This window comes from Castor canadensis, chromosome 11, assembly GCF_047511655.1.
Source record: "Castor canadensis chromosome 11, mCasCan1.hap1v2, whole genome shotgun sequence".
Classification (NCBI taxonomy): Eukaryota; Metazoa; Chordata; class Mammalia; order Rodentia; family Castoridae; genus Castor; species Castor canadensis.
In genome coordinates, this window is record NC_133396.1 from 121,684,578 (window position 1) to 121,756,666 (window position 72,089).

The following is a 72,089-nucleotide window of genomic DNA, read 5'->3' on the forward strand; positions in this document are numbered from 1 at the left end:
CTGAATTTCTCTTACACACACACATACACACACACACACACATACACACACACAAACACACAAGCACACACACGCGCCCTCACTGACGCACAGCTCACACCTCTTCCCCTTTCCCCAGCACTTCTAGACTCAAATCAGGATTCAGAAGGCTCCCAGGGGAGAGGAAGGCGTCTGGATGATACATAGAAGGATTGGCCTGTGGGGATAGGGTGGTGGAAAGAGAAGCAGAAAGAGGGACAAACTTTAGGGCTGGAAGGAGCCTCCCTAAGGAGGTAACCCAAATGCTCACCCCACAACCATCCAGACCTTCCTGGCCCTAAATTTGCAACCTATTCTCACCTCTCCATCTTTAAAGTGCTCTTCTTGCCTCAGGAGGAGGTTGGCTATGAGAATCCACAGAACTGAAACAGCCTGGCAGAGATGGGGGGAGGGGAAAGCACAGCTGACTCTGGCTAGGGGTGTCACTGGCGACCTGGGGGACAGGCAATCATAATGGTTTAACTGCTGGAAAGGGAATAGCCCAGTGCTCAGCTCCAGGATGCCTGCCATCATCCAAAGGGAACCCAGCCTTAGATGTTACTCCTTTGCCCCTAGAATTTCGCCTTTAGGGAAGATGGAGGCAGCTGAAGTGCTTTGCTGGCTGGCCTTGCAGCCTGCACACTGTCTAGCAATTGCTCATGCCTGCAGAAACCTTCTTGCACATCGAGATTTCTGCAAACGTGCCAGGAAAACATGGGAGGGAGGCAGGGCATCTGGCTGATGAGCTTGCTTCCAGCCAAGAGGGAGGTTTTGGTTGAAAATGGATTGTCTTATGTTCTGTTGATGTTTCTCTGGCATTCATTTGCTGACTGTGTAAAAGAGCCTTGTGGCCCAAAAGTAGGTATTCATAGAATGAACTGGCCAGTAAAAAGTACTACAACATACAGGATGGAGCTTTCCTTTTTAGTACGGCATCCGACACAGTCCACAACAACTGGAAAAGAACCAACTTGCGGAGCACACAGGTTCTGGAATCAAATTGTCTGGGTTTAGATCACAACCCGCTGGCTGATCATGGGTTGTGGTCTTTCTCATCTGCAATGTAGGAATACTATAGGTCAGGGCAATTGACATTAGGGGTTTTGTAAAGTAAGTAGAACTTACCGGATGCATAGTAACTGCCCAGTAACTTACCCATGGTTGTCATTTTATTACAGACACTTAGGGCCATTGTCTCTTCTAGGTATATAGACTATACCTAGTATAAAAAGAGTAGTTGTAGCTGGGCACCGGTGGCTCATGCCTATAATCTTAACTACTCAGGATACAGAGATCAGGAGGATCGTGGTTTGAAGCTAGCCCCAGGCAAATGGTTCCTGAGACCCTATCTTGAAAAAAACCCATCACAGAAAAAGGTTGGTGGAGCAACTCAAGCAGTAAAAGCACCTGCCTACCAAGTGTGAGAACCTGAGTTCAAACCCTAGTGTTGCACCAAAAAAAAAAAAAAAAAAAGTAGTTGTTCCAATCAGATTGTCTCTAGGAAGTCTGCACTGGAACCAGTGAGAGAGTAAGACATTAAACCAAGTCAGAAGTTGAAAAGACATCCCGAGGTCAAAGCCGGGTTCTGAGGTTCATTATGAACGGACAACAACTATGACTAAGAGTCCGTGTCCAGAGTACACACTGAGATGGCAGAAAACAACATGGGAGAGTAAGTGGGAGGTTTCTGATGAGAACCAGGAAGGAGCCATCATGGACCTGATTCCTTTCCTGATGGCCTTCCAAAGGAACTTGAGTCTTGATCCTGGTGATCAAGAAGGCCGGACTGTAAGGTAGGAAGGGACCATGGAGGGCTGTAGCAGTCTAAGGAGGCTTCACTAGGTATGGGGAGCAACTGTGCAGAAGGCCAGGAAGACATGAGCCAGGAGGAGGGGCTTGAGAAAGGACTAGAAGAGAATAGTCACACCATGGAAAAGTCTAACAAGTATCTGTGCAAACAAGAGTGCCCTGCTTTGGTGGGAGGCAAGGACTAGATCTCTGAAACATGGAACTATTCAGGGAAGTACACGGTTGCTTGAGTCAGTATGCTTTCAGTTACAGGGAAAGAAAACCCAATCCAACCTGTGTAACTAACAGGAATAGACTGACTCACATTTGGGAAAAGTCAGTAGGTGTGACAGGCTTTGGTTAAGGGCAATCCAGAGTTCAAAGCCACACCAAGGACTTTGCATTCATCTCTTTTCCCTCTTCTTCTGGAGGCTTTATCTTGACTCCACCTCCCTGGCTCTAAACTAATTGACCAGATGACCAGTTTGCCAAAAATGTTAAGTAATATATTCTTTTTTTAAAAAGTCAATGCATGTGCTTGTATTTTAAATTGGCTTTTTGCTAATTGGCTTTCTGAAAGTTGTTTTAAGGCAAATTGCTCTGCTAACAGCAATTCTTGGTTAGCAGCAGCCTGTTGGACTATAAACCTCTCAAGTCACGTCCAAGAGGAGAAAGGGCCTCTATGGCCCAGCCTGATTAGCAGGGGGCCCAAGTTCACCCTGGTAGGTCAGCCAGACTCACATGCCATCGCTGGGGCCAATGACTGCGGCCTGGAGAATGTGCTGGCGGGCTTGGGCCAAGCTCCATGAGCCAGTCAGTCTCTTGAGCCAGGGTGATGAGGATGCATTGGTGGACTCAAGCCATTGCAGACCTACTCCTGAGGCTGGGGGAAGGTGAAATCACACCCAGAGCACATGGCTGGGAACTTCTGTGCGGTAAGGTCACAGCTGTAATTAGTAGTGCTAATTACAGCTGGGGACAGTCTTCAATAGACAAAGAGTTTGGACTTTGTTCTTCAGGCAGCCAGGTGACACTGGAGGTTCTCAGATTTGAAAAGTAAGATTTTTCCAGGTGGTGTTTTAAGAAGATTAATCTGACCACAGAATGGATGGAAGTAGGAGGCAGGCTGGCAAACCAGATGGGATTATCAGATAACCAAGGAGGGAGGCAATGGATACTGAAACTGGGGAGTTAGAGCAAGGAAGGAAAGAGAAATGACTATGAAATATTTTGAAAGAAGTAATGGGAGTTGGCGTCTTGTTAGATATCAGAGAAATGTGTGGATGGTGACAGAGGGAGGAGTGAAAAATGATCCCAAGTTTTCTGACTTCTGCCCATAGCCTAACCTCCTTTTTCTAGAGCTGTCCCCTTTCTCACTGGGAAGGGCACTTGTCCTGTTTTCACAGGGTCTCTGTGTTTTTGGCAGCCTAGTATTTCTCCCATGTCTGGCAATGGACCCTTCCCTTCTTCTTGGAAATGCCCAACTCCTCCCCTGCCCCTTGTCCCTTCATGATGATTGTGGAGGCCACTGTGTTAAAACATAACCCCTATCCAGGGACATCTTATCCAAGATGACCAATCAGAACTCTTTCTCAGCTTGAGGCTAACACTTAGAAAGAGACAACTACCTCTCTAGGAGGCAGCTGATAACTTGCCAAGACCTTGTTGTTTCCACGTGGACTGATGGGCAGAGGCAGACAGTCTGTGACATGGAGAATGAATGAAGCAGACACAGATATGGTTTCTGAGAAAGAGCCTGGGAACTCCTGGGTGCCTGAAGGCTGTCAGATTTCTAGATACACTTCCTGTTTCTGGGTTCTGCAAGATACCCCCTGGATTTTTTTTTTTAAAGCCGTTTGCTTGAGCTACTCTGCCAGTTCCCTGGCTACATAGATATACTTTAAGCAACAATTTGTGAAGTTGGAAAATCAGGAGAATCCACTGATTCTAAAGAGAAGCTACATCAAAGTCAGATGTGGTGGTGCATATCTATAATCCCAGCACTAGGGAGACTGAGGCAGGAAGACCACAAATTCCAGGCCAGGCCAATCTGGACTAAATAGGGAGTTCCAGGATAGCCTGGGATAAATAGAAGACTCTGTCACAAGTAAAAGTTGTGTGTGGAGAGAGAGAGAGAGAGAGAGAGAGAGAGAGAGAGAGAGAGAGAGAGAGAGAGAGAGAGAGAGAAGCTACGTTATTTTGGAGTTTGTCTACATTACCAGTGAGTTTGCTGGCAGTATTCAGGCTGGACCATCACTTGGAGATGTCTTAGGGAGTTGTGAGCAGAGACCCTTAGGTTAAGAAAGAAACCATGGCCTATAATCCTATCTACCCAGGAGGCAGACATCAGGAGGATCGTGGTTTAAAGCCAGTTTGGGCAGATAGTTCTCAAGACCCTATCTTGAAAAAACCCATCACAGAAAAGGGCTGGTAGAGTGGCTCAAGCTGTAGGCCCTGAGTTCAAACCCCAGTATTGCTAAATAAAAAAGGAAGCCATGGGAGCCCTGTCCTTTCTGGGGGTCCTGCCTCCCTAGCTTGTGTCCCTATTGGTGTCTCATTCCAGGTTGTAATTATGTTTTGATCATATTCACTTGTAACTCTAGGGGGGAAGCATCTATTTTTGTCCTGATCATCAATGAAACCTCAGGGCTTGGTGCACAGCAAATACCGAAGAAATGTTTGGTGGGGCTGGGGGTGGAGCTCAGTGGTAGACAGCATGCCTAGTTTGTGCAAGGCCCTGGGTTTCATCCAGAGCAGAGGAAAGAAGGAGGAGAGAGAGAGAGAAAAATTTGATGAATGAATGTGATTCTTCAATTTTTTTATGGGGGGGGTGCAGGGATTAACTCAGGGCCTACACCTTGAGCAGCTCCACCAGCCCTTTTTTGTAATGGGTTTTTTTGAGATAGGGTCTTTTGAATTATTTCTCTGGACTGGCTTAAACCATGATCTTCTTGATCTCTGCCTCCCGAGTAGCTAGGATCACAGGCATGAGACACTGGTGCTTGGCCTTTTATCTCCTTCTTAAGCACCTAAGACATGTTTGAAAATTACCTGACTGTAAAGATTTCTAACAGAATAATGACTTTAAATAATAAGCAATGCTTGGAAATCTCTGAGAGTCTCAACAATGGGGCCTAGAGGTATTTTTAAATCATGTTCAAGTAACTTAGGCTTGATATCAGTTATCCTTACATAGATAAAGACAAGAGGAGGGCAAATTGGTGAACTGGTTCAACATGGTCTTTGCTCCAATCCCTACCTCACTGTTAAATGCATTAGCAAACACAGATTGAATGCTTCCTCAGAGCCATCATTGTGTTGGGCTGTAAGACTTGATTCTGATTTCAGTCCTTATTCTGCTGGGGTTTCCAGCACCTCCTTGTCCTGTTTTGGCTTTCCTCAATTCAACAAATATTTATTGAGCTCACAGTAGGGTGGAAGAAATGGTAAATGAGTGAATCTAAGATACTGCTTCAAGTTAAGATTCAGAACGATGGCTGTGAGATACTATAAGATTTGAATCATGAGAGTTTACATTAGGGTCGTTTTATCTACAGAGGCAAGAAACATCTAAATAATGGATTTCTACTCCAAAGACTGAAGCAAATACGTTTTTCTGATTAGCTCTAAGAGAATTCAATTAACTTCATTACCAGGACATTCCGGTCTGCTTTAGTCTCTAGTAGAAACTCTAGTCAGAGTTTCTACACAGGAAGGGCTTATGGGCTGGCAATCTGTTAGGAAGGATGGCTGGAGTTTTGTCCTGATGTCGTTTACACAGCAAGCATGCTATTTCAGCTCAGATTGTATGGTTATTTGGGATTTGGGATGATCAGAGGTGGCTACTGGAAATTAGGGGGAAATTAGGAGGACATTCAATCTTTGTCCCCTCTTGGAGATACCATTGGTTCTAGTTTACTGAAGTGTAATTGCACTTTATTTATCAGAGTTTTAGATAGACATCTCAGGCTTCAAAATCCACTAAGATTTCAAAAAAAAATTTCAAAGGGAGGAAGTAGCAGTGATCATCTCTGATAACTTGTTTACTAACTTATTTTCCCATTTCCCCATCCTGTTATCTGAGAGACATGCATGAGAACCTGACTCTCAGGGCTAAGACCCCTGAAGGCTATGAAGCAGAGTGGTCAGATCTCTTCTCTTTTCTTCTCTCCTCTCCTCTACATTCTTCTTCTCTTTTTATTTTATTTTTTATTATTGTGCTGGGGGTACGTTATGGCATTTACAAAAGGTCTTATAATATATCAAATATATCATGCACCGTGAGCTGTAGTCCTGATAAAACCTGGATCTATCCCTGGTTTCACTTCATAGTCCTCATTCTTTTTTTGTTGTTGTACTGGGGTTTGAACTAAGGTCCTTACCTTGCTAGGCAGGCATTCTATCAGTTGAGCCATGCCCCCAGCCCTTTTCTTTGGTGGTAGTACTGGGGTTTGAACTCAGGGCCTTGTACTTGCTACCAGGTGCTCTACCATGTGAGCCACTCTGCCAGGCCCCCACACCATTCACAAGCCTTTTTGGCTTTGGTTATTTTTCAAATTTAGGATTGTGCTTTTTGCTCAACCAGGTTGGACCATTATCCTCCTATTTGAGTTTCTCAGGTAGCTGAGGTGACAGGCGCACGCCACCATGCCCAGCTTATTGATTGAGATGGGGTCTTGCTAACGTTTTGCCCGGGCTGGCCTTGAATCACAATCCTCCTGATCTCTTGCCTCCCAAATAGCTGGGATTACAGATGTAAGCCACCATTCGTGGAAAGAGCCTTCATTCTTAATCTTCAAACTGTAGTTTCTAGTTCATTCATGCCAAGGACTGACTTATTGCCCGTCAAATCCTACTGTGAATAGATGACCTGTTCATAGTAGGTGCCTGATAAATGTCAAATGAAGTCCATATAACTGAATAAATGTCACATTTGAAACCCATGTTGGGGGAGGGGCGGGGGGAGGGGGCCCAAGTAATGTATACACATGGGAGTAAATGTAAAAACGGTAAAATAAAAAATAATAAACTGAGTAATAAACAGGAAAACCATGGTGTGGATGGATTAAAGGGTTAAAGCCAGGGGACTGTTCCATGAGGGTGAAACAGTGGAAGGGCAGTGTAGTTTTCCTTGGTATCCCTCTGCCTCTAGTAAGTTCTGGCTGGTGCCACACTGAGAAAGACACACTGTAACAGTGACTTCTTTGCAGGCACTTCCATAAGAAACACTTCATTTCACTTAGCTTATCCAATTAACATAAGGAGACAAACAAATTAAAAGGAAGTCCCTGGGGTAGCTGAGCCTAAGTGGATAAACAAGATAATTGGAATCTCCTACCCAGCCAGATGAGAGCTCAGGGCTCGGGGCAGGCTTTGAACAAGTCGTTCTTCTAGTTTTGCAAGAGTTTGTTAGTTTCAGTTCAGAAGAGCTAGGAGGAAATGGGTTTAAAGTGCGACAAGAAAGTTGTTGGTTAGACACCCAGATGGTGAGAATCGATGTGTGTTTGAAGTTGCTGATGAAGGAAGTTGGCGAGTGTAGTTTACTAATCTGCCAAAAATGGAAACTTGACTCCAAACAAGGACCCTGGGGAGTCAGTTCTCCAGGACTCTTCTTCCAACCTGGAAATTCCAGAATCAGCCTGAGATTCATTTTCTCCATGATGTGCACTGAACTATTCAGCAGTGAATTGCCCTTTGGAGCCATTAGGGCTGCCCGGTGCCCGTGGTCACCTATGCTTTTCTGGTGACCTGATTCTGGGGCCATCTGCCTACTGGTTTCATGTAGGTGTGTTCACCTGATGAAGAGGAAGTTGCTCCACCTGGGCCCTCTCTCTTTTTTTTTTTTTAACATTTTATCAAGGATTAAGTTTAGTACAACAGGATAAAGTAGGGAGAAATGGGGGAGGGAGCATTTCCTGCTCCCACACAGGAAATTTGTGTAAAAACTTCTCCACCTGGGTCTCAATGCCTTTTGCACAAGACAAATGGTAATATATAAATCAAAGCTGAAGACACCTGCTCTTATCTGTACCAGTGGGACAAAGAGCAAAGTCACAAATCGTTTATCAGATGTTGGGGCTACTTGTGGTTTTGGTTTAGGTGTTTATTGTCTTAGTGAGTGGTATCATGACTAAAAAGTAGTAGCTTTGTACAAGAAATCAATCAATAAAAATCCAACTACAGTCAATATCTACTGGGATAAAAAGTAGAAGGAGGAAAAAGGAAGAACAAGAGGAGTAATAAAGTAATGAGGTAGTGTTTCCTTTCTGTATGTTAATACACACTGTGAATGTTCAGATACATATTAAAAGTGGTTATTAAAAGTGTACCGCACAATTCCACTCCTAGGTATTTATCCAAGTGAAATGACTGTGTTCACACAAAACCCAAAAGACTACAGAAACATTATCCATAATAACCTAAGTGGGAAATAGCTGGTATATCCCTTAATTGGGAATTGAATAAACTGTGGTACATCCGTGCCATGGAATACTACTCAGCAATAAAAAAGAAGAGTCTTGGTACATGCAACAGCTCGAATAGAGCATAAGGGTATTATGCTGCATGGAAGAAGCCCAGAAAATTCCATTTATATAACACTCTGGAAAAAGGCAAAACAACAGAGATGGAAAACAGATGAGTGGTTGGCAGGGATTAAAGGAGAGGAGAGGATTTGGCCGCAGGAGGGAATGGGGGTGGGGAGGACTGATAGGAATGATCTTTATCTGGATTGTAGATTATAGATTATACAACTCTGCATTTGGCAAAACCCTGCATTACCCATGTTCAATGACTGACTTTTACTGTATGTAACTACAAACAAAATAAAAGAAACCACTATTACACTAGTACAGGTATAAACACGTCAATGGAACAGCATGGAGAGTAGAAATAGAACAGTTCATTTTGCTAAAGAGAGCTCTTCAATTCCATGGGGAAAAGATGCGTTATTTAATAAGCAGTGATGGGGAAACTGACTCATCATAAATTCCAGTAATCAACAATTTTAAATGGGAACAAACTGCCAGGTGTGGTGGTTTACACCTGTAATCTCAGCAATTCAGGAGGCAGGGATGGAGGATTGCAGTTTAAGGCCAGCCTGGGCAAAAAACTATCAACAAACAAGTCAATCATAGTGAGGCACACCTGTCATCCCAGATTTGGTTCAAAGCCAACCTTCCTGCAAAGTCAGCAAGATTCTATCTGAAAAACAAACTAAGAGCAAAAGGACTGGGCAAGTGGTAGGGAACTTGTCTGGCAAGCATGAGGTCCTGAGTTCAATCCCCAGTTTTGAAAAAAACCCCACAAAGGAACAAAAAATGAGAATATCAAGGGAAAAAATATGTATTTTTAAAGGATGAGTTTTTAAAAGGATGATATTAAAGTCAGCAACCATAAAGAAAAAAAATGATTTTTTTTTAAACAAACAAGAATAATTTAACAAGTTGGTAGACAAACTGAGAAAAATATCACCAACACTTATACTCATGGAAGATGTCGGTAGTGAACTCTGGGAATAGCCCAGAGCTCTTCCTGGGTATTGGGTGCCAACCTCCCGGCTGTCAGGAGTGTTGGTGACTGACAGCTCACAGCTGAGCTCCTCACTGTAACTGTCTACAGCTAAAGAGAGCTGCTTTACCTAGCTCACGGTAGGATAGGCCTCATCCAGCAATTGTTGATGAAGGGGCAGGGGTGTGAAAGCCTGGCTCTTTGCTGAGGACAGAACCGTGAAGAACCAACCCAGCTGCAGAGCTCTCTGTGGTCAGCTAAGTGAGACTTTCTTGTGGCTCAACTCTTCCTCCTGTCCAATCCTGTTTTTTCTCCTCCATTAGGTATTGGTACTAAGGACCCCTTCAATAAACACACCTGTCAGGGGTGGGGGAGGGGGTGAGGGAGAAAGTGGCCCAAACAATGTATACACATGTGAGTAAATGTAAAAAACAGTAAAATAAAAATAAGTAAACCCACATGTATGGGAATCTGTTTAGAGTCTGTTTGGGCCACCTCCTCCTCCACCTAAGACAATATTCTTAATATGTAAAAAAAAATCTCATAAATCAAAAAGAAAATAGAAAAGTGGGCAAAAGATAAATGGTCCATTTTGATACGTACCATAATTAAATTTACTTGTAAAGATCTCTGCAAATTAACTTCTAGGAATTTATCACAGACAAATAATCTCACAGGCATGTAAAAATATATATTCAAAACTTTCCACTGGAACTTTGCTTATAAGAGTTCCAGTGGAGGGCTGGCAGAGTGGCTCAAGTGGCAAGAGTGCCTGCCTAGCAAGTGTGAGGTCTTGAGTTCAAATCCCAGAGCTGCAAAAAAATTGGAAAAAAATCTTAGTGTCCATCAGTTGATTAAATAATTATACTATAGAGTGATTAAATCATGATTTAGATGTTTACAAATATAAAACAATGCTTAACATTCAGATATATTATTTAAAATACATTCTACAAAATAGATTGCACAACAAATAGCACAGGTATAAAACAGGAAAGCAGGGATGGAGAGTGGCTCAGGCAGAAGAGTGCCTGCCTAGCCAGTATGAGGTCCTGAGTTCAAACCCCAGTGCTGCCACACACACACACACACACACACACACACACACACACACACAGAGTCTGGAAAGTTAGAAAACAAGATTTTAGTAATTAATGCTGGAGGAGTTAGGAGAGTTGGTTATTTAGTATTACTTATACAACCAGAGGAAAAATAATACTTATTTTTGAGAGAATGGTTTTAGATGACTTCACTGTACAATTCGAATGTGGTGATTGAAATTAAGGCACACTTTCCTTTTCCTACTGTTTCCTCCATTAGAGCAAAATTATTACCTTCAAAATAAACCTTCATAGGAGTGTCTGAACAAAATCTAAATTTATAGCTGCCTTATATTAATCCATGAAATTCATTTACTACCCATATTGGCCAGCTGCTGTTTCCATGGTGGTTTCACCTGAGCGGTGTCTTGTGTCCTTCCCCAGGTAAATGCCCCTCTCTCCACTAAGGCCATGAGATACTTGTCAGCCTGACTCAACCTTTGAAGGGAGCACATAACTCAGCCACAGCCCATGAGAGCAGGAAGTGCAGATCTGTCTCTCAAGGTGATCCAGGCAGAGTTGACCTCTGGATTTTGTTGTGACTACTGGGAAAGCAGTGGTCCCTTCCGACTGCAGTTGCTAAGCTGGTGGAAGAGAGCCTGGGGAGATGCTGCTGAGGAAGTCAACGCAGAGCAAAGCAGGGCAAAGATAGAGACCTTCCTGAAGACAGTGTGGCGCTTTGGGGGCTGGCTGTGCCCAAAGTCAGGTGGATTCCTAGACTTTTTTTTTTTGTGGGATTGGGGTTAGAACTCGGGGCCTCATGCTTGCTAGGCAGAGGCTCTACCACTTGAGCCACTCTGCCAGCCCCCCCTGAACTTTTCAATTACATGAGCCAATAGCCTTTGCTTTTGCTTAAGCCTGTTGCAGTGAGGCCTCCTTTGCCTCTCAAAGCATGCAGTATTGTACACATCCCAGTATAACTCCACGATAACTGAAGTCTTGCTTTCATTCATTCATTCATTCATTCCACACCTAAGAGTTTATGCCAGCAACAATGCTCAGTCCCAGGAATGGAGGGAGAAAGTCATAATGTTTTTGCATAATAGGAGGGGTGTACCTGGTAGGAAGTCAGTCCTAGAAAATGGCCCCTAGGGGTGCCAGTCTCTTCCAAGGAGCAAGCTGAGTAGCAGGGAAGGAGAAGGCAGGCCATCACTTCCTTTCTCTTTGGATTACTCCCTCCTACTGGGCAGTGAGACTTCTCTCTTCTTTCAGGCTATCTCTGGCACTCTCTCCATTGTCTGTCAAGTCAAAAAGGCTTCAGCAACCACCACTTGGGAGGTCTGGAGCAGAGTCTGGAAGAGCTGTGCTCCTGGGGGTGACACAAATGTCCTGCTTCCCTGGTTCCATTTCTTGTGCCACCTTCTTGTTGCCTGGACTTTCTTCTCCACTGACCATAATGAGATCCAGGAGTTGGGGGTGGACTTAGGGACAAAGAGTAAGTAACCTTAGCCTTGTGCCTAAGGTTTTCTGCATGAGCTCCTGCCAACGGCGATGGGCTCCACATTACAGGTTGGGGCGATGTCTGAGAATCACTGTGGCTGCCAGTCATTGTCCCTTCCTACCCCCAACTGAGGTTTGAATTTAGGGCCTTATGCTTGCTAGGCAAGTGCTCTATCACTTTAGTTATGCCCCCCACTCCCCAAGTCCTTTTTGCTTTAATTATTTTTCAAGGAAGATCTTGTGTTTTTGCCTAGTGTGGACCTTGGACCATAATCCTCCTACCTCTGCCTCCTGTGTAGCTGGGATTAGAAGTGTGCACCACCATGCCTGACCCCTAACTATTGTTCTTTGAGCATGGTTTTCCCTTGAGGTCCCCATGGAGAGAGGACAGAATTTGGGCCTTTCTATGCTCCCTGGCCAAATGCTGCCTTAACTTCACAACCATCATCAACTCCTAGAAGAGTACGAGACCTTCTAGATAAATTGCCCAGATTGAGAAAAGAGTTGTGGGTGTAACCTTTCTTAACATGCCTCGCTCAGCCAAATGGTCTCTCAGAAGTTCCTCTTGAGAATTTTTAAGGTTGCAGATCATCTTACCAGAATGGGAAAAATAAGCATCTTCAGCAGATTCCACCAGAATAAAGCTAACTCATGAGATCATGTCTGGTGATTATAGAATTATCTTAATTATTTATTAACGTATTCAAGACTTGAGAACGCTGGCATTAGCATCTTCCAGTATAAACTTTCAAAACCAAGTCCAAACACTTCCTGGTGAAACCACACGGATAAGCAATGAGGCCTAGACTACACCTGAGAAAGAGTTGGGGTAGGTGATGGGTTTTAGACTTTATGAAGCAGTCTACTGGAGAATCAAGATGGAAGAGGAGAGAATTGAGCCACCTCTTGCTCTGGTGGTTCCTTTTTTGGTGTATTCAGCAGACACTCCTGGACAGATTTGGTAACTTCACTTGTCCAGTCCCCATCTCTGGAGGCTGATTCAGTAGGTTGGGACTAGGGCTCTAGCATGGTAGTTAAGGCTAATCCCTGATTGCAGATGGGCCTAGAACAACGAAGCATTGTCTAAGGTGAAACTGAGTATTTGTCAAAGAGCCAAGAATAGGACCTGGGTTTCCTGACTCTGATCCAGTGTTCTTTCTACTATATGAGTAGAAAGGCAATGAAGTTGCTATTCTTACCCCAACTATCTAGTTTTTCTCAATGGCTCAAATGCCTACCTTGAAGAATGGGGCATGGCTGCAGTCTGTGCTTGGAGACTTACACTACTACCAAGTAAACCTGCCATTGGGTAAAAACCTGCCATTGAGTAATAGCAGTTGACATGTCTATCCTTCATTTTCAAAGACAATACCACCTGGCCTGGGTATTCCTGTAGTAGGCAAGATACAGAAATATGTGACTCACATCTCCTGGTTTCCTCTATATGCTCTCTTACCATCCTGTGGTTTGTGGTTGTGTTTGCCCGTTTACAAAACCTGACTCTCAAAGTCATGGTCAGCCCAAAGCCTTTGTTGAAAAACAGCTCACCATTTATACCATCCCTTCCCATGGGGATATCTCAGCTGCTGTCCTTTCCAAGTAGCTTCTCCCAAAGCCATCAAGTTTGACAGTCTGGCTGGTGGAGTGACTCAGGTGATAGAGTGCCAGCCTAGCAAGCACGAGGCCCTAAGTCCAAACCCCAGTACTGCCAAAAAAAAAAAAAAAAAAAAGTTTGACAGTCTCATTGAATGCAGGAGACACATCCCATAGCATGAGTCAAAAATTAAGTATTTGTTGGCAGATAGCACATACCCAATGTTGTGTTTACTTTTAATCAAGCTGAAGTTAGAAGGTATTTCAGGATGGGGGCAGGGAGGAGGGGATGTAAGCTGCCTTAGAACTTCCACTTGGTAAAAGTAGTAATAGGACACCCAAAAGAACATGAGAACACATTGCTCCTGCAGAAAAACATCCTTTGGATACCCTGGAACACTTCTGCCCAAGCAGGCTTATCTTTATTAGCTAAGCTGCATACCATTATCAAGCATCTCAAAAGTGTCACCTATTTTGCAGCCATCTGGCTACCATGAGTCTTACTACTTCCTGGAAACTTGGACTTGTCACCCATCACAGTCACCTTGTTTTACAGTGGAGGAAATCGAGGGACTGAGTGATTAAAGACGGCCAAGGCCAAGGTTGCTCATGTGGCGTTCAGAGCACCACCAGCGCAGATGGGAAACTTGCTGGGTTTCTAGAATCAAAGGACACTACAACTAGAAGGATTTCAAGAGGTCATTTGGTTCAGTTGCTTCCCTGAAGGTGAACGATAAAACCGTCTGAGACTAATGATTGTCTGGGAGCAAAGGCCTGGGAATACCTCCAACTTCTTTCTTCTAATTTTCACTTCCCTACACTTTTTCCTTAAGTCTAAACAAACTGTCTCTTGCTGGTTACTCTTTCTGCCCTCCCAACCAGGTGTAATAGAGAGACAATACTTCTCTACTGTGCCTTTCCCTTGTTCTAGTAAGAGGTTGCTCCAGAGAAGTTTTTTACTACCCACCTGGAGAGGCTCTGGGCGACTGTAGGGAAGAAAGCAGACTCTTTTGTGTTTTTGGCTCTTTTATGCTTTGCCTAAATGTCAGACAATAACATTTCCTTGATCCGCACTCTCCAAGGATTATTTTCCCTGTAGAAGAAAAGACTTAGAGACAGAAGGATACTGAAGAACAATATTCAGAACTAGAGTGGGCTGCGGGATGAAGGGCTTCAGGGAAAGCTTGTGAAAGGGAATTTTCTGATTCTGATGGCTGTTATTTAAATGGAGTCTGAACCAGATGGAGGCCGTGTTGTCTCCTTTCCAGAAGGACTTAGAGATGGGAGCAGGTCTCACCATGGGGATGGTTTCATGGTGCTTCCAAATGGGAGAAGAAAGATAGGCAAACTTGTCTTGAATTCTTTCCAGCTTTACAACAAATGGCCCTTCCCCTCATCTCAAAAGGTGCCAGTTCTCAGCATTTCCAAAGAGCAGCATGTGTGAGGAAACTAATAAGCAAGCCGCAGCTAAATGAGATTGCCTTTGAATTTGGCTCTCACCCTGTATTAAACCAGCATGGACAAGCCTCAAATGAGATGGTTCTTACATGGTCCCTGCAGCAAAATTTTGAAAACTAACAACTGACATTTTCTTCTCGATACTCACCCACCTCCTTCAATTAGACATGGTGGGAGGAGATGCAGGGTTCTGAGGTTATTCCCACGTACAGGGGGTTATTTTGTTAAGTCTCCTTTGGGGTAAACTATCCGTAAGCATTTGCATTGGTTGCCCTTGAACTTGAATTGCTACTTACTATGAAACAGTTTAATTGGGAGAAGAATTTCTCTTAAGCCAGTTCTCCCTAAAGGTAAAATAAGATATTTCAATAGAAGAATTCTCAGGAAAAAAACTCTGACAATTCTGTAGCTTGTTCTTTACATCAGTAGTTTTTGGGACACTTTTGACCAATCTACCAACAATCTACTTCTTCCAATCTACCAACAAGCATGTTCATTAGTAAGGAAACATTACTAAGCCCAGCTGTACACCAGGCAGAGTGGAGTTTAGACCAAAGTGTGAAGTTGAATCTCTGCCCTTAAGAGTGTCCAGGCTAGTAAAGCTGTGTGTGGTGGTGCACAGCTGTAATCCCAGCTACTCAGTAGGCTGAGGTAAGAGGATTTCACAGGTGACAACCAGAGGTTAATGCAAGGAAATAGTCATTCAGCTTCTAAGTGACAAAGAAGACCTTAGATACAATAGAATCCTGAAATTCTATTCTGGTTAAAGTAGTAATCAGGCAGAGGGTAGATAGGTTGAACTGGCTTACAAAAAAGGGAGGATTTTGAAGAGAAAGAATAAAAAGCAAACAAAAAGAAACTAAAGAAAAATGAAAATTACAAAAAACTTAAACTAGCATGGCCAGGTGTGATGGCTAATCCCAGCTACTGGGGAGGCAGAGATCAGGAGGATCTCAGCTTGAGGCCAGCCCAGACAAAATGTTTTTAAGACCCATCCCAGTAAAACTGGACGTGGTGGCATGAGCCTGTCATCAAATAAAAAGATAGAAGCCCAGGTGGGCCTGGGAATTAACTGAGACCCTAGCTCAAAAACAGCCAGTACTGTTTAAAAGCGCTCACCCAATGGCTCAAGTGGTGGAGTGCTTGCCTAGCAAGTGCAAGGCTCTAAATTCAACCTCTAGTACCCTCATCCCAATGAAGAATTGAATTAGCACTTTAAAAACTTTTGATTATAAATCATTTGTATCACATAAAAAGGTCTAGGAGCCCCATGTACTCACCACTCAGCTTCATGGAACCTTTATAAACTCGAGACCAGCCTGACTCCATCTCCATGTATACTATACACTCACCTGCTTATCCCCACTCTCTGGATTATTTTAAAGCACATCTCAGACATCATACCATTTCATCTGTACATATTTCAGTATTTTACTAGCATTTTGATGTGAGTAAGATCAAATTATACAGGTCAGAGCGTGTTTCCAAAAAAACAGCACCAAACTGAAAATCTTGGCACAATAAAAATATCCCTGGAGCCTCCACCAATGGCATATTTATTCCCGGTTCTATTTTGTTCTTCAGCACCCTAACAGATCAGAAGAGTCTGTGGTGCTTTTTGGGAGAAGGTTGAAATGCAATGTATCTGTCCAGAAATGCATGTTTTTGCTATAAGGCTTGGACCTTAATGGAAAGTTGGAAGCATATGACAAACACTTGTCCCTGTATGTCTGCTGCTGCAGCTTAAGGATATTTCTTCAGGCTATTTTCAACATAGATCAGAGTGGTATTTCAGGAACACATGCTTTCCTTAAATCAGAGTTCACCAAAAGTGGCCAGTGGAATCTGAAGATGGCGGGACAGTCTGGAGCAAGTGCAGCTGGGGAAAAGAGAATGGGACAAGCGTGGGAGGCAGAGGGCACAGGGGCTCTGGAGGCTTCGAAGGGATGTGAAACTGAGTGGGAGGCAAAAAATGAAAGTGGAGCATGTTAATCTTGGAATGAGGATGAGTCACCCAGAAAATGAGATGCTTTCCCACTGAGGCTCTGAATAATACCCCTTGACTGGGAAAAGAAACCAAATGAATGTTGCCCTGGATCTCAATGGAGAGAGGGGATGGCGTACACGTGGAAATAGAAGGCTGGCTATCCCTCCTAGCATTTTCACTCTTTCCTGGTGACTGGGAATAAGCCATTTAACCTCCTGGGATCTCACACTCCTGGCCTCAAAAAGGAGAGCAGAAAGGCTAGGTTATCTCGGGGTCCCTTGAGACACACAGCACTGAACAATTCGGTTAATTGAACCACATTGTAAAAGGGCAGGGAGATGAATTTGGGGTGACTTTTGGATGGTGGCTGGTAGTGGTAAGAAGTAAAAACAGCAATTGAGGCAGCCCAGGCTACACATAAGATGTAATGTGGGGAAATACAATAATGGCACCAGCTCACATTTATGAAGTACTTACGTGTCAGTTACTGCACTCAGCAGTTCATATGCTTAGTCGTTATGACAGCTCAATGAGGTAGTTTCTACTATTCTACACAGGCACAGAGGGTGAACAAACTCTTCAAAAAATATTGCTAGTACACAGGAAAGCCAGAGTTGAACAGATCTAAATTCCAAACCCTTACCACTGTGCCACATGCTCTCCGGTAATGCTGGGGTGACAGAAGAATAAATACAAACACCTTGTATTTTACCATTCAATTGAAATTGAGAAACCTTCATTAAATAGCTATCTGACATCAGAGCTAGCTCAAATGGGTTCCCACTGGCCAAGCCTACACAAATTCAGCAGCAAAATTAAGTCATGAATTATAAGCCACTGGAGAAATGGGAACTTGGGAAACCTTACTGATAAATGATAAATAAATAAGGAGAAGGTCTTGTGTTTACAGTGGAATACTGAAAGCTGACTGGGGCCAGAAAAATCTTCGTTTGACAATCATTACAGTAAAGATGGAACCAGATGGGAACCACACTGCATGCTAAATTGGGGGTGGGGGGGTGATGAGCAAGATATTTTTCATGGAGTTAAAAGTGTCTCCCTCAAGACTATGTATTAGTTCAAGGGGAAATATTAATTATGCAGTAGAAAGATTGGGGTGATAAAAATGTACATTACAGGAAGGGGCAGAGGGACATTGTGTCCCTCCAGTAGATACCCTTAGAAAGCCATGATATAGATTCTGCAAGGATTCTAGCCAAGAGTGTAGAACAAAACATCAGCGTGTTCTAGGTTTTTTTTTTTTTTTTTTTTTAAGGTGAGGGAAACTATTCTCTGAAAATATCAACACCATAAAACTCAAAGGAAGGCTGTGGACGTGTTCCAGATTAAAGTAGGTGAAAGGGACAAGGCAGCTAAATGCTTCCTGACTTAGACTTAGAGCTGCCCCAGAGTGGGGAGGTAGATAATGCTATAAAAGAAATTATTAAACCAACAGACAACTTTGCAAGATGGTCAGTGCCAATGTAATTTTATAAAGCTGGTAAAGGTCTGTGGCTCCTCTTTCTCTGACATGTGCCCAAAGATATTCAGAGGTATAGGATCATGACATACGAAACTCATCCTATGGTTTAAAGGAGAGAAAGACACCGTGCAAATGCAAAAGTAAGTGGGGAGAAAGCTAAAATTGAGAATATCATAAAATGGGTTTAGCACATCTAACCTACCAGTTTTGCAACACTGTGCACTGTAGAGTACTGGCAGTTTACATTTTTGACTGCATGGCTTCCTGGCAGATGAGAATATTACTGCAAATTGTTAGTCTTTTTTTTTTTTTTCTTTTTCTCTCTCCTTTTTTTTAAATTGTGCTGGGTGGGGATACTCTGTGGTATTTACAAAAGTTCTTACAATACAAATTGCTAGTCTTGGAAAAATCAAAATTCAATGTTATAGTACAGTTTCTACTGAATGCATATAGCATTTGCACCATCATACAGTCAAAAAGTAACAAGTTCAACCATTGTAAGTCAGGACCATCTGTATGTCTGAATACGACATCGCATTAGCGAGCGGTGGGCAGACACTGAGTTCTTGAACAGGAGTTGAGAAGAATCACTGTCTCTGACCATGAGGCACTTGTTAACCATAGAAGCAGCTTAGCTGGCTTCTTGCCGTTTTGCAGTTTACTGACCAACACGAATATTCCCTGGGTCAAAACAAAAATAGGCTCACAAGTGAACAAGTAACAACAACTTCTCCATGAGAAATACTGGGAAAACCAACATCTTCTCTCTGCATGTGTGAGGGGATGTCCGGGCATGGGCCTACAACCTGCCTACTTCACACAAGTCTACCCAGCAGAAGGATCAGCCTGTTCAACTCACCTTTCATTTGCAGCATATATCTGAAATATACATTGGACTGGCAGGATGAGAAGTCAGAGAGGTCAGCTGAACAAGGATCAAAGTGTCACTACTGGCAAGGACATAATGCAGGCTGGGGCTTGGGGAGGCTATGGAATGAGTAACCAATTTTGACAATAGGATGATAATTGTTACAATAAACCTGAGTCACTACCATGCACTAAGGCCCTGGGGACACAGAAAGATCAAAGAGGTAGTCCCTGTCCTCAAAAAGCTCTGGGGAGGAGAAGAGAAGCACACAAAAGCGATGCATTAGAGGGTGGCAAATGAAAGTGCCAATCATGAGTGTTCTCATCACTATATGCTCCAGTTTATGGAACAGGGTGATCAGGAAAAGCTATTGTACAGATGTAGCATCAAGACAGGTGATAGCTGGGTGCTGGTGGCTCCCTGTATCCTACTACTCAGGAAGCAGAGATCAGGAGAACTGTGGTTTGAAGCCAGCCCAGGCAAATAATTCACGAAACCCTATCTCGAAAAAACCCTTCACAAAAAAGGACTGGGGGAGTGACTTAGCCCCTGAGTTCAAGCCCTAGTACTTGAAAAAAAGAAAAAAACCGAGAGAGAGAGAGTGAGTGAGTTTGGTAGGGGTAGGTTTTGTATGAATCTGTTCATTCACTCATTTGATTAATCATTTTTTTTAATTGCAAGGCACTATGCTAGACACTTAAAGAGAATAATGAGATTTAAAATGCTGAGGGGGAAAAAGAAAAAATATATTTGGGATTTGTTAAAAACAGCTAAAACTTAGAGGGTCCTGAGTTAGTCACTTGTGATTGCTGTAACAAATTACCACAAACTTGGTGAAATTTATGGGCTCACAGTCTGAAGGCCCCAAAGTCTAAAGTCAAGGTGTAGGCAGGCTCGTGCTCCCCCCACAGGCATAGGGGAGAATAGTTTCCTTGCCTCTTCCAACTTGTGGTGGTTGTTGGCATTCCTTGGCTTGTGGCTGCATCACTCCAATCCCTGCCCCCATCTTCACAAGGTATTCTCTTCTGTCTGTCTAATGTGTGTAAGGGCACTTGTCATTGGATTTAGGTACATTAGGTAATCCAGGACGAGCTCTTCAACACAAATCCTTAATTATATCTACAAAACAACCTTTTTCCAAATAAGGTAACATTTGTGGTTTCCAGAAGTTAGGACATGTACATAACTTTTTTGGGGGGACTTGGAGGAGAGGGCACCATTCAACTTGTTACAAGCTCTCTTCATGTGCCAGACATTGGGTTCTAAGCATTTCATATATATTAACTCATCTAATTGGCAGCAACCTGCCAGGTGCTGGTGTTTCATGCCTGTAATCCTAGCTACTCAGGAGGCAGAGATCAGGAGGGTCCCAGTTCCAAGCTAGCCCTGGGCAAAGAGTTTGCCAGACACTATCTTGGTAAAAAAAAAAAACCCAAAACACCACAAAAAAAGTCTGCTGGAGTGGCTCAAGTGATAGAGCACCTGCCTAGCAAGTGTAAGGGCTCTGAGTTCAAAACCCCAGTGCTGAGTTCAACAACCCAATAAAGTAAGTTATTATTTTGGTCCCCACTGAGAAAATGAAGGCACAGTGTAAGTAGTTAACTTGGAACCATCACTTAGGATCGTTCCACTTGAGTGAACGATGTGAAAGACATTTGGATAGACTAGTTAAGGTCACATTTTATTCAGGTATAAAACGTTGTGTTTTATGTTGTGGGTAATAGGTAGCTGCTGGGGACTTTGAGCAAGAGCAGCATGTGAATATGGGACTACTAATCAGAAACACGTGATTAGGTTGGGGGGATGGGAGACTTATGAGGAAATGTTCACATAATTGTTATGAATGATGATGTAGACCTGGTCCACAGAAATAGAAATTCTTAACACTCATCCATCTTTTCATCCTATTATGTGCAACCAGACCCTTTTCCATTAGATCTAGCTCTGTCCATCTTCTAGATGCACACCAGAAGACTTATGGCTGTACCACTCCATCTCTTATCTCCAATTAAGAGATAAGCCAACCCCTTTGCTACAATGTAGCACACATTGATTTTTCTATTAAAGAATTACACCTAAGATTTGGAGGCAACTGTATGCATAGTGCCTAGAAACACAACTCCTCTGGTTTTGACTGTGGTCACTTCAAAGGCAATGGCACTTTGGGGACTGAGAAATGTCTCTTTTGAGGTTAAGAGATGGTCAACTTTGACCTTATGATGGAGTAAATCTTGAAGCCAACCATAATTCATGACTAAATTCAATATCAAGGCTCATGGGAATGGTCTACAGAAACAGCTACCAGGAAGTTAGATCTTTGCTTTTATCTTCCGGCATTAGTAGACAGGCAGAGCGAAATGGCTCTTTCCCCTTCTTCCTACTCTTCTTGGTGACTACCATTGTTGATCCTCCTGATGTAACAGAAATACTAGACACCTCTTATTCATGTTAGTCTTTTAGTTTCTTTGTGAGGATTTTATCAGTCATGCCTGAAAATACATCCTATTGGATAATGGAAGGTTTGTGGTTAAGAGACCCAGTGGTATTTCAAGTCTAGCCCAACCTATCAGTCAGGCTTTAGTGCTATTAAAGCTACTCAAAAGAACAGTTTTTTATTTGTTTTTGTTTTGTTGTTTTTGAGATAAGGTCTCACTATGTAGCACAGGCTGCTTTTCTTTTCTTTTTTTTTTAAGCAGCACTAGGGTTTTGAACTCAGGGTCTCATGTTGCTAGTTAGGCTCTCTTACTACTTGAGCCACTCCACCATTTTTTGTGACTTTTTTTTCTGAGATAGTGTCTGGCCAATTCTTTGCCTGGGAGCTGGCATGGAACCTCCTGATCTTTGCCTCCTGAGTAGCTAGGATTACAGGTGCCCTTGAACTTTTGATCCTCTTGTCTCAGCCTCCTGAATACTGGGATTACAGGTCTGCACTACCACACCCCCAGCACAAAAATGTTTTTAAAAGCTAAAAAGTAACTATTTTTCTCTGACACAATATAAGCAAAAGCTAAAACCATTATTTGTATCTGGAATCTGATTTATTTTAAAGAGTGCTTTCTTATGAGGATAAAACATTTGATTTTATTTAAAAACATAATATAAAAGTAATATCTGTTCATCTTAAAATAAAAATTAATGAATTTTTTAAGTTTGAAGGTATATCCTGCTTCTTCCAGGATTAAAAAATATAAGTTTATGAGTGAAGTTACAGAGGAGCACATCTGTAATCCCAGCTACTTGGGAGGCTGAGACAGGTGGATGGATGGCTTGAGCCCAGGAGTTCTAGACCAGCCTGGCAACACAGCAAGATCCTGTCTCAAATTTTAAGAAAAAGTATAACTTTATATTTCTTGTGTACAGCAAATGTGGCCTTGGGACTATGGACACCCATCTTACCCAAAAGCTTGTGAAAATGCACAATCACAGATCCCACTACAGACCAACTGAATCAAAATGTGCATTTTAATAAGTCCCCCCAGGTGATCCATGTGCCATCAAAGCATGAGAAGCACTGGGCCAAACTGAGAAGATAGTGTTTTCACCAAGTCCTTCAGAAGATATCCAGGTTGTTAAAGAAAATGAAAGGAAGAAATGGATAAAAGGAGTAGGAAGAACAATGAACTAATTCACCCTACAGAAGCATGTGTGAATAGGACCCAATTTGGGAACACATCACTAGAGACTCACACTTCAGAGTGACCTGTTAACATGGTGTCACTCACAAGTAGGCCACCTCCCCTTAGTGCTCATAGTAATTACAGATTAATAAAAGACTCATAGAACCAGCAACTTCTAGAACTGAGATGAGCTATAGAATTTGTAGTAGTTAGTACATATGAGGTCTTGAGCTCTGGACTGGGTTTGTTCCCAACAAATGTGGGCATGAAGTTAGAAATAAACATGTCCTTATGTCCTTAGGATCTCATACTCCCAAGCTGAGGGGGAATTGGAACAAATTTCTTGACTCATGAAATCTCAATCTGTTATCTGTAGAATCTACCTTGCAAGTTTCATAGTGTCATCATGCAGCTCAAAGAGGAATGACTCTGAAAATTGCACAAGAATCTGGAATATTATCATGGCAGATTCTAGGATGGGTCCTGGCTTTGTCCAATTAATTGCATATGTGTGAGACAGTATTAGAACAGAAGGGTGGTGCTTGCTTGAAGAGAAAGGTGAGTTAACTAACGAGAGCAGGTCATGGTGTTTCCTACAATGTCCAGAGGAACCATGTGTCCAGTAAAGATCTGTGAATGGATGCATAAATTATGCAGGTGAGAAAGGCAATTTACCAGCATCCATTCATTCAAGAAATATTTACTGTGCATTCCCATGTGCCAGGCTGATTAGGGCTACATGGTGAGCAAAAGAACACTCTATCCTTTCTCTCATAGAACTTAGTCTATTCAAATTCACTAGCTCTAATCAAATATTCCATTTAGTGTAAAATTGCATCTTTGCTAAGCACCACCAAAGAGCAGGGCCATGAGCTGAGACAACTTGTACTACAGTGACTTGACCTGGCCAGAGGGGTCAGGGGAGACTTCCTGAGGAAGTGACCCTTGTGCTGAGAGCTAATGGCTGAGCAAGAATTCATGAGGGGAAAAAGGGTGGGAAGAGCCTCTAGGAGAGGAAACAGGCAAGCCGGATTCACAATTTTGGGGAAGGCTAGTCCCCTTAGGTGGAGATGTCATGAGGCTGGGGCAATCAGCCCAGGCCCCGCCATAGCCAGCCCTGAGCACCCAGGGGTGGTACTTCTGTGAGCATTGCAAGGCCCCCAGAGGATCACTGCTGAGATGGTGGCAGTAGAGGATATGTATTTTGCAATGATCAAACATGGGTTTTGAAAGATCACTGTAGCAGCTACATGGAGCACGACTGAGAAGCAGGAAGGCAGAGGGCGACAGGCAGGGCTTTTTTTTTTTTACAGCTGGAAAGAGAGACTGGAAATACCCTCCTCCACAGAACGTCTGACTCCTGAGGTCTGATTATGTCCTCCCACGCAACCATGCCCACAGAGAGGAAGGACGGGAGAGAGAGAGAGGGAGCCTCTGTGCAAGTAGCTCACACCTCCAGCTACAGAAAGGGAGCCAATTGGGGAGCCACTGGCTAGCAAGTGAGTCCTGCTCCTGTCCATGAGAATGAGTTTCCCAAAGGTGAAATGGGAAAAATACAGTTTCTGAATTTGCTATGTTAGAACTCAGGCCTTAATTCATGTTGACTCCAAGAAGAGGTAGCCTAAAGGTCCCACCCAAGGGTGTCAACTAGGTCACTCCATCTCCTTTCCTCTTCACTCCAAGTAAGAAGGTACACCTTACAACTGTTCATTGAAAAATTCATTGAAAAATTATGAAAAGAGAGGTTTCATAACTTGTCCAAAAAGTACACAATAACTTTTAAGAGGCCAGGTGTGATGGTTCACAACTGTAATCCCAGCTACTAGAGAGGTAGAGATCAGGAGGACCTCAGTTCGAGGCCATCTCAGGCAAAAAGTTAGGTATACCTCCCAGCTCAACAAAAAAGCTGGGTACAGTGTCAAGCACTTGCCATCCGAGTTATGCAGGAGGCATAGGTAGGAGTATCACAGTCCAAGCCAGCCCAGCCAAAAAACCCCATGAAACTCAATCTGAAAAATAACTAAAGCAAAAAGGGCTAGGGTGTGGCTCAAGTGGTAGAGTGCATGCAAAGTGTAAGGCCCTAAGTTTAAACCCCAGTACTGCAACTTTTACGGGTCAGCTCTACGAGCTTTCTATCATCCTTTCAAAATGCAATACTGATCAGTGTAATTTTGTAGACAAGTCATGCACAATCATAAAAATATGCTTTTCAATTAAATTTTATTCTTTTTGAAACTTCTGTACTTCCTGCTTTAATCATGATCTCCTACTCCAAGAAAAGAAGGGCTAAAGAAAGAATAGGCACTCAATCCAAACTTAAGACTGGCTTGCCAGAGCCTTTAACAATTTCTGCTATTAACACAGCACCCATAAAATTCACAAATGCTTTCATGGAGCCTTTCTGTAGATGTATCAGTGCCTTATTTCATTTCTAGGTATGACTGCAGAATTAGATCTGACTTTCAGTATCCAAAAAAAAAAAAAAAAAAAAAGAGTTCCCTTTGCCACCAGCCTTCACCTGCCATTCTTTAGCTTAAGAAACAAACGTAAAAAGCTGAACCCTGTCCTGGGCTGTGACTACGCTCTAGTCTGCACTCTGCCACTATTTCCCCTTCACTTCCACATGGGCTTCCTGTTCTGAGCATTTCTTTCATATGGCTTCCCTTATGCCTCTGAGACCTTTTGTACTGTTTCTGGACTTTATTACTGCATTGTTACTTGTTTATTCTTTGTTCTATTGCTTGTTCCTCTGAGAGCAGCTAAAAAAAAAAATTCAAACCTTGGCCCTTATGTTGTTGCTAGTGATTTCAGTTCATATTTGTAATAATTATACATCTGTTCCAAAAGACAAAAAAAAAAAAATCAAATGAAATTTGACTTCCCCATGAGTTTTGCCTTATATTAGACACGAGTTAGCCTCAACTGAAGTCAAATGCAATCTGGTTTTCATGTGGTTTTGCTGTTCTGCCTTTGCAAGTAAGACATAGCTTTATACACTGGTTTTTTGATCACCAAAATTCAGAGGTGTGTTTGGGCTTGGTGGTTTTTACAAGCATCCTACAAGATTCTTCCCAGCTATCACTGAGAACAAGAAGTTCAGAGGGCTGAGACTGTGTGTCAAGCACTTGACTCGAATTCAACTTGGCAGTCTCTTTCCAAAAAGAGCATGCTTTTCTCATCTTTAAAGTATGCTGGGTTTAGTCAGTTTGGATACTTAAGCAAATTATTAGGAGACTTCTCAAAAATGAGGTAGAGAAAGCCAAGCCATTTTACTCAACCAGGGGCCAAAATCTCTAGAGGTGTTGTGAGTACTGAGATGGCTTCCCTTCATTTTAATCCACTCCTGGCTGTGCTAAAATTGCTAGGACAACCAGTTGAAAAGGGAAAAACTTGAGTCAAGCTACCAGAGTATTTTGCCTAGGCAACATTAGGAAGAAGGAAAGTTCGTTTAACTGAAAGGTTTGCTACTATGTAAATGGTGTGTAACTGTCACTGGAGCCATGATTATGGTATGTATTGCCTTTTCCCACTCCACCCCCACCCCTTCTGCAGGTTACGAAGGAATAAAGCACTTTGTCTGAGAAGGGCTCAAAGGTGTGCACAAAACCAGGTTCTCTTAAGTGGCTATTGAGTTGAACTGAAGAGCCTCCTTTTTTATGGGTCTAAACAGCTCCCAGTTTTTGCTACCCCGTTTGTTGAACATGCTTGCCTTTCTCATTTCCTTATTGATTCTTCTTTGGGTATCACATTCTCACATTCAGAGAGATCTATTTTTTTTTTTTTTTTAAATGAAAGGCTACAGCACCCTCCAATAGGAGGCAAAATCTCCAACTGCCTCCTGCCATTCCCATGAAAACATCTTAAACCATAACTGGCCTCTCAATTTCTAAAAAGAGGCTTGGCTTAAAGGAGGTTTGAAGCTACGTTACATGTGATCAGGGGAAAATGCCCCTATATTAGAGGGTAGGTTTTTTGTTTGTTTGTTTGTTTTTCTTCCCCTCTTGGTACTAGGGATTGAACCCGGGCTTTCCAGTTGATCATACCTGCAGTCATTTGTTTATTTTTGAGACAGGGTGTTTTGCTAATTGCCTGGGATGGCGTTGAACTAGTGATCTTCCTGCTTCCACCTCCCAAGGTGTACCCCAGCAAGCCTGACTAGAAAGGTAGGATTATGGAAATATTAAAGCCCATTAATCCAGTCTTAGCACTGCCACCATCCAGATTCACTTCAGCATCTGAAAAGGGCCTTAATATTTTCTCCTTAAAAGTTGCTCCTTTGTCCCTATTTGGAAATTCTTTACCTGCTTAAGCAGTATTTTCCTTGAGAGGTTAGAAAGGTAATTATTTTCATTTAATTCTCTCTTCTAAAGAAACATTGTAACCATATTTCTCTCTTCTTCCCAACAGCCAATTAACCATCAAAATCTGTCAATTCTTCCTTTATAATGTCTTGGAAACTCCTCCATTCTTTCTATTCAGTAGAACAGAAACAGGAGATGAGGATCCAGTTCTCCGGTCTGGATGGGAACATGAGCAACACAGCATATATAAGTGGAAAAAAAAATTACAGGAATAAAAAATATTTAAAACACTACAAAAGTGCACAATTGCACAGATGCCTTATCTACACATTTTAAGGCAATGGCCGGCACCCCACTTGTAGCAACCTAAAGTAACTGAGGTTCCTTCATCAGCTGTGTTAACGGTTTTGGAGTCCAGTTCAGGCCACTCTGATGACTCCAGCCCCCACCCATCTTAGGTCCAGAAGTCTTCACCTCTAGATATATATGAATATATGTCCACAGTACATATATTTACATTCAATCTAAACCAGTAGCACAATTTATCAAGAGCACTTCATCCAGCCTGGTGCCCATGGTTCACATCTGTAGTCCTAGCTACTCAGGAGGCAGAGATCAGGGGGATCACAGTTCAAAGCCAGCCCCAGGGTAGTTCTTGAGATCCGATCCTGAAAAAAAACCCTATCACACAGAAAGGGTTGGCTGAGTGGTTCAAGTATTAAGAGCACCTTCCTTGAACACGCGAGGCCCTGAGTTCAAACCCCAGTGCTACCCAGTAGTCTACAAGTTTTGTATTTTGCTTCCAACTTTTGTATTCTTACTGCCCCTCCCCCTCCTCTAGCAGCCCAGATGGAGTCACAGTGTCTGTAGTCTCTAATCAAAGTGTGAAATCATAGAGCCTTGGAATTTTAGGGTTAGAAGGACTAAGAGTTCCACTTGTCTCATGCTTTACTTCGTAGGCCCAAGAAACAGGTGTAAAAAGACGAGGTGACTTGCCCAAAGTCACTCAGCTGGCTAGGGACACTCAGGGATCAGAGCCCAGGTTTCTCTTGTTTGCAGTTTTTTCCCTTAGAAAATCAGTGACAGAAATACCTCACATTACACAAGGACGATCCTGGGGCGATCGTGACAGGGGTAATTTGCTTTACTGAAACATTTACAGATTTGGCCGGTGCCACTCTCGAGACTGTTGGAGGAGTGTGTGGAGCCGAGTTACACGAGTTACACGAGTTACACGGCGCTTGTTTATGAGTTTGCCGGCCTAATCACAGGCTCCTCCGACAGGAGGGCGCACCCGAGGGCACGCACGCAGGGGTCCCCTCCCGGCCCCTCCCCGATCCCGATCTGTCACCTAGCCGCCAGCCGACCTGCCCCCACGTGGACTAGACTCGGAGGATCAAAGTCTGTCTGCAGCCCGATCAGCGCAGGTGTGCTAGGGGCTGAGGACCCGCAGCGCGGGAACCAGGACTCGAAAACGCCCGGACTGCCCTGTCCCGCCCCTCCCCCCCTCCGCTGCACGCGGCCCGCACCCCAGACCCTCCCCCACGCTCCCCGCCGCTGCACCCGGCCGCGGCCCCCGGCCCACGCCCGGCTCCTGGAGGGAAAGGCCCCGCCTCCATCGGTTGGAGCCGAGACTCCGCCCCCCCGCTCCCGCCCCTTCGCCCCTCCACCCAATAGCGATCGTGGGTGGGCGGGACGTGACGGCTGTCGTGAGGGCATCCTGACCAATGAGAAAGCGTGCCGGGCCTAGTGGGCGGGGCGCCGAGGCCTTGTCACGCTCGGGTCCGTGTGAAAACGGGGGTTCCGAGTGCAAAGCAAAGTTTTTTTGTAAACCGTCTGCAAAGGCGGGGGGGTGGGGGGGAGGGGGGCGAAGAAGGCGCCCGAGACCGGGCCGAGTGCAGCTCCCGCGGCCGCTGCCTTCATTAGCGCCTCACCCTCGGGCTCCTCAGTCCAGTCCCAGCGGAGGCGACCAGCAAGGGAGAAGCCCTCAGATGCTCCGAGCCTTCTCGGCGCGGAGCTGCCCGCCGCCCTCACCCGCCGTCCTCCTGTTTCTGCTTCTACTCCGGCTCCTCGTCCCCCGGCTCCGCGAGCCCCAGCTCCGCGCCGCCGCCGTTGCCGCCGTCTCCTCCTCCGCCCGGCTGTGGGTGCGGGGGCTGCGCCGGGCCGGGGCGCCCGCTGCGAGGACCGGCGCTTGAGGAGCCGCGGGGCGCGGCGGAGGACGCCCGCGGGCGCGGGGCGCGGCGGCGGCGGCGGCGGCTCTCGACCCGGGCTCGCCCCCGTGCGGCCGGCCGGTCGGCAAGCAGAGCCCCGCGCCGCCCGCCGCGCCCTCCGCGGGGTCCGCTGAGCCGCAGCCATGGGGTGCTGGGGGCGGAACCGGGGCCGGCTGCTGTGCATGCTGATGCTGACCTTCATGTTCATGGTGCTGGAGGTGGTGGTGAGCCGGGTGACCTCGTCGCTGGCCATGCTCTCCGACTCCTTCCACATGCTGTCGGACGTGCTGGCGCTCGTGGTGGCGCTGGTGGCCGAGCGCTTTGCCCGGCGGACCCACGCTACCCAGAAGAACACGTTCGGCTGGATCCGGGCCGAGGTGATGGGCGCCCTCGTGAACGCCATCTTCCTGACCGGCCTCTGCTTCGCCATCCTGCTCGAGGCCATCGAGCGCTTCATCGAGCCGCACGAGATGCAGCAGCCGCTGGTGGTCCTCGGGGTCGGCGTGGCCGGGCTGCTGGTCAACGTGCTGGGGCTCTGTCTCTTCCACCATCACAGCGGCTTCAGCCAGGACCACGGGCACGGCCACTCGCACGGGGGTCACGGCCACGGTCACAGCCTCCCCAAGAGTGGCCGCACCAAGGGTGGCCGTGCCGGGGCCAGCGACGGCAACGCGGCCCCCGGAGAGCCGGGCCCCGACCAGGAGGAGACCAACACCCTGGTGGCCAATACCAGCAGCTCCAACGGGCTGAAGCTGGACCCGGCAGGTGAGTGGGGGCGGGGGGCGAAGGGGGACACGCCACCGCAGGTGTGGGGAGCGGGGACCCCCGGCGGGGTGGACCGCACGCGCCGGGTACCGACCCAGGAAGTGGGGCGCGTCTGGGATGCGGGTGGGTGGGGGGGACTATGGGACCCACGCTAGGAATAGGGTCGGGAGGTGACCGCCACCCCGCTGCACTCTGCACCCGCACTCGGCTGCCCTTTCCAGAGGCTTGTGGGGTTGTGGTTGGAACCCGATCGGAAATGCTTCCTCATTTAATTCCTTGGGTCTCCTGGGAAACGGACCAACCTCCCCGATCATCCTTAGTTGTCGGGCGTTGGAGGGAGACCTTACCCTGCTCAAGTAGCCCTTCTGCGTCATTGAAGAAGTTTCAGAATGGTGTATTCAGAGCCTGTAAACCCCGAGTAAAGGTTTCCTTTGTGAACAGCAATGTGTGTTTGCAACTAACTGACCCCTCATCCTGGAAAAATCGTAGGCCGACCGACCTGTCTGGGCATGCAGAACATTACTGCTCTTAGGACTTTTCATAATGGTGCTAAAATAAGTGATGGTGATGTATTGATCTCATTTTTAGCGAGTGCTTTAGAAAAAAAAATGAGAAAATCAACCAGTACTACCCAAGTAAAACGATTAACACTTTGGTATTACTTCCATTTTGTAAAATTTGTATTTATTTATCTATGGTTGTATCGTACTACAGAGACAGTTTTCCTTTTCAAGTGCAGAATGTCCTGCTAGTGAAGTTCAACTTGTGCAATGAAAAGTTTTAAGTGGTGGGTTTCCTCTCATTCCACTTGACAGAGTGTTATTCCAAAGCAAATTAAGCTAACTATTCTGGTGTGTAGTGGAATTCCTTTAAGAGATCAGTACTTTTAGACTTAAAAGCTTTTAGGGTAGGTAGTGATTTAGTCACAACTTTACTGTCCATCTCTGTGATTGCTGATTTATATTGTTGATTTGTCAGTTTTGAAGCCCTTCTTACAAAGAGACTGTGTTTTATAGTCATGATAAACGCTTCAAAGTTGAAACTTTCTTTTTTAACTTCAAGTAATCAACCTCAGTGTAAGGAAAGCAAACCCAGTGTCAAATCAGGCATTTTGTATTAGACTTATCCACAGGTGCATTTAATAGATGATAGTCTTCAAATTTATGCTTTCCTTTGTACATTCCAAAAACAGCAGAATGTGTACCTGACCCAGCTCCCATAGAAAAGATAACACTTTTTTGGCAGGAGTGGGGAGGAGGGTGGAGAAACAGTACATGACTTAATTTAGCCCTGGCCATTATGTCCCACCTTGTTCCTAGGATCCGGATGATTTATATTGCTCTGAGCACACTCTTACTGTGATTTATGAAAAAATATTACCTGCCCCACTTGAAAGGCATTAGACAAGATGTAAATATAAACACTTCAAATGTATTGATAAGTGTTTTAAAATTTCTTCACAGATCCAGGAAAACCCAGAAGTGAAGATGCAGTGGAAGTACAAGTGAATGGGAATCTTATCACAGAACCTGACCATATGGAATTGGAAGAAGAAGACAGGGCTGGACAACTTAACATGCGTGGAGTTTTTCTGCATGTCCTTGGAGATGCCTTGGGTTCAGTGATTGTAGTAGTAAATGCCTTGGTCTTTTACTCTTTTTGGAAAGGTTGTTCTGAAAGGGAATTTTGTGTGAATCCGTGTTCCCCTGATCCCTGCAAAGTATTTATAGAAAAAATTAACAGTACTCATGCACCGGTTCATGAGGTTGGTCCTTGCTGGGTGCTCTATTTAGATCCAACTCTTTGTATTGTAATGGTTTGTATACTCCTTTACACAACTTATCCATTACTTAAGGAATCTGCTCTTATTCTTCTACAAACTGTTCCTAAACAAATCGATATCAGAAATTTGATAAAAGAACTTCGAGATGTTGAAGGAGTTGAGGAAGTTCATGAATTACATGTTTGGCAACTTGCTGGAAGCAGAATCATTGCCACTGCTCATATAAAATGTGAAGACCCAACATCATACATGCAGGTGGCTAAAACCATTAAAGACGTTTTTCATAATCACGGAATTCATGCTACTACCATACAGCCTGAATTTGCTAGCGTAGGCTCTAAATCAAGTGTAGTCCCATGTGAACTTGCCTGCAGAACTCAGTGTGCTTTGAAGCAATGCTGTGGGACACGGCCACAAGTCCACTCTGGAAAGGATGCAGAAAAGGCCCAAACAGTTAGCATTTCTTGCTTAGAACTTAGTGAAAATCTAGAGAAGAAGCCCAGGAGGACTAAAGCTGAAAGCATCCCTGCTGTTGTGATAGAGATTAAAAAAGTGCCAAACAAACAACCTGAATCATCTTTGTGAGTCTTGAAAAAGATGTGATATTTGACTTTTGCTTTAAACTGCAAGAGGAAAAAGACTCCATTGAAATTCTAAGTTTGCCAAGTAGTGTAATTGAAGTCCTTGTCTGGTCACACAGTTTAACTCTATTTTTGTAAGAACATAATGAGACTGCATAACAGAGTTCTATATTACAACTTTGTGATTACTAGTGCAGAATACAGCCATGCTGTAACAGTTTTTGAAAGCCAGTTTTAACACTATGTTACATTTTTGTTTAAAGTAAGTATAAACCTTATGACATAATGACATTTGATTTCTGGTTTTCCCATGACAAAAATTAGGGGGATAAATAAATTAAAATTGTTACTGGAATTTCTTTGCTTTTCTTTTCCCCCATTGTTATTCTTTGTTTATTAGAATTATAATTGTTAAGACCTTTAAAAATCAACAAGTTTATTTCCTTTGATGACTTAGGTAATATTTACTTGCCCTTTGAAATCATTACATAGCATAATGGCAGCATATTTTAAGAGTGACTCATGGCTATTAGCAGGAAATATGATCAGTTACTGTTCTGTATTCTATATTGTTGAGTGTCTAGGAAAGTGAGACAATTACAAACTGGATTACAGTTTACACATAGTAGGGCATATAAGGAGTAAGAGCAGTGAAGAAAGTTTACCAAACTAAATGTTTAGGTTATTGTATGTTAATAATTTAGACTACATCTTTAAATTACTTTGAGACTCAGCTTGTTTTATTCTACCAACATTAGTCTAAAACATGAACATGTTCACCAGCATTACTTTCTTTGAAAGGTTGGTATTAGGAACATTTAGGTGAAAGATTACTCACAAAATTTGTAAACATTTTTTAAGGATGTTGACTTAGCTTGCTGAGTGCAAGCTATCAATGTAATTTAAATTGTGAATGTTTTTTAAAAAAAACTTTTTGAAGTCATTTCGTGGTGACCAGTCACAAATAGATTTGAACAGCTTTTTGAGCACAAATAGCAATGCTTGTGCTTTGCCAACAGCCACTGACTTGAGAGAAGAGTATCAGATGATTAATGCATTTTGGGTATTAAATTCTTAGAAAGCAGAATTAATAAGAAAAAATTCTGATTCTGTAAGTCATCGTGTCTTGACATTGCTTAGTTTTTTGACCAGTGGCTTATTTTGCAGGATGTCACAATATATCTACCCAGAAAATTATTCTTGGCCATTTCATTATTGCTATAGAATTCAAGTCCAACACAAATACTTAAGGGGATTTAAGTTATATTTTTCTTGATAGAGAAGGGTTATGCTTTTAAAGAAAAATGTAGATTTTTGTCCTCAAAAGAATGGAAATTAATATCAGTTATCATGTATAGCTCTATTTTTCTAGAAACAAGGTATTCTGACTACTTCAGTAACTTTTATAGCTGACTACTTGGGGGAAGGCTACGTTTTGGGATTTAAAATAATTCATTGCTTCATAGGTCTTAAAGATAAATGTGTTGGAATATAACAGTTACTTTTTAAAGGGATGATCTTTTGTGGTAGATGGTGTGTTTTTTCCTTAGTATAAGCCTGTTGCTGGCAATGGGCCTATTTAAGAACAGCCGATTTTTCCAATGAGAAAGGTAATTTTAGGAACATAGTTTGTAAATTTACTATAGTGGGCCAAAAGCATAACCTGCCAATTTGCAATACATCTTGATCTTTTAATATTCTCTTATCTAATGTTAATTCAGTTTCTTAACTGGTAGTTATTTTGAATTTTGCAGAAAGATTTGGGGTTTTTTTGTTTTAAGCATGAAATTGAGCAATCTTATCTGGGAAGACAAAAGCTGCAAATTGTACGGTATCATGTACATTCCTAATTGAACATTTTAAGGAAGGTTTTGTTAAGATCTTGAAACAATTTGTTATATAACCATTTCAGCAATGATACAATAGGGTAACTGGTAAATGTATTACATTCAGCGGGGTTTTTCTTTACGAATGCTCTATTTGAGGGTCTGTTTCTTAAAGGTGGTGTAACACCAAAGTAAAAGACATCACCATCACAGAAGTGAGCATTTTAAAAATGGCATATAAGCCTGGGACAAGGGCTATGTTGTTTATTTTTCAAAAGTGCTTTGAAGGTGGTAGCTTTTAGGTTTTAGTTACTTCACTTTCCTAACTGTTAAGTAGCTTATGTGTAACAAAAGTGGTACCATAGGATTTTCTTTTTTTCAGAGGACTTCGTCATAGCAAAATCAGTGGGCCCTGACTCACGAATTTTAGCAGAGAATTATTTATTTCTTTACATTGCACTTTCTAACCCATTTTTAGCTATATTAGCATTATCTTTAAGAAAAAAAAGACATGCATTTATATTTAAATGTTGTGGAATTTAAGTGTCTTTTCCAAAATAGCTTATTGCTTCCTGAAAGAAAATGAGAGAAATACCCTGAATTCTCTGGAGACTTAAACCTATTATTTAATTGTTATATGCTGTTTTATAACACTGCATCAGTTTTAGGAGTTGCATCTCTCCTACTGGCTCTTTTGTATCTGAGAAAGATCAGTGTAGAATGTGTTTAGAAATGTATCTGTAGTCTCTAATGTTTATTGAGAAGGGAGGTGCTCCATGTACCTGAATTAAAACCAACCAGAAATTTTTCCAAGCCAAATACAGCCTTAGTAATGAGAGATTTAATTCGCCATCGTCAACATTTGCATTGAATGATTGCTTATTTTTCTCTAGAGGGCATCTACATTGCAAAAGTATGGCCTATAATCTGAAAACAAAATTTTCAAAAATTTTTCAGTATGTATTTTAACATTTTAGAAAAGAAAATGCTCAATAACTTTATCCAAAGGTATGTATTTGAATAGGAAAAATTTCTATCAAGTGCACCTTGGAAAATCACAGTAGGTAGAAGGCTATGTTAATTAGTATGTTTGTGTCTTGTTAACATTCTCAGTTTATTTTGAATTTTTGAAAGTTTTGAGGGAAAAGACCTATGGAACCTAATGTGAAGTATTTAGTAGGTTAACTAGTATTGAAGATTTTTACTGTTTTATAAGTGGATATTTGAATGATAAACACGTCATTAACCTGCTGTCTTAAGATGTTCACACATACACAACTATGGAGAGTAATTCTACAATATAAAAATATTTATTTTAATACTGAGTTTCAGTTAAGTGATAAAAAACAGTATTAAAAGTCTTGGAAAGGTGGAGGGTTTTTTGGTTGTTTTTAAAATTAAAACTGTGTCATACAGTGTTTCACCGTCCCTGACTTGGGAATTGTAATAGCACTATTTTGGATGTAGCTCTACCGAAATGTGGCAATGCTATTTTGTTTTACTAACAAGCTCTGGAATATTTAGCAGTCATTTTCACTGGCACAAGAGCCTTTTGTATGTTAAACAATTTAAACTTTCAAACCAAAAATTTTATGGTTCAGTGTCTTGGCATAAAGATACTGAAGGGAATGTAACATACAATTAATATGTGGTTATATATAAAAAGACATAAATTGCCATGTTATGGTCTGCCTTGAAACAGCACAATGAAGTGTATTAGTGTGTTCTGTGATTCTTTCTGAAACTTTCAGATTGTGTTTTTGTGTCTGCTGTTGCCTGTCTTTTGGGCTAGAATACAGCACAGTTAAATGCAGTTATCATCTCATTAAATGCAGATGCAGAGAAAATGTCTAGTGCTGCAACTAACCTTTTGTATGTTTTATGACTGTGTTATTTTCCAAAGCTGTTCCTACCTCACCATGAGGCTTTATGGATTGTTATGTATTATAAATGTTCTATATGAGACAGACTACTGTGTTTCTTCTCATTTATTAAGACTTAAGTAGAAAAATAAACTAATTTTAATACCTACTTTGCTTTGTGCCTATGGCCTCCCCTCCTATAATGTAGGGTGGATTATGAGAAAGAGAAATGGATTTCAGGTATTGGAAGTGAAATTACATTTCAACACAGATGTTGCTAGTGTGCAGAGTATGGAAGAAAACATACCTGGGCAAAAGGTGCAATACAAATTGAAAGGGTAACAACTCACTGCAGAGATCTAATAAGTTGCTGTGAAACTATTTTTGCATATAAGCACTAAATTTGTAAGTTACATAGTTAAGGTTAATCTGTTTCTTGTGCTGCTTCCTAACTTTGTTAGTTAAAAGCATAGTTACTAATGAAGATTATTAAGTATTTTGTACTTGTGTGACCATCTGAACTGTTAACCCAAAAGGTGGTACACTGGTGTGGTTATATAAACCTCAGGACTACCAAAAATGTCTTCTCATACTAAAAAAATCTCTTTAAAGCACTTACACAGGGGCTGGTGGAGTGGCTCAAGTGGTAGAGTGGCTGCCTAACAAGGGTGAGGCCCTGAGTTCAAGCCCCAGTGCTGCCAAAAGAAAAAAAAAAAGCACTTCTGACCTGGAGACAATAGTTGAAAAACATCAATTGACAATAAATATAGGTAGATAGCTACTCAAGAGAACTGATAATGTAGATATTCCAAAGAAAGGGTAAACAACTTTGGAAAAGTTTTGTAGATTAATATGGAATAGGATTGTAAGGGATTGTAGAGTAGAATAAAGATTTGTGGGTTAAGAGGTAGAAGACGATAGGTTAAATATACCATGTTAACCAGTTTGAATTTGGTTTTGCAGGAAAAGAGGAAGCTGTCCATTTTTGAGTGGCTAAAAGAGAAAGTGAAGAAGTAGTGTGTAGGATAAATTTGGAATCAGTTGTAGACAAAGTGAGACAGGAAGACAAATCAAGTTATTATTCAGTAGTAAGCCTGAACTAATTACCAAATATGTGTCATATCCACATATATATACCACATTTCAAACATCATACACACACACACACACATATATATATAATAAAAATTTAGCACTTCTGAGCCCAGAATGCATAGCTCTAATCTATGGTATCTTATAATTGCTATTGGCCAGTTTTTTTTTTTTTTCTCCTTACCTGGATGTGTCAGAAAAAGAACTATCTTCTGCAGCAATGGGGTTTTTCAAAAAGTGTCTGCCAATATTCTCTCTAAAATGAGAACCATTGCTTTTGAATTAGAGGAGAATATGCTAAGAAAGTCAAGTAACACTGTTTTTAGAGAATTACAGACATTTCTGAGTCTTCAGAATTGGTGTTTATTTTTGCACCCCCCCACCACGTGTAGCTTTTTAAATCTAGTAGTTTATGGCATTTGCATTTGCTTATTTAAAAACTCATTTCCTTTTAGATTATAGGCTGTGAGGACAGGACTATGTTTTTTCATCTTTATTTCCTTAGTATATAGTCCAAGGTATATGTATGTATACCAAAGGTATTTAAAGATGCTTGGATAAATATTGAGGAGTGGCAGGCAGAAGGGATATAATACTATTTAATAGTTAATATGCACTAACTTCTTATATTTAAGTACATTTTCCTCTAGTCCTTACAAACCATTAAGCACATTCCATTGTTCCTATTTCACAAAGTGAGATACTAAAATTCCTTACCAAAAGTTACTGAGTTAGTGATGAAACCAAAGCTAGAACTTATGAAGCTATCTGGACGCAGTCAGTAGATTGCTTTTCCATCACTTTGGACTTTTAACCAACTGCATAAGTAAATTCAAAATGAGTTCTTTCTGATTTCCATCTGATGAGCATAATAAAGCATGAACACTAGCAAAACTTCAACACCAAAAGAAATAAGGAGAATAACTTTTAAAGCATTTGATACTTATTTTTTTTTAAAGTAGCCCAATGAAAAATCAGAACTTTCCACCAAAGACTTTCTTAAATTATGGTTTGATGTCATTTTTAAATTTTGAATTATATGGAAGACAGAAATAACTACACACATTTACATATATATGTATACATATATATGATTTAGGTCCTCTCTTGGTTTTAATCCAACCTTATGGTTAAGTGACATTCTTTTCAACTAATATTTCATTTCAGCTACTGTAAAGTAGTGTTTGACATGAAATGATAATATTCTTAGGGTTATTCTGAAAGCAGTGGGTCTTTTGGGCATGAGCAGCATAGTTAATTCAGGTAAATGTGGATGAGCAGACACGGATGATTTTTGATGGGTAAAAAAGCATTTGGGTGTGACAATTCATCATAGTGCCAAACTGTCCTGTGTCTTGTGTTGAAAAGTTTAGCAGCTCTGTGCCTCCTACCCAGGTGCCATGTCTTCTTCTCTGCCAACCCATTATCATGATATCTCAACTGTTGCAAATATTCCCCTACGGAGGCAGTATTGCCCTATTAGAAACCATAAAAGGCTAACTCTCTTCCAGATTCTCCAAAGGAGCCAAAGGCTACATCTATCCCCCTGTCCTTTACAGAGATCCTCCATGTTTTGTATGAACTTCATTTTCACCCTGAAGTCTAGGAACCGTGCTTCCATGCCTGGATAGTCAAATTGAAAATACGAAGGTTTGACTTCTGAGTTTATAACCCTTGATAAAGGGTTGCTTTCAGACCAAGTAGCTAGAAGCTCCTGTGTTGTGCTCAGAAAATTTATCTGTTCAAATTTCTGTTCAGGTGGCTGGCCATCTGAATTGGTCATGGAACCCCCTGGCTACCTCTTTTAAAGTATAAAGTAAAAATGGGATTTCTGGCAATATAAAAGGGGTTCAAAACCAGCATTTTTATTAAAACACAAAACTGAATATTCATATCAAAACCTGGAAGAACTGATCCCTGATCCTTATTTCTCTCTCTCTCTTTTTTTTTTTTTTTTTTTTTTTGCAGTACTGGGGTCTGAACTCAGACTCTACACCTTGAGCCACTTCATCAACCATTTTTTGTAAAGGGTTTTTTTGAGATAGGGTCTTGTGAACTATTTGCCCAAAGCTGGCTTCCAACCGTGATCCTTCTGATCTCTGCCTCCTGAGTAGCTAGGATTACAAGTGTGAGCCACTGGTGCCTGACCTTATGAAAATGTCAAGGAAATTATTAAGTAAAGTTTATCAATTTTTTTTTTTTTTTGGTGGTGGTAACAGGGGTTTGAACTTAGGGCTTTGTGCTTACAAGGCAGGTGCTCTACCACTTAGCCATACTTCCAGCCCTATGGAGTTCTTTTAATAGCTTGTAAAAAGGGTGATTTTTCAATGACACCTTCCTTTGGGCTCTTGCATCAGGTTTGAGATTCCTCTAGAGAGCAATGGTGAATCGATTGAACTTGTGTGCTTAACAGTTAATGAGTTAGAAAAATTGGGCAGTATACCATGGTAGACAGGATATGGCTCCCCAAAGATGTCCATGTTGTAACCCCCAAAACTTGTGAACACTTTAGATGGCAAGGGATGAGATGGGGAGACTGTCTTGGATAAACTTGGTGGACCCAGTGTGGTCCCAGTGTAACCATAAAGCTCCTGGTAAGAGGAAGCAAGAGAGCCAGTCAGAAGATGTAATGATGTCTTCAGATGACAGTGACAGCCGATGGATGTGGTGACAGAAGGCACCAGAGAATCAGGGGCTGTCCTTAGAGAGAGATGAAGATGCTGGTTGCCACTTTTAAAGAGGTAGAAAGGGGCCAGGCACCAAAGAATGCAGGTGGCAAATGCAAGGAAATGGATTCACTGTAGAACTGTTCACCATAGCAGGCGCTTCTCTTTACATTTCCTCCTTTTGTCCCATTTAGGGCTTCCAGAAGGAATGTAGCACTTCTGACACGTGTACTTATTCTTTAAGACCCATTTCAAACTTATAACTTCCAGAACATAGGGCTGGGGACATGGTTCAAGTGTACAGACTTGCCTAGCAATCTTAAGGCCCTGAGTTCAAACTTCAGTATCACAAAAAAAAAAAGTTTGTCTTGTTTTAAGCCACTAAATTTATGGTAGTTTGTTACAGCAGAAATAAGAAACTAATCTACATAGATAAGTGCATAAATACTATAATTTATACACTATTTTAAAAATATTACTACAAAGACTTTGCTCTCATTGGAGTTAAATTGCAGACTTGCAAATAAAGTTTTGTCAGAAAAGGGCTAGACACAATAGATAGTGGTATAACTTTTCATTTAACACTTTGGCAATATTTTCCATTGGATAAGTCAGTTCATGAAACACTGATCTGGGCTCTGAGGCAGAAAAGAGGCTAAGCTTTAATGTGAAATACGAAGAGCAGCTTTCTTTAACTATACTTGTGGTTTATTTGTGTGCTGCGATATCAATCTTAAGGGATAAATAATTCCTTAAGGGATCTGGTGGGAGTCCAAACTTCCTCATGTGTTACAATGGGAACCAGTGTGAACTAAAGGAGAGCTCTTGGTGAGGCTACCTTGTATGATCAGAGGCATTCATCCCTCAAACCCCAAGGCCTCCTGAGATGACTGTAGAATGTCATTCGCCATAGCTCTTCTTTCTTCTTCTTATGTCTCCTCTTTTTGTTATACTTAGAGCCTGTTCCTCTTTTCCTCCTTCCTCCTCTCTTTTGTCTCTCCTCTTTTTCTTACCCGTTAGTAGGCATACGACCTTGGCAGGTGAGATACCTTTGGAGTTTCAGTTCTCAGATCTGTGAAATGGGGCTGAAGCATCTCACAGGGCTCTTGCAAGGATTACATGGGACAAAAAAAACTAAAACGGGTACCACATTCTATGTTGTGTCACTGTGACAAATGTTTTATCCCATGTGATCCTCACTGTCACTCTGTGAACTAAATGTTATTTGCTCTGATATGGTGGTGAGGAAACTAAGGGTAAGAGAGTTGCGGGACTTCTCCACAATCCGCAAGTGGGGGACCTTGAGACGAGCCCGTTCTATCTAAGCAGGTCTGTGCTCTCGATAATTCCGTTCACCCTGCAGAGCAGCACAGTCTTTTAGCTCTGGAAGCTCTGTGCATTCCACAGTTTACAAAGTGGTTAGCCCTGGAGTCAGACCACCTGGGTTCAAATTCCAATTCCCGACTTAGTTCCATCATCAGAAAAAATGACAATAATATTTCGTCCTAGAGATTAAACAGATATATATAAGAAAAGCATTTTGAAAAGTGCTCCTCAAATGTTGAATTCATATTAGCCACATTTATTCCCTTTCTGTTTCTTACTTGCCCCTTCATTCCTTTTCTCTCTCTCTCTCTCTGTTTCTCTCTCTCTCCCTCCCTCCATCTAAGAGATCCTTAAGATCTTTCATGGCCTATTCATGCCCTTTAGGCTTACCCTGTTCTCCTCAGTGGCACCATACCTCTTTCCCTTTTCAAAATCATGAGTTCCCCTCCCCCAGGTGACTTTTGTAGCAAATACTACCTGCAGGAGCCAGGAGTACCTTGGGGGCAAACAGGTGTTTACCTGCTGATCCCAGACAAGATCTGTACTTCCATGGACAAAGAACTTGGAGAAGCAGCAGTAGCTTGTTGCCTCTGGAGAAATGGTGAAGCTCAAAAACAACAAAGACAATTCCAACAATCTGTGTAGGCCGTGGAAGGATTGGGTGCTGGTGTTGCCATCACTGATGGCCTTTGGGTGTGTGCTGCCTGCCCTCTTACTGCTGGGAGCCCTGGTTGGGTTTTCTGTGAAGGGCAGAACTTGGACAGGATACCTCGAGAGACCTTTCTGGCTAAGATGCAGGATTTTATGAGAAGTTCTCCACCGTGTGGCACATGGAAACAGTCCTGGAAGCTTGGCTCCTGGTCCTTTCTTCCCTAAGTAACTATAACCACGGACAAGTTGGTTCTCCTCTGGGCCAGTTTTCCCATCTGTAAAATAAGAAGTTGGACTGCATCATCTTCGGGCTGTGTTAGAATCTGGTCTGTACCTCTATTAATAACCCAACATGTGATAGTTTGGTTGTCTGTGGTAAGAGTGCCACTCCCGCAGGGGGCTTGAGTAAAATGTGGCTTCAGAATTAATGCTTCCTGTTCATGGAATAAGGACACAAACTGTTTGCTGGCTTGAGCATTTTTTGTGGTCTAGATACGAAGTGTGCCTGCAAAAGGCTCACGTGTTGGGGGCTCACTGGGGCTGGGTATTTGGGGTGTTTTGTCCCTGGCCCCTTTCTCTTTTTCGCCCTTTCTCTTTTTGCTTCCTGCCTGCCATGAAGCAGCCTCTGCCACATGCTCTCGCCATGATGCTCTGCCTCACCATGGACCCACAAATACCAGAGCCAGCCATGATGGAGTAAACCTGCTGAAACCATGAGCCAAAATAAATCCTACCTCCCTTAAAGTGTTTGTGTCAGGTATTTTTTTACAGCTATGCAAAAAGTAGCAATACAGTACTAAAGAGATTGAAAGGGACATGGATATTTCAGACTCAGGGCCTTTGCTGTGTAGCATAATTGAGCCTAATTCTGTTCTTTTTAGGATAGTAGACATTTATTTGACATTAGCAGCCCAGGGATGATGAAACTGTTGTGTGCCTGTGGTCTTGATTAAAGTTTTTTCAGAAGTTTTGATATGGATCACAATCCCTAATTTTGCTTAGACTGTATCTGAATTTGTCTTTCAGATATCTTTTACAGTCCACCCCTCCCCCCTCCAGCCATGACCTAAATTCTAAAACTGATTGCCAGTGTCTCCGCTGGTATCCCTGCCTCTTACAATCATCCTTTAAACTCCTGCCAGATGACTTTTCTAAAACACCAATCTGAAAAAACTCTTTGCTGAGTAGCTATTTTGTGCCTGTACTGTTGTTGTAGGTGCTGGGCAAGAATTGTGTGTTTCTGCTTAAAATCTTTCCATGTTTCCTATTGGGTCAACTCTAACCCTTCAGACTGGTGAGTAAGACCCTGCTGACAACTCAATTATTGTTACCTGCCTTCCTTCTTTCTTTAGTCCTTCTTGTCACCTCTTGAACCTTCTGTTCCTGCCAGTCAGAACCAGGTGCAGTTCTCCAAAATCTGTGCTATGTCACTACTCCATTTCATTCCTGTGTGGACTATTTCATTTCTCTACAGTAAATTCCTTCTCATCCTTCAAAAACCAGCTTAAGGATCTTTTGGAAGCTTCCCAAACCCCATCCTCTCCAAAGAGAATGACCTGGAGGTAGACCAGAGTAGACATTGTCTCTAAAGGGTCCAGTGGAAAAGTGATCTGATGGGCACTGAGCATCCTGCTTGGTTTATTGTACGTACAGCACTCAAGCTGATCTTTTTTCCTCCACTCCTCTTTCCTCCTCCCTCTACCCTCTTGTGTTAGTCAGCTTTCTGTCACTATAACAAATTTCTGCGATAGTCACCTTATACAAAGAAAGGCCTTACTTTGGCTCACAGTTTTGGAGGTTCTAGTCCATGTTGATTGGCACAGCTGTTTTTGGACCTGTTGTGAGGCAACACATCATGGTGGCTGTGTGTGGCGGAGTAAAATTGCTCACCTCATGGCCAGTGAGCAGAGAAGAGACAAAGTGGGGTTGTGAATATTATAGAAGTACATTGTACATAGGTATGAAAATAGCCTAATGAAACCTACCAAAAGCTGTAAAAAGGAGGGGGAAAAGGGAGGGTGGTTTAGAAAGAGTAATAAAGAGGGTGTGAATTTGATCAAAGTACATTATAGGTGTGTTGTAAATATTATAATGAAACCCCTTTTTGTAAAAAGAGGAAGAGGAAGGGGCCAGAGTCGTATTATCCACTTTAAGGTCACTCCATCAAGGACCTAAAGACCTCCAACTCTTAAAGGTTTCATCACTTTCCAATAGCACCATGAGCTGGGAACCAAGACTTTAACACATGGACTTTTGGGGGATGCTTAAAATGCAAGCTATGGCATCCCCAACTTTTTCAACTTGACACCTGCCTCTACCTACCTGCCCCAGTGCTCTTCCCCCTTTGCCCAACAGCTCTCAGAGCTTCCCTCTGCTGCCTAGGATTCAGCCCAACAAATTCTCCCTTCCACCCATCACTCACGGTCACATCCCAGTAAGGTGTCAAACAAATGGGTGAAACTGGGCAAGACCAAGATGGTGGCTCCCAGGAAACACAGAGGATGCCAGGAGTCTCTACAGCCTGGTGCACTCATACGCATTGGTGGTGTCAAGAGGTGAGGACAGGGCAGATCACGAGACAAGGTAGGAGGGCAGGGCCTTCCTCTGATCATGCTGTACAGCTACCACCTATTCCTCCTTTTCCTCCAAAAGCCTGAGATGATAAACAAAACCCTCTATTGCATCCACTGAGATGCCACGAATATTTCCGCTTTTCCTTTCCCTTTGAACAGTGATGGGAGCTTGTCTTCTAGTTGGGTCATTCTACCCCACCCCCACCTTGTAGATTATGCCTTCTCCTTGAAAGTTCTCTTTCTCTCCTTCCTTCTTTCCTCCCCCCTCCCTCCCTCCTTCCCTTCCTTCTTTCCTCCCCCCTCCCTTCCTCCCTCCTTCCCTCCCTTCTTTCCTTCCTCCTTCCCTCCCTTCCTTCCTTCCTTCCTTCCTTCCTTCCTTCCTTCCTTCCTTCCTTCCTTCCTTCCTTCCTCATTCCTTCTTAAAACAGTTACGGAGCACACCCTATGCTGAGAACTGGGCGTGCAATGTACAAAATCGGCTGAGGGTGCAGCACTATGGTAGGGTCCTTAGCAGGTACAAGACCCTGGGTTCAGTTCTGACAACACAGAAGAAGGAGGAGGAGACGGAAAAGAAAAAGATGAAGAAGAAAAAAAAGAAGAAGGAGGAGGAGAAGAAAATAGATTATAGATAGAGCCTCTGCCTTCATGGTTTTCAGTCTAGCAGAAACCCCAGTGAAAGTTTCCAAGTGGAGGCGTCCAGTAGGGAGTGGATCTATAGGTCCCTCCCTCAGAGTGACACTTGATGGAGAGACCTGTAGCCCACCTTCCCTGCAAGCTCTCTTCTCCCCCAAGGTCCTGTCCCCACCACCCCCTCATCAGCAGGGTGGGCCTAGGGATGACAGGAATGAAAGGAGAGGGTTTACCTAGAGAGGAAAAGGGTGATCTTGGAAAAGATGTGATTTTCATGTCTCTTCCAAGCAAACTTGGCCCTACCACCTGTGATTCCAGGGAAGCAGGTCCAAAGGAGGCAAAGACTTCTACTTCCATTGCTTATTAAAAAATTAATAGATAACAATTTTCACCAGTGTTTTTATTTTAAACTGAACTGTCTGAGACCTTGTACCAGGGCAGGGAGTGAGTGTACACTGGATTACCCAGCTAGTCTACAGATACCACTAGCTGCTCAGTGGTGGGAGGGCTTTAATTGCCTTGGAATTTTTGTTTGCTTGTTGAGTTAGGGTCTCACTATGTCTCCAGGATGGCCTAGAACTCAAAATCCTCCTGCCTGGTCCCCCAAGTACTGGGATTTCAGGCACGTACCATCATACCTGGCTATATTGAAGAGTTTTAAATTGTGCTTGTCCTCACTTAATTACAATTTCCAGGTAAGTCATATAAGGAACATCTATTTGAAATATAAGTTCACGAGTCACAAAAAATAAATAATGATTCTGCAGATCTTCTACGATACACATCTGCTTCCCGAGCTCAGTGAGCTGCATTGGCAGGGAAACTATCATTTTAGGGGACAAGATAATGTCTGCACTCGTTTGAAAGCCAACATACAAAAGGGAAAAAGTGGGTGCTGATTCTATCCAATGTGGATTTCCGTTTACTGATAGTGAAGACTGTTCTCGCTTTGCATGGGATTTCTGGAGAAGGGCTTGCACAGAGCAACCTGAACCCTTTTCTCTCACCTAATCATTTAAAGCAAAACACTAGCATTTGCTACACACACACACACACACACACACACACACACTTAAAAACCAGCTAATTTGGTTGAGTGTATAAGTTAGGTTTTGAGAGCACTTTTTGACCATTTTTGATGCTGACACACTTGGACAACTTACATTTTAATACTATATACGTTCCATTTCATATATATACAGTTCATATATTATACACACATATATAACTGTATATATGAATAATAAATACATGTGTTTACAAACTTTTTGTATGTTCAATAGTCATTTGAACAAATTATACTACTTGATAACATCACAAAGTTGAAATGTAATGGTGGGACTTTAGAGGAGACTAAGGGAGGAGGGAAAGGAGAAGAGAATGACAGAGCGAGTAGTATGGAAATACATCACATTTGAGCAGGAATAAGACACAATGTGTTTACACTGAAAACTGCTGAACAATACAGGGTAGGGGAAAAGGGTAAAGAAGAGTAACCGAGGGGGTTAGAATGATTAAAGTAGAAGATATTTACAGGTAAAGTACTAAGGCAAAACAGACACTTAAATAATAAAGACTAGTAAAACAGGTCACATTCTAGTGGGGAGGGGAGGGTAAATGAAGAGGGTAAAGGAGGTGAATATGGTTGATGTATTTCTACACATGTATGAATATAGAACACCGAAACCTACTAAAGTAGGGAAACCTACTACTAAGAAGGGGAGGAGGAAGAGGGAATGTAATGGAGGGGATGAATGGGGGTGCATTGTAAGCATATATGGAAATGTCACAATGAAATCCCCTGTACAACTATTATATATTAATAAAAACATTTTTTTAAAAAAGAAAGGAAAGATCTGTAGGTGGTTGCAGATGAGATTTTTGACATCATAAATTTTCTCATTCAGATTTGATTTCCCACTATCACTTTTTTCATGCAAAAAGTTCCATACTTATTGAAATTCTGTCAAAATAAAATCATGCAAAATAAAGAAAAGAAGTTGAAATGTGAGACTATGTTTTAAAGGAGCTTATAGAACAATTTTGATAATAATACAAAATAAAAATATTTTTCCCTTATAATATAAAGTGACATGGTGCCAGATCCCTCTGGGGAAGGGGCTGAGGAGATGAAATGTACCTAATACAAAAAGCTGCATCAAGTCCTCAGGCTGGAGAGGGCAGAGGAGTGGTTCATCCTGGGTTGACCCAGTTCTGTTTTAATGGCAGGAGCAGCACCTCCATGTCAAGAGCAATTCTGCTGAAGGCTTGGGTGGGAGGGAAAATAAAGGGACATTTCTGGGCCACCATTTCTCCACCTGGGTCCTAACTACATCTGATGTGATGGTTAGGGCACGGATTTTGAAGACACATGAGGGTTGGAGTCCTGCCCTATCTGTTTTCTGTCTGTATCACCCTGGGAAAGTCTCTGTGGTCTCCTGAGGGATGACAACAGTGCATGCTTCATGGTATCGTTGTGAGGATTGAAGAAATAATGCAAGCATCGTCCTTCCAATGGGACTTGTTATTAAGTACATGCTTAGTAAATCATTACTGGTCCATTCACGACAATCCCAGGAAGTAAATATCCTCTTTTGAACAATCACAGAATGAGGCTTGGTGAGATTAAGTATGGTTCACCTGGCTAGGCCTAGATTCAAGTCAAGGCCTCCAAAGTTCTTGATGTTTCTCTTTAGTGCCTCACTTAAACCTTTTTGGGGTTTGCCAGGATGTCCGTGCTTCCCTCTGGAGCACAGATGGACGTATTCATTGAACAAATATTTACTGGGTATCTATTGGGCAGCAGGCACTAGTCTACCTGCTAGGGATTTAGCAGTGAACACAAACACCAATTCCTATCCTGGTAAAATGTACATTCTAGTAGGGTGGAGAGAAGAGATAAAGAAGTAACATGGAAAAAGAAAAAAGAAAAAGAAGTAACATAAAGAATAGATTAGTGACAAATTCTAAGGAGTAAAGGCAGAGAAGGAGAATAAGTGCCTGGGGTGGTGGGCAGGGTGGGGGTCTGGTTGTTAGATATAATAGCTAGGAAAGCCTGGATGAATGAGAAAAGGCTGTATTTGAGTAGAGAGCTAAAAGAGGTAGGGAGAGCAAGCCCCTTGGAATTCTGGGAAAGGAGCCTCCTGGCAAGGGAATAACAGGGGCGAAGGCTTTGAGCTCGTAGCCAGTCAGCCGTTATAGAACAGAAGTGGATGTCCTTAGGGGAAGGTGTGAGTTCCTGGAAACAAGTTCTTTATCCTTTGATAACACTGGGAAACAACTTTCTTGCTCAAAGTGATATTTCCACCATTTGGACATCCTAACTTAAGTAGTCACCAGCCCTTTGTTGGATTACTAATGCCTGGAACTGAAGTAACCCTGAGGAGCAAGGCTGGCTTTGTGACATTCTGATTTGTTGTGTAATAATAGCCACAGCCCTACTACCTCAGCCCTGTTCTGGGGAGGAGAGTCCAAACAATGGATAGCAAACTTCAACCCCAAGGCCTCCCAGAGGGCTCTGGTGGTCTACAGAGGGAAGAAAGGGGCCATTTTTCAAAGCCTGACCTTGATGTCAACAGAGTCCTGCTGCTTGGACTCTTGGAGTTGTACATATTTGATCCCAGAACGAGGTCTTTTAGTTTGATTTTCGTCTCCTTAGAAGGAGGAGATTCTGCTGAACAGAGTAAGTGAGAACAGGGACTTTGGAACCAGAGAATTGGTTTAAATGCTCTCTCTGGTGTTTATGAGTTATGTAATCTTGAGCAAATTATTGACCTGTAAAATGAGAACATTAGTATTTATGTCTCAGGAGACTTGAATTCCAGTGCGGTGATGGAAGGGATGTTCCTAGCACAGTGCTGGCACTTAACAGCTGCCCACTACTCTGTCCATGTCCTAATCTTCAGCCAAGTATCAAGGAAATTGTGGTCTCGGGACATCAGGAATCATGGCTGAAAATGGGCCACACGATCTCCCTGTGCATCGGAGGAACTAGGTTGAAGGTGGACTTGGAGCCATGTCAGATAAGCTAGTTAAGTTCAATCAACTTCAGGAACCTTCCCTGAGAGAGAAGGGCCTGGGTGTCATTCCCATTTGGCTTTAGGATGTGGAATTTGTTTTGTGTCATTCCTTAGGCACATAATTCGCTGATGAATTTGGGTGTTTTAAAAGTTGCAAGGGAGCTCACTATTTCAGGAAGGTGTATTTTGTGTGCATTTTAAGAATGCAGGCTCATGATCTAACGGTTTGGTTTACTGATTTAGATCTTCAGATTTTGTGTTTGTGCTCACTTGCTCCTGTGGATTACATCTGCTGATATCTGTGGAGTCACAGAAATAAAGGGTTTCCCCAGTGAATGTGGGGCTTGGAGTGGCTGGAGGGATAGGCATTTAGTCACTGACCTGGGATTAAACCATTGCTGGAGAAACTCACTTGGGACCATGGTGGTCATGGAGTCAGTGCTTGTCACAGCAATTTAAGGCAAGCATGCACCAAAACCTGTTCTCCAGCTGCCTTCCCTTGCTCTGTAGTGCCTCTGGTCAGGGTGACTAGAGCTATCTCCTCCACTCTGGGATTTTAAGGCATAAATTAATTTTTAATTACACAAATCATATCCTGGCACAATCATCTAGTAAACAAAAGAATTCTGACAGGCTTAAGGAAGTGTTCCCTATTTGTTTTCAAGTTTTGCTGTTGTTTTTGCTGTTGATATGCTCATTGGTTTTTGTCTCAGTGGGTTCACCTTCTCCATGATCATCAATTTAGGGTATATTTGGAGTTTTTCCAAATTGAATCATTTTGAGACTTGCTATTTCATTCACCACTGTGTTCATAGAATCTAACTTTTTATTTGTAATGCTGCATAGTGTTCCCTGTGATAAATTTATATGGTCAGGTTCCTACTGAAGGCTGTTTAGGGTGGCCTACATTTTCTCCCCTAGGTAGTACCACACTTTGTTCCCTTGTGCATGTAAGGCTGCCTTTCAGGAGGCTGACTTTAAGTGTCATGGGGTGTGCACAATTTAAATTTAATAGATACTATACTGCCAAATTGCCTTTCAAATTGAAATTCCCACCAAGAGTGCATAAGAGTCTTTGAAAATGTTTCATAAAGTGTAATCGTAAAGATTCTTGCCAAAAGTTTGTGGTGCTTCAATTTAGTTTTAATTAGCATGTATTTGCATGCCAGTAGAAGTGGAATGTTTTCCTGTGTTTATTGGTCACTGATGTTTCCTCTTCAATGATATTCTTTCTTATTTTTTTGTGGTGTTGGGGATTGGACCCAAGGATCTGAACATGCTGGGTAAGTACCACAGAGCTACACAACCAGCCCTTCAATGAGTTTCTTATTCAAATTCTCTGTAAAGCATTGTAAGAAAAACAAACAAACAAAAAATCTATTTCTTATTAATTTGTAAGACTTTTAAAAATATCCTGGATTTTAATTATTCGTTTTTCCTAGGCTGTGGCTTGGTTATGGTAACTTTACACAAGGAATTTTTGTTTTTCATACAGACAATTAAATTTTCCTTTTTTTTTTTTTGTTCTTTCATTTTTCTTTTATTATTCATATGTGCATACAAGGATTGGTTCATTTCTCCCCACTGCCCCCACCCCCTCCCTTACCACCCACTCCGCCCCCTCCCTCTCCCCTCCTCAATACCCAGCAGAAACTATTTTGCCCTTATTTCTAATTTTGTTGTAGAGAGAGTATAAGCAATAATAGGAAGGAACAAGGGTTTTGCTGGTTGAGATAAGGATAGCTATACAGGGCATTGACTCATATTGATTTCCTGTGCGTGGGTGTTACCTGCTAGGTTAATTCTTTTTGGTCTAACCTTTTCTCTAGTACCTGTTCCCTTTTCCTATTGGCCTCAGTTGCTTTTAAGGTATCTGCTTTAGTTTCTCTGCGTTAAGGGCAACAAATGCTAGCTAGTTTTTTAGGTGTCTTACCTATCCTCATCCCTCCCTTGTGTGCTCTCGCTTTTAGCATGTGCTCATAGTCCAATCCCCTTGTGTTTGCCCTTGATCTAATGTCCACATATGAGGGAGAACATACGATTTTTGGTTTTTTGAGACAGGCTAACCTCACTCAGAATGATGTTCTCCAATTCCATCCATTTACCAGCGAATGATAACATTTCGTTCTTCTTCCTGGCTGCATAAAATTCCATTGTGTATAGATACCACATTTTCTTAATCCATTCATCAGTGCTGGGGCATCTTGGCTGTTTCCATAACTTGGCTATGGTGAATAGTGCCGCAATAAACATGGGTGTGCAGGTGCCTCTGGAGTAACAGTCTTTTGGGTATATCCCCAAGAGTGGTATTGCTGGATCAAATGGTAGATCGATGTCCAGCTTTTTAAGTAGCCTCCAAATTTTTTTCCAGAGTGGTTGTACTAGTCTACATTCCCACCAACAGTGTAAGAGGGTTCCTTTTTCCCCGCATCCTCGCCAACACCTGTTGTTGGTGGTGTTGCTGATGATGGCTATTCTAACAGGGGTGAGGTGGAATCTTAGCGTGGTTTTAATTTGCATTTCCTTTATTGCTAGAGATGGTGAGCATTTTTTCATGTGTTTTCTGGCCATTTGAATTTCTTCTTTTGAGAAAGTTCTGTTTAGTTCACGTGCCCATTTCTTTATTGGTTCATTAGTTTTGGGAGAATTTAGTTTTTTAAGTTCCCTGTATATTCTGGTTATCAGTCCTTTGTCTGATGTATAGTTGGCAAATATTTTCTCCCACTCTGTGGGTGTTCTCTTCAGTTTAGAGACCATTTCTTTTGATGAACAGAAGCTTTTTAGTTTTATGAGGTCCCATTTATCTATGCTATCTCTTAGTTGCTGTGCTGCTGGGGTTTCATTGAGAAAGTTCTTACCTATACCTACTAACTCCAGAGTATTTCCTACTCTTTCCTGTATCAACTTAAGAGTTTGGGGTCTGATATTACAGACAATTAAATTTTCTTTATTGTTTTTTGAATCCAGTTTAATTAGACATTCCAAGTCACATGGCAATAAATATCTTTGATCATATATATTCATACATACATATATGTAATTCACAGAAAATTTATTTGGGGGCATAAAACTTATTTTGGGGAATGAGTGAGGTAAGGCCCAAGTATGTGTGTGTGTGTGTATCGTTTTTCTCTAAAGTAAGTTACAGATTTCATATTATTCAACATACATATTTCTTAAGCTTTTAAAAGCCTTTTTTTTTTTTTTTTTTTTTTTTGCAGTACTTGGGTTTGAACCTCGATCTTCCTGATCTCTGCCTCCTGAGTTGCTAGGATTACAGGCATGAGCCACTGGTTCCTGGCTTAAAAGGCTTTTAAAATACCAATAGCTAATTACTTTACCTGACAAAACCAACAGAAATTTCTTAGTATAATCTAATATCCCATTCAGGTGAACTTTTCTTTGATTGTTTAAGAATGTGTTTTTGAGTCGGGATCTAAACAGCTGGTGGTATGTTCCTTGCTTCTAATCTAGAGCAGGTCTCCCACTTTTTGGTGCCTCTGCTTAGAGAAAAAGCTGGTCATTTGTCCTGTAGATTTTCCCCCATACAAGTTGTGTCTGCCTTCCCCCGTCACTTGATATTTTAGTATTTCCTGAAAATTGGTAAGCAGCTCTAAAGGCTTGCTTAGATACGGGCTGGATGCTTTGATAAGGATAGCTATAATATTTTTTGAATGAGTTAAAACTTGTGTATATGAAAGCTACCTTTTTTGGTTCTGATTTGTTTTGTTTATATCTTGATTTTGCATTTGGCCACCCTGTTAGATTCTCTGATCAGTCATAGTAATCCTTCAGTTGATTTTTTTTTTTTTTGTATTTCCTAGGTGAGCAATTATATCATCAGCTCATATTGGCAGCTTTTTCTTTCTTTACCAGGGTTCATACATTATTTATTTACTGCCTTGGCCGGGGCTTCTTAGAGAATGTTGAAAATTAGAGGTGATACTTGGTCTTCACTGATGTTAATGGTAATGCTGTAATGCTTTACAAAGGTGCATCATGGTTATCGCATAGTTTTAATTATTCCCCTTTATCAAGTTCAGAAACTTTGCCTCTTAGTTTATTTTAAAAATCATGAGTGGATTTTGCATTTATCAAAAGCTGCTTCTTATGTAATGATGTCATTAATATAGTAAATTATACTAATAGATTTTTTAATGTTGGATCATCTTTGAATTCTTGGTTTAATCCTTGCTAGGTCTTTTAATACAATGCTGGATTTGCTTTCTCAACATTGTCTTTTCAGGTTTTTGCATCTTTTCTCATAAGTAGCATTGACCTATACATTTCTTATAAAATCCTGATTTGGTTATAGGAATCAAAGTTATGCCAGCTTCTTAAAATGAGTTGAGTAGTTTTCTGCCATTTTTCCACACCATAGAAAAAGCTATATAAACTAGCAGTTATTTGTTCCTTTAAGGTCTGGCAGAATTTGTGTTAAAATTACTAAAAATTCCTTTGTGTCTATAGTCAGATTATTTTATTTTTGTTTATCTTCTTCACTGTGCTTTCCAAAGAGCTATTTATTACATTGGACTTTGCAAAAGAACCATAATTTAGTTTTAGAGACAAGTGCAAACACCTTTTTGTTTTGTTTTGTTTTTGGCAGTACTGGGTCTTGAACTTGCTCACCAGGTGCTCTACCACTTGAGTAATGACCTCAGCCAGTGCAAAAAATTTTTTTTACTTCTACAATTTTTGTTTGTATTTTTATGTACTCCTTCATTCTATTTTATTGGGTCTACTTTGTTTCTCTTCTGCTCACTTCATTTATTAAAAGTTTAACTCAATTGTTTTTTACCTTTACAACTATTTCATGTGGATTTATGATTGCAGTTATTCTTCTGAGTAGTGATTTCAGGGATTCTTCTAGATTTTGATATGTACTTATCTTGTCCTGCCTGGATCACTTCTAGAGTGGCTTCAACATTTTCGTAATCCAAAGGTAGGTAGCATTTAGGGGAGCCATTGTTTGTTTAATCATTTCTAATTTTACTGTATTGTGGTTAGTGAATTAGGCTAATATGCGGTAAGCATTTTGGGATTTGCTAAAATGTCATTTCATAATCAATTCTGTGTAAATCCCGTGTGTGTTCCATTTGTTTAGTGAGAGCAATTTATTAATCTGTGTTATTAAACTGCTCCACACCTGATTGGGGTTAGTCATTTTCTGAGAGAGATGTAGAAGACTCATTATGACTGTCTATTTGTCAGTTTCTACTCAGACAGTGTCAGGTTTTAACTGATTAATTTCAAAATTGGGTTATATAAATATCAAGACCTATGCACTATTATATCTTCTTAAGTGATTGCTCCTTCATTAATATAAAATATTTCTTTTATCACTTTAATGCCTTCTACTTTGGATTCTAGTTAGTTTACCATTTATAGTTATATTTTATTTCTTTTTTTTTATACTTTCCTGATATATCTTTTTCCACTCTTTTATTTTCAATTTTTTTTTTTTGGGAGTACCGGGGTTTGAACTCAGAGCCTCATTGCTAGGCAGGCATTTTACCACTTGAGCCACTCCACCAGCCCTTGTTTTCAATATTCTTATGTCATTTTTTAAATAAAGTATATCTCTTATTTAAAGGCTATGGTTGAATATTTTTAAAAATCCAGTTCTACATTCTGTCTTTTAATAGGGGAGTTTAACCTACTCACAGCTAACTGGGTTGAGACTATTGGTGTGTTTAAACCAGGTAAACCATTTTGTGTATGTTCTCTATTCCCATGCTTTATGGTCTTGTTTTGTTGCTGTTTTTGCTTTCTGGTCCATTTTATTTCCTTTACTGATAAGAAAGCTGTACATATATTATACACACACTTCCTTACACTCTTGTCATTATTTTATCCTCTAGAATGTTTAATGCATGCTTTTAAACATGCTGTTTTTCTGCCAATGTCTAGTTACTAATCGCTTAAATAAGCTAAGACATTTAGCATTTTTTACCTTTCCTCTCTCATTCTCATTCCCATGCGAGCTGATTTTTTTTTTTAAAGTTACTTTGTTTTTATTGTGGTGAAATATACACAACACAAAACTTACCATTTTAACCATTTTTTTAAGTAATTCAGGGCCTTGCACTTACTAACTAGGCAGGCACTCTACTGCTTGAACCACTGCACCAGCCCCCATTTTAATCATTTTTAAGAGTAAAACTCAAGGGCTGGTGGAGTAGCTCAAATGGTAGAGTGTCTGCCTAGCAAGTGTGAAGCCCCGAGTTCAAACCCAATGCACCAAAAAAGAAAAAGCAATATTCAGTGGATTAAATATAGTCACATTGTTTTACAACTATCCATTTCCAAAACTTTTTAATCGTTCCAAACACAACTTCTACCTATTAAACAAAAACTCCTCACTCCTGGCTCCCCACAGCACTTGGTCACCACTGTCACACAATTTGTCTCTGTGTGTTTGTCCATTCTACGTTCTTTAGATAAGTGGAATCATACATTTGTCTTTTTTGTGTCTTGCTTATTTCAGTTAGCATAATGTTTTCAAAGTTCTTCCATGTTGTATTGTGTAAAAATCTCATTCTTTTTTTTTTTGACAACACTGGGGTTTGAACTCAGGGCCTCCACTTGTTAGGCAGGTGCTCCTATATACTTGAGCCACTCTGCCAGTCCTGTGTGTGTGTGTGTGTGTGTGTGTGTGTGTGTGTGTGTGTGTGTGTGTGTGTTGGAGTTTTTGGGATAGGATCTCTCAAACTAATTGCCTGAGGCTGGCTTCGAACCATGATCCTTCTGATCTCTGCCTCCTGAGTAGCCAGGGTTACAGGTGTGAGCTACTGGTGATCAGCCTAAAATTTTGCTCCTTTTTAAGGTTAAATAATACTCCATTGTGGGTATATACTACATATACTACATTTTGTTTTCCACTTACCTGTTGATGGACATTTGGGTTCTTTTCATTGTTCAGATTTTTTTTTTTTTTTTTGCAGTACTGGGGTTTGAACTCAGGGCCTACACCTTGAGCCACTCCACCAGCCCTTTTCCTTTTCCCACAAACTATTTTCCCCAGGTCAGCTTCAAACGATGATCCTTCTTTCTCTGTCTCCTGAGTAGTTAGAATTACAGGCACACGCCACAGGGGCTGGACCATCATTTAGCTACTGTTATCCATGCTGGTATGAACATTGGTGTTCAAGTGTCTGAATTTTTGTCTTCAGTTCTTTTGGGTGTCTACTGAGAAGTAGAATTGCTGGATCAAATGGTAATTCTGTGTTCAACTGTTTGAGGAGCTATCATGCTGTTTTCACCAGAGGCTGCCCCTTTTACATTCCATCAGCAGTGCACCAAGTTTCCAGTTTCTCCACATCTTTGCCAACACTTGTCAGTTTCCATTGTTTTGATGATAACTGTCCTATGGGTGCATGTTCAGTGCTGTCTCCTTATGGTTTTGATTTGCATCTTCCTAGTGACTAGTGATGCTGGCATCTTTTCAGGTACTTATTGGTCATTCCTATACCTTCTTAGGAGACATGTCTATCCAATGTTTGCCTGTTTTTTGTTGTTGAGTTTTAGGAATCCTTTCTACATTTTGGTCAGCACTTATTCCTCATGGGTTTCATTTTTTTCCATACTGGAATATATATTTCAGAAAAGGTCTAGTTTGGCTGGACATGGAATTCTATATTCTGTTATTTCCTTTAACATTTAGAAAGGTAGTGACAGTGGATGTGAGCAGTATCCAATGTCGCTGGATGGGGATTCATCTCAATCTGACTTCCTCTCTCTTGTGGGTAATCTGTTTTCCTCTGTCAGGAAAGACAAGATTTTCTTATTGTTCTGGAGTTTTCTCCCATGTGTCTGGAGAGAGATGCTGAGTGAGAGAGGAGGGTAATGCTGAGGCACGTGGAAGAGGTGTTCTCACTGTCCACCTCCTCAGGATGGGGATCTCTTGGTGCCACCTCTGCCTTTGAGAACAGTGACTTTTACTCCCCCCCACATATGCTTTCTGACTTCCAGGGCTCACACAATGTCTGACCCAGAAGATGCTCTTGAGGTTTTTGAGCTTAAATGAGTCTTTATTTCTTTTTTAAACTGTATTTTCAAATATAAGAGCTAAAATCATAAAACTTGCAAGAGAACACAGCATCTTTACTATCATGGTTTAAGTAAAAATTTCTTAAGACACAGAAGGCATGAACCATAAACAAAAAAATTGATAAATTTGGCTTCATTAAAATGAAAATAGTCTGCTCTTTTGCTCAATAAAATGAAAAGGTACCCTATAGACAGGGAAGAGAGACAGGTGTCCTTTGGTATCCATGACAAACCAACCCCAGGACCCCCTGAAAATACCAACTCCCCCAGATGCTCAGTTCTTTCTATAAAATGGCATCGTGTTTCCATATAACTTACCTCCCAGGCATTTTAAATACCTCTGCATTACCCGTAACACCTGGCTCACTGTCAGTGCTGTGTAAATTGTTATGCTTTATCATTTAGGAACTGTGGCAAGGAAAATGTCTGTACATGTTCAGTTCAGAGGCAAAATGTTTTTCTGAATATTTTTGGCATGTGGGTTATTTGAATCCATGTATATGGAGGTCTGACTGTATTTGAAAACATGTATCTGACAAAGGAATGGGAATATGTAAAGAATTCTTTTTTTTTTTTTTTTAGTTGGTGGTACTGGGGATTGAATTTAGGGCCTTGAACTTGCTAGGCAGGTCTGCTACTATTTGAGCCACATCCCCAGTACTTTTGCCTTTTAGTTATTTTCAGATAAGGTATCATGTATTGTTTGGTTTTTGTTTTGCCCAGGGCCAGACTTGGACTTCCATCCTCCTACATATGCATTCCTCTTAGCTGTGATTACAGCAATGTACCACCACACCTGGCCTGTTTGTCGAGATAGGGATAGATAAGGGTCTTGCTAGCTTTTTTGCCTAAACTGGCCTCCAACCTCAATCCTCCAAATCTGTACTTCTTAGTAGCTGCAATTACAGGTGCGAGCCACCAAGCCTGGAAAGAATATGTAAAGAATTCCTAAAATGCAATGTTTAGAACTAAAGAATTTTTTTTTAAATGGGGAAAAGATTGAAGCAGACCATAAAAGGAAGGGTATACTTGACAATAAACACATGACTATCTGATCAGTGTCACTGGTCAATAGGGAAATGCAAAGAAAAACTACCAAGCGATACACTACCTACCCACTTGAATGGTGGGTGAGGATTCTCACTCCTTGCTGATGAGAACACAAAGTCATACAGCCACTTTGAAAAAACAGTTTGGCAGTTTTAACCAAGTAAAACCCACACTTACCATAGAACCCAGCAATCCTAGGCATTTCCCAGGAGACACAAAAACTTACGTCCCCATGAAAATCTATTTGTGAATGTTTATAGCTATTTATAACCACCCAAAACTGGAAGCAACACACATGCCTTTGAATCAGAGAATGGATGAACAAATCATGACACTTTCATACAATCAAATACTACTTAGAGTCCAGGTGTGGTGGCACACACTTATAATCCCAGCTACTCAAGAGGCAGAGATCAGGATTATGGTTTGAGGTCACCCTTGGCAAAAGGTTAATGAGACTCTATTTTAACAAACCAGCTGAGTGTAGTGGTGTACTCCTGTAATCCCAGCTATGCAGGAGGTATAGGTAGGAGGATTGTGATCTGAGGCCAGCCCCGAGCAATTATGCAGGACCCCATCTGAAAAAAGTAACTAAAGCAAAAAGGGCTAGAAGTGTGGCTCAAGTTGTAGAGTGCTTGCTCAGCAAGCACAAAGCCCTGAGTTCAAACCCTACTATCACCACCAAAAAAAGAAAGAAATACTTAGAAGAAAAAAAACAAAACCTGCTTCTGATACACACAACATAGATGAATGTCAGAAGCATCTTACTAAGGGAAAGAAGCCAGGCACAAAGGGGTCACATTGTATTTTTCTGGTCAAGTGACATTTTGGAAAAGACAAAACTGCAAGGACTGAAATCAGATTTGGGGTTGCCAGCAGCTGAGAGCAGCAGGGAAGGAATGAACTGCATAGGGCCCAGGCACGCTTTGGAGTAACAGACAAGCTCTGTATCGTGGTGGTTATGTGATGTGTAATCAAAAGTCACAAGGTGTGTACATAGAAAAGGACTGAATTTTTTTTTTTCAGTACTGGGGTTCAAACCACTCCATCATCTTTTTTTTGTGATCAGTTTCTTCAAGATAGGCTTGTGTGAACTATTTGCCCAGGCTGGCTTCAAACGTCTATCCTCCTGATCTTGCCTCCTGAGTAGCTAGGATTACAGGCGTGAGCTACTAGCACCTGGCTAGGAGTGAACTTTTAATATGTAAATTATGCCTCAATAAATTCTAACATTTAAAAAATGTGCTTTTCTCCCACTGATTTGTAGGATTTGAGTCAAATGACAGCCTTGTAGCTTGTGCTCCATCAATCGTCTTTGCAACAACACGCAGTGCAAGATTTTAAATAGCACAAAGAGGCTTAAGTACTAGTTCGCAGAGCGACTTGTGTCAGTCTTGCTTTCCTGGTAAGACTCTGAACTCTGAATTCAAGGGCTCTGGTCACTCACTATACTGGCTTGCCCAGGTCCAAGGGAGTCAGGATTCCTGGAATGTGAAACTTTCAGTGTTAAAACCAAGGAAATTCTGTGAAACCTGGATGAATTAATGGGTCAGCAACCTGGGCCAGCCTCACAGACAGGCCATGCGGGTGGCAACCAGTTCTCTCTCAAGCCCTCAGATGCCCACGTCCCACCAGTGCATCCCAGGATGCCAGACAGGGAGCTATAGAAGCCAATGGGCTCCCCACTGGGCTTGTTATGCTTCGATCTGATCCCTTCTTTCTATTGCCCTAAAACCCCCCTTTTGGAGTGGGACTGTCTAACCTGTGCCCTGTATCTTAGAATATTGGAAGTGTGCTGTGTGTCACTTCTTTTAGATTTTCATTGGGGCTCGTGGCTGAGTTTGTCTTGAGTCTCTGAGGAGACTTTGGACTTGGAATTTTGGGCCATACTGGTACAGTTAAGATTTTGGGAATTCTTGGGGATGGATTGAATGTATTTTTGCACTGTGAGATGGACATAAGCCTTTGGGGGTGAGGGGTAGCATGCTACAGTTTGGGTCATCAGTGTTGTCGTCATCCCCGCCTTGCCATCCTCCGTATCATTAAATGCTTAGTCCCCAGCTTAGCGCCACTGGAGGTGGTGGAGCCTTTAAGAAATGGGGTCTAGTGGGAGGTCTTAGGTCATTGAGGGGGATTGTGAGCCCAAGTCTCTTCCTCTTCCTCAGCTCTTCCTCTTCCTCATTTCCTGGCCATGAGGTGAGAGCTTTGCTCTGCCATGTACACCCTATCAGGATGTACTGCCTCGCCACACGCCCAAAACCAACAGAGCTATTGGAATAGGAACTGAAACCTCCAAAGCTGAGCCAACTTAAATCTTTTCTGTTTAAGCTGATTAGTTCAGGTCAGCAATGGAAAGCTGAAGAACACAGTCAGCCTAGGATGATTTTGGACTCCTTTATGTCTTCCACAGTTTCCAGCAGAGAAATGGGCACAAACTAGTTGACTGATATGTTGCTGAAGAAAGGTTCAACCTGCTAGGAATCAGGATTTTGGTGCCACACAAGCTATGTGGCCCAAATGTCGCCTAGAATCAGGATCTGCTTTACAAAACCCAAATTCCTGCATGTTGCTGGAGACTTATCCCACAGGGCTCTGCTTTGGGGCCTGTGACAGCCCTTAGACATTTCCTCTGTTAGCAAATACTCTAAGGTCTTTGCAATTCAGTTTCTCCACCTGTAGAGCTGGAGCTCACAGTAGCAACATTTTGAGGGCAGGAAGCCAATATTGTTGAGGGCTTACTCCTAGGAATGTAAAAGTTAAGTTTCCCTGCATCTCACTGAGTCTTTGCAGAAGCCAGGAAGGAAGGCTCTGTTATCTAGGTTGCTTGTTTCAAGGCCACACAGTCAACCCAAGGAAAGCTGGAACTAAATCCAAGTCTTTATTCCACACTCAGGTACTAGGACATTTTCCAAATCATCAAGCCAACTACATGTGGGAAAGTGAACAGAAGGAATTTAAATGTTACCTTTTTTCTTTCCTCTGGTCCTCTTCCTCCCTTCCACAAGATAGACAGAAATTTTTCTCCCCATGATTGAAGCCATCAGCCTGAATGAAGTTTACTGTTTTTAAGTTTTCATGAGTACGAACTGGGAAAAGAAAGGTTTCTTGGATCAAGAGAGTGCAAGAGATGACAGCTGGGCTGGGAGTGGTCATGGAGACACTTTCTATCTAAATTGCTGATGCTGTTGTCAGACCACAGTCTCTCTGAGAGCTTCCTTGTAGAGGCTTACCTCTGACACCTGTAGTCCTTGCACTTACAGGATAACTAACCTAGGATTGACCTGTGGTGGGTGACAGAACAAAACCCAGCTGTGCCTGGCCCAGGCAGCCCTGGTGCTCTCACCACAGCCCTGCAGCCTTGTGAGGTGGTACATGCTTGGCAAGACCACCAGTGCAGGTCCGGGGGGATCACTGGCTGGCAAGAATCCTGCAATCCAGCATGTGGAAAGGTAGGAAAGAATTCTGAACTTCTGAGTGCCTGTGGATGGAACATTCTTCCTTGCTAGCTGTCATTTCCCTCCCCCCTTCCACAGCAAAGCTAAATAATTAGGTGGATCTCAGCAGCAAAGTCAAAATTAATTTTGCTTCCCTCGCAATGGAAGTCCAGCTGAGTAGGGTAGGGAGGGGCCCTTGAAAGGTATTTCCACCTTGGCTTGACTTGTTAGACTAGTAGAAATAGACTTGTTTTTCTTATTGGTAGGTTATTAAAATCCTCAAGGAATGTGCAGTAGGTGAATTTAGTCAGAAAAGCCCAGTAGGTCAAGGAGATGCTGAATAAATAGTCCAGTTGTTTGGATAGCTGGAGTGGTGGTGAGGGAGCTTTGGACAGGGAACTGCCAGGGACAGTTCCTGATGGCCTCTGGTGGGCAGCCTCTGCCACCTGTTCAGCACCAATTCCCCCATGCCCTCTCTTATTGTCTGTGGGACTGAGAAATTCAGCTGTCCTCTTGCCCTTGGACTTGATCTCCACTGAACTTCACCCAGGTTGTGGAGAGCGGAAGGAAAGGAGTGGTGAGATTGAGTGACAGGAGGTGGGAGGGTGTCACTCTGTTCTGAAGCTGTCTCTGGGGCAGGGAGGCCTTGGCAGGGTGGAGCAGCCTCCTGCAGGGAACAGGGGAGGCCCAGAGGAAGGAGGGGTGCTGCAACCTCCAAAGAGCTTGTTGAGCCTCTGACTCAGAAGCACAGAGCTAATTACCCATAATTATAGTTCCGTGAGGTACTGGATTTTGTCAAAGCTCAGAGGCCTCCTTGGTTCAATAGCCCCTTCCCTCTGTCCCTTCTAAGTGGGAGAAGGCTTTCCAGAAAACAAATCCTCAGACCTCCCCACACTCAGCCCCATGAAGGTGAGAATTATTTTTCTAGAAGAGGTATTCTCCCTCCTGGAGCTTTTCTAAACACAACCATAGAGGTGTTAATCCGCCTCCAGATCTTTTGCAAGGCCTACGGGGCCAGCTGGTCTGGCTCCTGCCCACTTCTCAGCCTCATCTCACACCTGTGACCTCCACACCTAGTTAATGAACAAATGGAACAGACAGTCCTGAGGGTCTGCCATGTGCTGGGCGTTGAGCACATTCCAGGGAGCCAAATAAATTTCCTGCCCTCACGATGTTTGCATTCTAGTAGAGGAGATGAGTAAAACCTGTAGGTTAGATGGGAATAAACATTGAGGAGAGAAACATAATAGAGGGGAAAGGGGGTCCCTATTTTATAAGGGTGAGCAAAGAATGCTTCACTGGCGAGGCACCATCTAAGCCAAGACCTGAAAGAAGAGAAAGGGCAAGTCAGATGCCTAGGGTGCAGCATGCCAGGTGAAGAGGTCCCCACAGGTCCTTTCCATGTTCAGGAATAATAAGGAGGCTCGAGTGTCCAAAACAGAGTGGGAGAGAGAAAAGATGGGCTCAAAGAAGCCCTGAGTGGCTTTACTCTGAGCTGAGGGTTTTGAGCTGAGGGATGACATGACTGACATGCTTTGAATGGTCTGCCCACTGCTTTGTGAGAACAGAATGTAGGTGGGCAAGGGCAGGGTCCAGTGGATCAGTAGGGAGCTCCTGCGATGATGCAGGAGAAAGTGATAGAGACTCAGACCAACCCTAGTGGCAGAGGTGAGAAGCAGCAGATTCCAGACACACTTGGTAGAACTGCCAGGTGTTCTGACAGATCAGATGTGGGTATGAGAGAAACTGAGGAGTCAGACATAACTCCAAACTTTTTGTCTCCAAAACTAGAAGGATGAATTTGCCACTTACCGAGATAGGAAGACTACAGGAGAAGCAGGTTTCAGGGGGAAAATCAGGAGTTTGGTGTTGGATTTGTTAAATTTGAGATGACAAACAATCCAGAGGAGAAGTTAAATACAAGTTTGGAATTTAGGGGAATGATCAGGCTAAAAATATACAGTGAGGAGTTGTCAGCTAGAAGAGGTATTGAGAATTGGTTGAAAATTGACTTTACTTAAATTCGTGACTACCAACTCAAAAGGCTGTTGGGAAGATAGAGAAGATGAGTTGAAGAACAGAGCACCAGAGACTTCAATTTATTTGGGGATCAGGAAGATGAAGAGGAGCTGGAAAAAGATATCAAGAAGGAGCAGCCAGTAAGATAGAAGGCAAACCAGGAAAGGATGGTCCTGGAAACCAGGGAGGAAAGTGTCCCAGGAATACATGATCAACTGGGCTAAAATATCCTGATGGACAAATGAGGTGGGAATGACCAACTGGTAACTTACAGGTAAGTAGTTGGTGAGCTTGAGAAAGAATGTTTTGTGGAGATGGCAGGTGGGATGGGTGATAGAAGTGGAGTCAAGAGAGAATGGGAGGATAGGGATTAAAGATGGAGTAAAGAGAATTCTTTTGAACAGTTTTGCTGTCAAGTGGAGCAGAGAAATGGCCCATTAACTGACAGGGGACATGGAATTAGGAGAAGGCTATTTTCAGGTAGGAGATACAAGATAGGTGTAGGGTTATGGGAGTGAATTGACAGACGAGGGACAACTGCTATAAGTAGGTCCTTGAGATGGGCTCTAGTTTCTGAGTGAAGGATTTGTATTAGGTGGTCATGAGTTTAAAGTAAGACCAGTTAGCATAGTTGGAATTTTCTAGATGCATTGAGCTATGTAGTACAGATAAATAGAGAGCTAGATTTATTTTAATCAAAGTTTTCCCAGAACAATAGAGTGAAGCAAGAAAGGATGATAGAAATAATGGACAACTGGAATAATGATGAGATAGTCTAAACTCTGTGAGAAGGGAAAGAAGGTAGGGAGAAAGGGGAAGGTTGGTAAGTCTTGGGAGACTGAAGAATTACAATTAGGGAGTCAGAATCAGAGGGAGTGAACTGGGAATGTTGGTCTGAGTGGGAGAAACAAAACTGAAATGATAAAGTTACTGATAGTAACACAATCTAGAGCACGACTGTAGGAAGAGTGGCAGAGGTGAAGTGGAAGACAAGTCCACTAAAAGTGAGGTGGTCAAGGAATGAAAGTCTATGGGTATAGCAGTTTGCCTGTTGACACCAGTTCTTCTTCCCCTCATTTTCCCCGCCTTACTGCAGAGGCTAACAGCCTGGGAACTGTGTTTTTCAAAAACCCTTGCCAGTAAAGTTCTGGGTTAGGTTTCACAATCAAGAGACACTGATGAAAGATTTGAAAGTAAAAGAGAAGCAGAAATAATATGGTTTATCTGCCAGGAAAATTTGGGACAAGTATATACACTTTGCCTTCAAAGAAAAAGACTTATGCATCTGCGTATCACCTGCATGTCTTTGCAGTGGAGTCTGGGAAGTTTCCTGTGCTTCTCACAAATTTTCAACTCCCTGGAAGCTGGTGACAAATTTAAAAATTAGTGGCAGCTTTGCTGACTTTTGTCCTTTCAGCTCTTCCAATATTTAAGTCCTTGTGTTGAATACCTCCATGCTTAAAATACCTAGAGGGGTTTCTTTCTTTCTTTAATGGCCTTCCATGCACTAGCCTCCCCCACTAGAGGACTTTTGTACCTGCTATCCTCCTGTTTGAAATGCCCTGCTTCAATGCCCTGCTTTTTCCCTCACTATCCTTCAGCAGTAGGCTCAATTATTCCTTCCTAGGGATGTTATTATCTGTTTTGGCATTGTAAACTACCACAAAGTATACCCTCCCACAAACTGCAACCATTTTATTATGGCCAGGAATTCAGAGAGGGCACACTGGGGATGACTTGTCTTTGATCCACATTCTGTCTGGCCTCAGCCTATAAAACTGAAACAGAATTTATGCAAAATTTTCTAACCTTAAAAAGACTGTGCAGGCCAACCCTTCACCTCCAGGACCTGACACATTGTAGGCTCAATAAATAGTTCTGGAAAAATTGAAAGGATCCTTGAGGTCCTTTCCTACTCCCACTCTCTATGCCTTCTGCCATTCTTATACTGGATTTCCCCTGACAAAGAGAAAAGGAAAAAAATACATGATGACGTAAGTGTGTGGGTGGGGTGTGCCACCTCTTGGTCAGGGGCCATGGGAGATGTGTTAGCCAAAGAAACTAGACTTCTTCACAGAGTCTAGCATTTAGCATGGTCCACACAGTAGCTCAAAGGGGCATGCCATCTGTCCCTACTTTTTTTTTTTCTAATTGCTTAAAGTGATCTGAAACATAATTTATCATCCAGACTTCTCCACACTAAGTTTCATTCGTTTTGTTTGCTGTATACCCAGGGCCTAGAAAAGTACCTGACACATCAAAGGTGCCCACTGGATTCTTGTTGAAGGAATGTCAAAAAGGGTGTTACCAATGAAACTCAGTAGCTAAGTACTTCAGGCTAGGTCATAGGTAAGGAAACTGGGATTGAATGCACGTACACAAAATTTGGTGTAGAAGTAAGGCTACAGTTATTTTCATTTAGAAGACCTTCCTTTGTATACTCCTGGGCTATGTTTTTGAGAATACTTGTGCAATTTAAAAATGCATTTGCCAAAATCAGTTTTCCTCTAAAATAATAGGGGAAAGAAGGGCATTGAGGGATTTTGGTAACCTTTGGGAGATATTATAAGTTTCATGAGTCTAGTATATTTTTGTTTTGCAAATGAGCCTCACATCTTTCTAGAATAATAAATGTCATTCATTTCTAGGCAAGATGTTAGTGTGTTAGTCAGACATGCTACCCTCTGTCTGCTTGCCATCTGGTGATAGACTTCTGGTGGCAATTCTTCATCTTGAGGGATGCCCACCTCCCCACCCACCATGGGTGGTATACAGTGTGTGAAAGCATTCCCTCACTGAACAGCCCGTGGGTGCCGAGTGCAGTGCTGAATTCTCTGCAAGCACAATCTCTTTCAATCCTCATGACAACCTCCAAAGACAGCAGTATTTCCTCCTTCTGGATGAGGAAATGAAATTCTGAGAGCCCAGAAGACCTGTCTACACTTGCAAAGTCCTAGTAGCAAAGCTTGCTACTAGGGGAGCTAGGATTTGAGCCAAGCATCTGCCTTCATAGCAATTCCTGTGGTATGAAACTTTCAGAGAGTATTTGTGCATGTGGCAGGGGGCTATTTATGCTGCTTGTATCCGGTGCTGCGGATGTTCAGATCAAAGTAACGTCCTTTGATCTTTGTACGTGAGTAGAGCTTGGGGAGGCAGCTTCTCCTGCAGGGAGGTGTTGGGAAAAGCTGTTGGAGGAGTAAATGGGAGGAAACAGGTTGAGACAGTAGGTGTGGCACTCTGCAGGCTCGATGACATGGGCAGGTTGGGTGACAAGCTCAGCTGGGCCCCCCAAATTTGGGACAGGTGGGCAGTGAGGAAGGGTCTGTTGTAAGCAGAAGTCACAGCTGGGTCCACAGAGCTCAGCTCAGCCTGAGTGGTGGTGGTTTTATTTTTGTTAGCTGGACCAGCCAAACTTGCCTGAGCAGATCCTGTCCTTCTAAGGCCTTCCTTTTCTTGATCCTAGGTCACTGGGCTAAAGAAACACAGCATGGCCACCTGGCCAGCCTCCCACACAGAGCCTCATGCAGTTCCAGTGCACAGAGAAGTAAGACTGAAGAAAGGAAAAATCTGTTCTTTCATTTAGTTAATACTAAATGCTAGGTATCATGATAGGTGCTCAGGACCCAAAAACATGATCCCTGACTTTGGGTTGCTTCTAATGGGGGTTGGGAGACAATAATAACCACGAGATCTAAGTAAATCAGGTCCCAAAGACTGTTGAATAAAAAAAAAACAGAGCAGGAAAGGGGGATCTTAGAGCACGTGAAGCTGAGGTTGGGATTGGTCCCAGCTACAATCTTGACAGGGCAGTCAGGACAGTAAATGACTTACCCTGTGAGTGTCCAGGAGAACAGTTCAGGCAAAGGGAATGACTGGTCAAAGGTACAGAGAGGGGAAGGACAAGCCTATGTATTTGAGCAATATCTGGAGATCAAGAAGCTGGAGTGGATGGGGTGCTTGGGAGAGGAGATGGAGACAGAGGTGTCTAGAGGCAGGGGCTCCCTCACTTAGGGATGTGTACCCCCAAAAGGGCTTCTCCTTTGTACTGGCTGAAGAGGGAGCTCTTGTGGGTCTCTGAGTGGAGAAGACACAATGGAAGGCCTTCTCTTTGCAGAGAGCCCTTCCCGTTACTAATAGCAAAGAAGGTGGAACCAGCTAGGAGTCCGGTGTAAGTCCAAACAAGAGGAGGAGAAAGAGGCTCAGAGCAGGGTAGACTGTGGATATATCTGAGGGAGGATCTAACAGGATTTCCCAATGGATTGAATTTGGGATATATGAGCATAAGTAGTCAAAGAAGAACTCAGGGTCTTTGAGCCGATAAAATGGGAGGACGGAGCACGCACCAGCAAAGATGGGGAAAGGAAGGAGGAACAGGATTTGGAGTCAGAAGATGGGGAGGAGTTTCCTTAGCTCTGATCGATTTGAGATGTTTGTCAGGCACCACTGGCTGGGTCAAGTAGAAGCTAAGTTTATAAGTCAGGACTACCAGAGAGAAGTCAGGGCTAGGAATGTAAGTAAGGGGTATAACCCTGTAAAGGATGAGTGACATCACAAGAGTGTTAGTGCAGACAGGGCCAAGGTCAAGCCAGGCCATGACTCTACCTGTTAGGAAGCCTAGAAGAGAAGGAACCACATAGTAAATACAAAGGAGGCCAGGGAAACTGGAGTCCTGGAAGCCATGCAAAGAGAGAGCTCCAAAGAGCTCTCAAATGGTGCTGAATCTAATCTTGCTGTGTATTATTCTACCTTAGAAACAGGAAATATAACCAGTATGGTGGTGCATGTCTATAATCCTAGCACTTGGGAGGTGAAGGCAGGAAGATTGTGAGTTTGAGACCAGCCTGGGCTGGTCTTATAGTGAGAACCTGTCTCAAAAAACAAAATAAAAAGAACCAACTAGCCAAGCAAGCAGAAAACCAAACCAAACCAAACAAACAATAACAACAAAAGAAACAGGAGATACAGCGTACACCTCTAAGGGGTGTGATAAAGAACAAATAAAACAGTGTACAGGGAAACATGTGACATATTTGAGGCTCTCACCCAATGTGACTTTCTGTGTGAGAATTCATACAAACAGTAATGATGATAAAAATAAAATAGTAACATCCAAGATGATGATGCATATTTATGTCCCAGGAAAACTTATATCTGAGACATGACTTGTCCTTGGACAGTGCAGCAGTAGCTGGGGAGGACCCACCTGGAAAAATAGGCAGCAAAATTAGTGACCACTGGGCACAGGCTGTATCTGGGGGCAGCCAGAGTTAGGGCTTCTCAGGTCAGGGGACTTCACAAAAGGTGACACCAGCCAGATGCTGGTGGCTCACGCCTGTAGTCCTAGCTACTCAGGAGGCAGAGATCAGGAGAATCACAGTTCAAAGACAGCTCAAGCAAATAGTTTGTGAAAACCTATCTCAAAAATACCCTTCACAAACAAAAGGCTGATGGAGTGGTTCAAGGTGTAGGCTGAGTTTAAGCCCCAGTGCAGAAAAAAAAAAGTGGCATTAGGGTTGGGCTGGATGTGGAGATTCGGGTTGGGCTGGAAGGATGTGAAGATTTGGGTGGGCTGAGGAGAAGGACATTCACGCTAAGGGGAAGATGTCTGAGGACACAGAGGTGGGGCTATACTTCCTGGGGGCCAGAATGGGGGCCTACTTGTGGACAGTTGCCTGTACTTGTGCGTGTCGAGGGGACAGAGCCGGCAGGAGGAGGTCAGCAAGGGAGGAAAGGTGAGATCACATCACTCAGTGACCAGATTTTCTAAATTAGCAAACAGGGCAGAAAGTCTGAGCTGGGTGGCAGTTGCAGCCACATATTCCCAGTGCCTTACCACTCCTAGTCCCTGTTGCTCTGGGTGCAATTTCCTGTTTAGCTCCTGTCTCTCCCTGGACCATGCATTCAGGAAGTGAGGCAGGGATGAGGCTTTGTGGCTGAACTCCAGGTGAGTACCGCATTTGAGGAAGGCACAGGAGTACACGTGGAGGCTGAGGCAGAGGGTCCCTTGGGGAACATTCAACTGGTGAGTACCTCAGGGCATCGCTGTGATCAGCCCCCCAGAGATCTGGGTAAATGGGAATGGAATGGACACATGGGCCCACTAGGATCTACCCCAGTGTCTTTGGGGTCCATCCTGATCTTGTAAAAGCTCAGGTAGGAGTCTTGGGCTTATCACTGCTCCAAAGACACATCCCAGAGAGCCAGGGACTTCCTGTGGAGACCCAAAGGGGAGTCATCTGTCCCCTAGCCCCACTCTTGCACAGTCAATGCCATTGTCAGGTGGCAGTTTCTTCATTGCTCCTGCCCGCCCTGGCCTTGCACCCTGCTCTCTCTCCATTCACATTCCAGATGCTCTGCTGCTTCCCCTCCTCCTCAGATAAGGAGCTATTTTTGCCCTCCACTCCTCCCTCTGTCCCCAGACTGAGCATAGCATCTTCTCAGAGGGGATTTCTAAAAGACCCTGTTCTTCAGGGGACAGGATTTGGGCCACCAGATACAAGTGTATGGGCACGCGCGTGCACGCACAAACAAAACCAAACCTGCACGGTCAGAGGGAGACCCAGACAGAAATAAGGGAAGATGAATGAGAGCAGAGTCACAAGACAAGGCACAGTGTTGGGCTGGGGACTGAGAAGTTCCTGAGAAGCCATGGCAGGCAGGAGGTAGATAGCTCAGGCCTGGGTCCCCTGGGTATGTCCAGATGTCTGGAGCAAAGGTGGCTCTCTGCCCCTGCTTCTGAGCACAAGTCCTTCTGATGCTTGCCTCCAGGGGCCCTCAAACTCACAGGCCCATCAAAGAAGCATTCAGAGATGGCGGGGGGGCATGTGGATCTCCTCTGTCCTCCCCAGCCTGCCTAGGCCAAGGGCTTGGTTTTTCCTGTCTTTGGCTCTAGTGGGGTTTGCTTGCAACAAGAAGATTGTTGTGGGAAGTAGAAAGGGTGCAGGCTTGTAGACAAAGGGGGGCAGTACTGATTTCTTAAAAGGGGTGAGAAGAGAGATTTTTTAAATCTGCAATGGCCCCACTACACTGATGCTCTTACTAAGGAAACAACTCTAACTACAGTGTGAGATTCGTGGGTCGGTCACATTGTGCCTTATCTGTGAGCTGCTAACAGTAGAGGAAAAGGCGGGAGTGAGGGTATGAGGTGTGGGTATGTGTGAGGGAGTGATGTATGCATGTGTGACTGAGAGGGTGGGGTATGAGCATGTGTGTGTGTGTGTGTGAGAGAGAGAGAGAGAGAGAGAGAGAGAGAGAGAGAGAGAAAGAGTGTGTGAGTAGGTGTCATTATTTGTGTAGGATGTGTGTGCACATGACTCCTCAAATATACCATCCAGGGGTCCCACAGGGACTGAAGGTAGGGCTTAGATGTGTCTGGCTGGAATGCCAAGGTACAGAAGCTTCACTCCAAGTTTTTGCAGTCATCAACAAAAGGACTCACCGCAGAAAGGACAAGGGTACCAGGTCTGATGGCAGTGGGGTAAAGTGACCCACCGCCCATCAGAGGAGGGAATGCTTCCATTCAGTGCTGATTTGAGTCTGAAGACAAGGGCTCTAGACAAAATGGAAAGATCATCCCATGGTGACTATGACCCTCCACCTGAATGTCACTCCCTCCTCAGACTAGAGCCCCTGATGCCCAAGGTCCATGCCATCTGTGGCAGTGCCTGCTGACACGCTGGGGAGACCTTCACATGGCAGAAACCCAGAGAGCAACATCTAGAGAAGGGGGCCGGGGATCGAAAGGGTGTCTAGACTTGTCAAGGGTCTGAGGTCCAGTGAAAGGGGAGGAGGACAGGAGTCAGCGACATTTTATTGTGACTCTCATCTGCACCTGTAGCATGGACAGGACCTTCAGACACATGAAATGGGAATAATCAGAGACTATTCATTGTTCTCATTTGACTAACTTCTGTCGAGCACATATTTGTCTGAACCAATCCTGGGACTACTAAAATGAACAAGCCCCTAAGGAATGTACTGTCCAATGGCAAGAGCCACATAAAAATGGCACCAAGTGACCTTTGTAAGTGGTGATGAGAACCAGCTTATTGTTAGTGCTCTCGTGTGCCAGGCATTGTTCTAGGCACTTTCCATGACATGGGGTGGGGAGGAGAGAATAATCTCTAACACAGCCCCAGGCCCAGGGTGAGGGCCCAGTGTTCATTTCTTTCACCTCAATCTTAGGGAGAAGCTCCTCCAGAGGGGAGGGGAGGCAAGGGCTCCTCACAGGGCTCTAGAGTGGGTCAGGGAGGCTTCCTTGCTCCCACTTCTGCCAGGGCCAACTTGCTTCCCTTCAAACTCCCACCTCCACCCCAGTTGGCCAATCTTCTACCTTCCTAGCTGGAAGCAGGCTGGGCTAGATTTGTCTAGATCAGAGAAACCCATCTC

At 42.8% G+C, this 72,089-nt stretch overlaps 1 protein-coding gene and 1 long non-coding RNA gene across 2 annotated transcripts; both read left to right on the top strand.

Annotated features, from left to right (window-relative positions):
• Positions 1-1,593: 1,593 nt before the first annotated feature.
• LOC141413946 (uncharacterized) lies at positions 1,594-27,725 on the top strand. The gene is made up of 3 exons (XR_012439000.1): positions 1,594-2,741; positions 26,934-27,024; positions 27,269-27,725. It is a non-coding gene; the product is annotated as an uncharacterized lncRNA (long non-coding RNA).
• Positions 27,726-29,453: 1,728 nt separating this feature from the next.
• On the top strand, positions 29,454-36,299 carry Slc30a1 (solute carrier family 30 member 1). The gene is made up of 2 exons (XM_020172839.2): positions 29,454-30,137; positions 31,601-36,299. Exons 1-2 carry the CDS (start codon positions 29,516-29,518, stop codon positions 32,503-32,505), a joined length of 1,527 nt encoding a protein of 508 aa, XP_020028428.1. The 5' UTR covers positions 29,454-29,515; the 3' UTR covers positions 32,506-36,299.
• Positions 36,300-72,089: the final 35,790 nt, after the last annotated feature.

Excerpts from the sequence above, each read along its gene's own strand:
- Slc30a1 (XM_020172839.2), top strand. The coding sequence starts at position 29,516 with ATGGGGTGCTGGGGGCGGAACCGGGGCCGGCTGCTGTGCATGCTGATG. Across the intron at positions 30,138-31,600 it reads GCTGAAGCTGGACCCGGCAG|ATCCAGGAAAACCCAGAAGT; the intron begins GTGAGTGGGGGC and ends ATTTCTTCACAG.